Raw genomic sequence first — 72089 nt, 5'->3', positions numbered from 1 at the left:
TGGAAAAAAGAGGAATTCAACTTTCCTCAAATATAGTTGCGACTGAAATATTTTTTCAGCAATATTTAATAAGAGATTATCCAAGAATTCAGTATTGATATTTCCCCTGCAGGAAGATCTGTTATCTGGGCAAGCTAGAGTTATTTCTACTGTTAAGTGCTTTTACTGTAAGTATATATAATTAATTAATCCTGGGAGATTTGTGGCTGATTTTCTGATATTTTTTTCAGGCAACTCAATTAGACACCCAAAAGGATATCCCCATGTGCATTCTTCTTCCTTGGGATTGTGATGCTATTTAGAGTGTAATCATTCTGATGAGGATGATTGACTCATTTAAAATATTTTTCATAAAATGCATCCTGCTAGGTCACATTCATGCACAAATGGTAAAACACATTACACTTTCTATCATCAGCATGCTGAAAAATTGGCTTGTGTAGGGGAAGAAGTGGCAGAAATTGAGGGGCAGAGTTGAAAGGGGGATTAGCCTAGAATTCCAATATAGCCACAAGCAAACTATGTACAACCCTACCCTCTTGGCTTCCATTGATCATTATCTAACTCCGAGTATGTGATAAACATTACTGGAGAATATCCCAGTGTATAAGCATGAATAGAAATAATCAGTTTCATTCAACTTTCACATTTGGAGCTGATCTATTGCACTTGACAATTTGTAGATTAGAAACTTTGATGCATAAACAGTTTGAAAAAACACAGAGATCTTTCACTTAATTCCCTCACTGTGGATGAGCTACTCTTTATAAAACAGGTTATGAATAGTAGGAAGTAAAATTTGAGAAAATATTCATTTCTCTCTTTTTTTTCTTTTTGCTTATTATCTTTTCTGTTGGCATTTTCTATGAGTCATACACTTTTACTCCTTCCTAGATTCTTCACTGAAATTTGAAGTATTAATCCTTTCCATTGAAATTTAATGATTAGGGAGTGAATTTTAACAATATATTCCAAGATATTTAAAAGTTATTCTGAAAAAAGAGCAAGATCTCAGATGGCTACAGGCTCCAGCTGTTGCTATTAAATGACAGGTCAGTATCTGAAAAGGCTCATCTCATCCAGGTTGCCATATATTACTGAGACCTGTCTGGGCAAAGAAAAGAGAATGTCCTTTTCTAGAAATGTATACAGAAGAATTTCAGTTTTGGCACCAATCACAAGGAAAGGGATGCTAGTATTGTCTATAGCATGATGGTAAACCTTTGGCACTTGTTCCGGAGGTGACATGCAGAGATCTCTCTCTGGGCACGCAAGTTGTCATCCCAGTTCAGCTCCGCTGCACATGCATACATGCTTCCCATCAACCAGCTGGTTTTCAAGTCTCTGCTACACTTGCAAAGGGGTGGGGCACATATGTGGGATGTGCATCCATGTGCAGGGGCATGGGCATGTGCGCATGCATGGGGGTGGGGGCATTGCATTTTGGCAATGTGCATTCATGCTTTGGGCACAGTGCCAAAAAGGTTAGCCATCACTGGTCTCTAGGGGTCTCTGAAGGATGTCAGGTACTCTGTCTTGCAGATCATCAGGTATCTCACCAAGCTCATAGTTGAGTCAGCCTTTTATCCTTCTGAGGCCAGTAAAATGAGGATACAGATTGTGGGGGCCAATATGCTGACTCTGTAAACTACTTAGAGAGGGCTGTAAAGCACTATGAAGCAGTATATAAGTCTAAGTGCTATTGCTATTGCTACAGTTAAGATGAAGAATCAGTTGGGAGTTCTGCTATTATATCAGTCTTCATCCTGTTTGGCAGCCTCCCTGCCCAAGGTTATCATCAAGTTGATGGTAAAGATTCCCAGACTTGGATTTTTGGGGACTTCAATTTACCATCATTACAGTAGACTCAATGCATGAATTCATGGCTATCTTTACAACCATGGAGATGACACAACTTTTCATGGGACCTACACATGAAAGGTCATACACACACGCTCAGGGTAATGGCTATGTGAGCTGGAGTTGGGATATGTTGCCATCTATCCCTTGTCACTATCTAGTTCTCATTGAGAACTGCAGTTCCAAGGTAGCTTGGATTTTTCTTGGGGTTTATTACCAGTTTGATTGAGGCTTCTGTTGCTTCCTGGTATGATGCAGCAGCAGAACTACTGGATCAGCCTCACAATTGGGAAACAAGGCATCTTATGCAGAATTCAATTTAGCATCCCCTGTAAAGGTTTATTAATATTGTTGCAATCAATTATGCATTCACTTACCCCCATGCCCAACACTGGTATCCATGTTTAAGTTTCAGGAGAATCATGATTTATTTTTATTTGCATCTGTTTTCCCTCACATCCAACAAATTTAGTATTATTGTATGAGAACAATTTTCATATCAGGTTGTGACAGCTGTGGGTTCTGATGATGCCTACATGCCCTAAATGATTCTAAAAACTATTTCAGAAACCCCAGCCTGTATTGCATTGGATTGGCAACATATGATTGAAAAACCCATTTATCATCCTTCCCATCCACCAATGTCTGTTTTTTTCTTTCTTCCAGAGAACATGAATGCCATAATTGTGAAAACATTTCGGATTTGTTTTTATATTTTCTATTTTTCAAAGTATTTTGTTGATCCATAGATCTGTGTATGTAATGGTAAGTGAGAAAGATCTTGGAAGAATAAGCAAAGATATGCTGCCAATGGACCAGTCACATAGGAGACAGCATAGAAAATAGCCTTGAGTAGTCATGTGTGAGTAGGCAGCTGTATAAATTTTCTAAATAAATAAATAAATAGCTGGATGGTGGGGTGGGGAAGAGATTCAAAGAAACCCTCCCTAGTTCCTTGGCCTGTATAGAAGTGTGAGAATTGTATTTCCAGACATTCAAGATATGTCAATGTAGTTTTACAATAAAGTAGAATTAGCTCATTTGATTGTAATTCCTATCTCATTTATCTAGGAATATAGTAAAAGACACTAACTGTTTCATACATAGAAGTATCCATGCTTTAATTCTTAAGATCCTTAAGCTAACCAGATTTAGAAATAAGAGCCATTTGAATTTCAGAAAGAAACTTGTTAATTGGAGTAATATTTAATGTCTGAAATATATAGCAAACCAATTAATGCAGGTTGTTCTCAACTTCTTTATTTTCATACATTTAATCCTGCAGAATTGAGTAATCTCATTTCCAACCATCCCGTCTGTTCATCCTGGTTTCTATTCCATCACATGTACATTGTAAGGATATTGAAAAATAAGAATCAATGAAAGAGAAATTATCATGAACTTACTTTTTCTTGGCCTTTCATGCCAAATGCATATAGGGAAAAATACTTGAATTTGAACAACTACAGTATATTTGTTCTTTCTTTCTTTCTGATGTTTTTATTTATTTTCCAAGGTTAAAATACAAAATGAGGAAAAGAAATAAAAAATTGCAATACAAAAACAAAAAAAAGAAAGAAAAAAGTGTATAAAGCAAAATATCAAGCATACACACAAAATGTCTCTCCAGTTGTACACTGATAAATATATTTCAGCAGCAACAATTGTTTCACTCCCCCTTGCAAGATAGTCCTAATCACAAAGCTAAATCTTAAAACCCTTTGTTAACAATATATTGTATTTAACCCACAGAAAGTCCACAAGTGGTTTCTATTGTCACCTAAACCCACTATTCATAGTCTCTGATCTAATCAAGATCAAATGCCATCAACTGATTCTTGACAACAAAAATAGATCCCGGTATACCATTTTACTTTTCTTTAAAATTACAAACGGAATCTTTTCAAATAACTGCTTCTCACTCTTCAAAAGAGAAAAAACTTCATTGATAGTATCATCTCCATAATACTTGTTGTTCAGCAAATCTTCCCACAAATTAGGATCCAATGTGTCTTGACAGTTATCCTTTAATTGCATGTGATGTTTCCATTCCACAAACCTGATCAGCTTTTCAAAGAAGATCAAGTTCATTATTGCCCCTCTAACAAATCTCCAGTTTTCAAACAAATTTTCTCTTCAGAATCTGTTAAAAGTAGATTAACTTCCAGTCCATCCATTGTATAGCTGATTTAGCCACTCTTGCCTGTGTCTAGATGTCTTCTTTAGGTTGATTTACAATTGTTATTCATTCATCAAACCTTTTATCCATTTTTATTTAAAACTTGTAGGTTAGCAAACATTTTTCTCAAAAGTTTTCAAAAAACTTAACATTAAAATTATCTGAGTTTGCTTTGAATTTTACCTCAAAAACAGCATACCAATATTTTAGATTAAAAATCCAATTTTTTTACAGCCAATTAACCAATATGAAACTCAGTTAAGGATCTAGTTTAAAGAAAATTGTCAGGCAAATTTATGGTAAGAAATGAGAGATAGGGAGGGAGGGGGAAGGGAGGGAGGGGTTATTGTCATTTCTACCTTAGCATGAAGTTAATAACACCGAATAGCATGTAACCATCATGATCCCAATCAGGAACTTCAGCCATTACAACTAAAACAGGGACCAATTATTGACCTTACTGATTCTAATTTAAATTCAAAATATAACTAGTCAATAAAATAAAAAACAATTATAGTTTCAATTTACTTTTATTTATAATTTTACCATAAAGTAATCTAAGAGCTTTGTGGACTTCTTTGTTTCTTAAAGTATAAATTAGGGGATTTGCCAAAGGAGTCATCACAGTATAGAAAATAGAGAAGACTTTATTGAGATATCTCAGGGTGGGATAATCTGGCAACACATAGACAATGATTAATGTGCCATAAAAGAAGCAAACTACCATGAGATGAGAAGAACAAGTTGAAAAGGCTTTTTGCCTTCCAATGGTAGATTTTATTTTGATGATGGTGCCAATGATACAAATATAGGAGAGGAAGGTCAACAGAAAAGGAACAATTACAAAACTAATGCTTACGAAGAGAAGGACAAGATCAAGGGATTTGTATCAGAACAAGATAATTTCTCCAGTGGGTGGAAATCACAAAAGTAATGGTCTATAACGTTAGGGCCACAGAAGGATAACTGAGCCACAAAAGCTACTAGAAACATTAACTATCACACTACTAATCCATGTCCCAGCCATTAGTAGGAAACAGAATTTCCCATTCATAATAGAAGGATAGAGCAAAGGTCTACAAATTGCCAAATAGCGATCATAAGACATGGCAGCCAAAAGATAAGTTTCTACACCTGCACAGAAACAGAAGAAATGATATTGGGCTAGACATCACTCACACTAATTGTTTTCTTAACTCTTAGCAAGTTCACCAACATTTTAGGGAGCACAGTAGAGCTATAGCAAGTGTCCAGAAAAGACAATTTGCCAGGAAGAAGTACATTGGGTGTGAAGGTGCTGATCAATCACAACTAGCAGAAAGATGAGAAGATTTCCTGTTATAGTAATCAAATAAAGCACTAAGAAGAAAGAGAAAGAAGAGGCTCCACCTTAGGGAAAGTTCCAAAACCTAAAAGGATGAATTCTGTAATTCCTGTTTGATTTCCTTTTCTGTATCTACCATCATAAAGTGACAGCTCAGATCTAGAATATATAAGAAAAAGAAAACAAATTCAGATGTAAATTTCTAAAGCATTTTATTTCTCTTTCACACTATAACGAAATATCTAGATAATTTGGGTAACTGTCCAATCATATCAGGAAGACTAGATTAAATTAAAATAATATGGGAAAATCTGATCCTCCCATTATTGTCTTACCTGTTTTGTAGAAGATATTATATGCTTATGAAACCTTTGCACCATAACTCATGACTCAGTCATTGTCCTTTCTTATGACTCTCCTAACTAATTTTGTTCTATCTTCTATATTTTCTAAAACTAGTTTATGATTCCAAGGCAAAATTAGAAAATCAACAACACTGAGAACCTGTTATTAATATTACAATATTATATCTATTGGTTATACAGTAATAGGTGTATTTACTTCAACTATAATGTTGATTTCAAAGTCAACCAAAAGATAACATTTTAAGTAATAAACTGTCTAAGAAATGAGGATCCTAGACCTAACGTGCTTTGGATCTTCCGTGTCACCAATTTAATTGAAACACTTGAACATCATGTTCCCATTATTCTTGCGTAAAACATTTTGCCCTATTAATAATAAACTCTTATAATCTAAACATTATCTCTGGGTTCAGTAATTTCTTAGAGCTTTCTTCATTATACAATTAAGCATTCATTAGGGAAACAAGAAGGGAGAAAGCTGGACCTATTCTTTCCTTTATTTATCAAATTTATTTATATTCAATAAATGACATAATATTAGATAATCTCTTGAAATGTTTTATTTATGGATATATAAACCCAACTGTATGTATAAAGCCCCTGTGGAAGATTTGTTCCTTTCTCAAATGTAATAAGACCATCAAAATATATAATTCAGAAATCCAACAATCATATTAATTACAAGTTGAAATGTGAGATCCTTAGGCCACTATCTTTTAAACTTTGTGAATTGTTGAATTTAATATTTGTTAGACCATGTAAAACATAACTTATCATGACAGCCATTTACTAACTTATTCTCATTGAATTGGCATCATTTGAAACAATGTTTAATCTTGGTAAAATGTTAGTATTTCCTGTGGAAATTCTTCCTTACCAAGAAAAAATTAAGATGTACTAAACAAATTAATGAGATCCAGTTTGTTGCAGTAGCTTAAGGCTAATTGTTTTTTTGGATTTGTCTGCATGGAATTTTGGTTTCTGAAATAAGCTTACTTGTTCCCCTAGCATTCCATAATGACCACTTACCCTAGTTTAATCTCTTGCACTTGTAACTGATAGAACAGGATAGCAATAGGTAGGCTGTAATTATGCTAAACAGGCACAAAAGAACATATTTGGCAAATCTTTGTAGCTTCTCACCACAAGTCTAAAGCATCTTTGGAACAGTGGCTAAAGTAGTGGGCTAGAAACAAGGAACCTGCAAGTTTTAGTTCTCCTTTAAGGACAAAGCCAGGTGGGTGACATTGGCCAGTCACTTCTTCATCCCTAGGAATAAGATAACAAGAAACCATTTCCATTTTTTTTGCCAAGAAAACTGCAGGAACCAAAATAAGAATAGGTATTGGTATATAGATTCAAAAATGTTGACAAGTACTCAATTTTATATTGTCTTATATGTAGCTGATAATTACAATAAGCAATCATCCTTTTGATGAGACACTTTTCTTGTATTAAGGATAAATGTTTTACTTCATTCACTCTTTAATCAATTTGCTCTGCAAATTGTAATATTATATTATTCAAGAGGCCAAGGGTGCAAAATACATGATATTCCAGGACCATATGAGAAAAATCTTCCTTTGCAAGTTTTAAGAAGGTTACGTTTCTCAAAGAACAAAAGCACTTGGCCACAGGCTTTCAAAAATGAGCTAAAGAGAAGAACCTGGCTTTTGTCTTAACTTTTTTTTTAATTAATAGCATCTGGGCTGGATTTACTCATGATTCAAATACATGTTTTATTTTAAAATGATTGTTGAATAAATCACAATGCGTGGACTGTCTCATAAATCATGATTTATACAAGCACAAAAAATGACCCCTCCATTTGTGTTAAATCAAAGGAAAATGTGTATAGTTTAATACAAATCAATCCTCTTGAAATTTGAATTTACCTGCACAAAATACTTGTTATATGTATTCCGAATTGAATTTCCACTATTTCTCCAAATGAAGCGAAATGGCATCTGGGCAAATTTTAAACACTGCCTTCTATGAGCAGTTTTCATATATAGATTTTTGTAAACAATTTAGACCTAATTAACTTGAGAATTGCTGTATGATTTTCTAGTAGTTTCTTGCAACAGGATATGAATCCCAAAGGAGATACTATATATCTTGCTCCTTAGTAACTAATCAAAATATTAAAATCTTTTTCAAGTATACATCACACAAATCTTAGGGCCAATTTCTATAGGGATAATAAAAGAATCTATTTTGTCCTCATTTAAAATCTTGGTACAAATAATTCGATTTAGGAGTGAAGATAAAGCTGCTATTCGGGGTGTCTTGGGCATCTATGATAGGCAAAGATTGTACATCATATGCCTCCCTTCCTAAGGTACTAAAAAAAAGAAAGAAACTTTTTATGGTTAGGCAAGGGAACGCTAGAGGTGATTAGAAATAGTCTGGGTTTATGTGAGCAGAATGCCAATAGGATAAATGACAACATGTCTCCTGTGACATGAGACGCTGATAAAAGCCACTGATCTGGAAGTGGTTGGTGGCCAGGATACCTATGGATGAAATGGCCGGTAACAATAGATCTGATTAGCCTAAAATTAAATAAGTCTGTGTGTGGAGTTGGTAAGGCAATTCAAGCAACCCACTAGTGCAAATCAAACAGTTCCAAATTAGTCCTCCGAATGAGAATACATATTTAACAATCCTGCAGCCTACATATTGCTCTAATTTCCATATTGAAACCAACTGTGCTCCATGTGTCTCCCACAATATCCCTCTTTATTACTTCTTGCAACTTTTCTCCCTTCCTCTGAGATTCCACATTCATCTAATCTTTCAATGTAAGAGAAGGGGGAATTGAAATCTAAATCATAAAATCCTTTCAATTTTCATTTTAACTTTGCTTTTGGATGCTCTAGCTAAGTTCTTCAACACTCATGAAAGAATGTGCTTCTCCAGCAGCTCACACAATCACACCCCGTTGCCATAATTCCCTGTCCAATTTCATTTCACCCACATGCCCCCAGAAGAAAGTTTCTCATTGTACCATTGCTTGCAAATAATCAGGCTCCTCTCACAACAAGGTCTTACATGCTTTTAAAATTTCTACTTTCAGCTTTAGTCTTTCTTTATCCTCAGTTTTATTAAATTGAAGTTGTTAATTTTAGCAACAAATGAAATCCTTGGCTTGTGCCATGATGATTTAGACTCCGTAATCCATGACTTTGTTTTTTGTTTTTTTATGGATACTCCTGGTACTGCAGTTCTGGGTATATGATTCTCTCACACATGCTTTTTTATTACCCAATGTGAAACAGTGATTGCTTCAATGGAGTAAGAAGAGGTTACTGTAGAAATGAACAATGTATGTAAAATAGCAAGAATCCAGAAGTAAGATGACAATATGATTGAACAGTGAGAGCCAATTGAAATTTCACCATGATATTCTGTGAAAAGAAGTAGGCCTTAAAAATGTAGTTTAAACTTGTGACTGGTGTGCCGCAGCTGAATGCCTAACAATGGAAGGGGAAGGGTGGGGACATGTGCTGATGGACCTTCACAATACAGAATTTGAGAGGAATTTGCAGTCAAGAACACCATTGATTGGTGTTCATAATTGATGATAAACTTGGACAAACACAATTTATCCAACAAAAGTTTAGTTCTGAAAGTTCTGACATGCTAAAGAGAATCAACAATCCTTGATTGATTAATAGGAAAAAATTGAAGAGAATTAGTAGGAATATATACTAATTTTCATATTAAGAAAATTTGAACTAATCGGCGCCTAATATAAATAAGGAATTTTAGAACATAGATTTTTAAAATGTTGAAGATTGATCAGTTGATGGCATGAAAATCCAGTATAAAAAGAAATTATATAAACTTTCATTCCTAAAAATGAGGTACAGAGAAAATTTTAACAAAGAACCAGCAGTTATCTAATAATTGTGATATCAAAATGACATTAGTATTGTGACTTATCTTCCAAATAACCATCATTATATACTTGCATTCCAATATCTGATGCAATACTAAATCACAGCCCTGAGTGACATCAACATGCATTTTTTATCATCATCCTACTTCCATCATGATGAAGAGCCATGCAAGGAGCCCCATGATATTGTGATTTACATACTACTTACATAATAATGGAAGATGGAATATATGACAATTAAGCTTGGTAATGTTTTGTTTTCAAAAGCTAAAGAGATTGTTTATCTACAATTTCATATCAAACCGAATGACAGGATCAAGTGGGATCCTCATAAATTCAATTATTCTAACAAAGAGCATGCAAGAAAAGTTCTTTAAACAGAAAGAAATCATAAAGTTCTTTACATAAAGTTTAAATTATTTATACTTACTTTCTGAAACAAGGGATAATATCGTTCTTGCTAAAATGAAAAATTCTAAAATTATGCATTCCAAATGATATTAATATTAAGGAAAAAATCAACAATAATTAAATCAACCTCAGGTTGATGTAAAATATTAAAACTAATGAGGATCCTATAGGAAATATGGATCATGATATGTTATATGAAGTCAGTAATTATTTTTTCTGGTATTGTGTTCAGCAAGAATTATTTCTTCTCTTTGCCTTTCATCTGGAAGGAGATTCACTTGGATGGTTTTTTTTAATGAGTAACAGTTATAGTAAATTGCTCTATGAGCCTTATGAATGTTTCTGAACTTTGAGATAAAGAGGTTGTGAATTATGTTTTAAAATAAAGGGATGGTGGAAAACCATGTTCTAGCTGGATATGATATTTAAAAAAAACCTAAATACACAACTATCAATCCAAACCATTTTATAATATAAAACATTCAGAGAACAACATTGTATGAAAAAAATATTTAGTAAACACAGATGGATAGGATAGGATTCTTTGTTGGCCAAGTGGATTGGACACAAGAATTCATCTCTGGTGTATATGCTCCATATACACCATGAAAAGATACATTTGTCACAATCATAAAGTACAACACTTAAAGATAGTCATAGGATACCAATAAGCAATCAAATAATACTAAGAAAAATCAATATAAATCATAAGGATACAAGCAACAATATTACAGTCATACAGTTATAAATGGGAAGAGAGGATGATAGAAACGATGAGATTATTAATATTAATGCTGACTTAGTAAACATTTTGACAGTGTTGAGGGAATTATTTGTTTAACAGAGTGATGTCATTCAGAAAAAAACAGTTCTGTGTCTAGTTGTTCTGGTGTGCAGTGCTCTATAGGGTCATTTTGAGGGTAGGAGTTGAAACAATTTGTGTCCAGGATGTGAGGGGTCTGTAAATATTTCACAGTCCTCTTTCTGACTCCTGCAGTGTACAGGTCCTCAATGGAAGGCAGGTTGGTAGTAACTGTTTTTTCTGCAGTTCTAATTATTCTCTGAAGTCGTGTCTGTCTTGTTGGGTTACAGAACCAAACCAGACAGTATAAAGGTGCAGATGCCAGACTCAATAATTCCTCTTTAGAACTTCCAGCAGCTCCTTGGGCAGTTTGAGCTTCATGAGTTGGTGCAGAAAGAACATTCTTTGTTGTGCTTTTCTGATGACTTTTAGATGTTAAGTATCCATTTTAGGTCTTGAGATATGAGAACCCAGAAATTTGAAGGTCTGTACTGTTGATATTGTGTTGTTTAGTATTGTGAGAGATGGTAGTAAGGAAGGGTTCTTTCCTAAAGTCTACTACCATTTCTACAGTTTGAGTGTGTTCAGTTCTAGATTGCTCTGGTCCCACCATGAGGCTAGTTCAATTCCTGTCTGTATGTGGATTCATTGTTGTCTCAATAGGACCAATCACTTTTGTATCATCTGCAAACTTCAGTAGTAGGTATAAAAAGGCTGACTACCCCTGGTCTAAATCAAGATGAAGTAATATTTCTAGCATTCTTACCTAGAAGAAGGGTTGTGTGTTTCCTGTACGTTTTGAAAACAAAAAGGCACTTGTTGGATGTAGTTGCTTGGGACTGACTTGAAGGTGGAATCGACTAGTCCCAAGACCCATATTGTATAAAGTATGCTTCCCAACTTGACAAATTCTAGTTGTGTGGAGAATTCTGTGAGTTAAAGTCTACAAAGCTTAAAGTTGCCAAGTTTAAGAAACACTGAGGGAAAAGCCAATTCTTCAAAGCCTTCTAGCTAAAAGATAGAGACTTAAAGAAGGAAAAGGTAAATTTCCTAGTTAACATTAGATGGCAATATTAGGGGAAGCAACTACGAGCATGCCCTCTAACCTTTTTATACTACCACCCACTTTGTATCTCTGTTAGTAGTAAAATTTTCTAACCGCCCACCGGTTCCACAGTATAGTAATAGTGATTTATAAAGTTGGTAAGTAACTTTACTTTATAAAATTTATAAAACAGAGTTACAGCAAACCCCTACCGCCCACCATGAAAGCGAATGCCCACTAATGGGTGTAGGGACCAGGTTGACTACCACTGATTTAGACAATAAACTCTTCCAAGATTATCAAAGGCATTTATTTCTCATTTGACCTATAAATGTTAATGCAAATAGTCTCAGATGTATAGGTTTTTTTGGAGAATTCATTATGGTTTATACACTTTTATTTCCAATATTTATAGGAAAAAGTAAATCAACAACCAGAACAAATAGAATTAAACAAGCTAATCAAAGCTGTGTTATAGATAAAATAGCAGATAGGTCCATTAACAATAGAAAATTGTTTTTAAAAGATAATTGTTTCATAACATGGTTCTATAATGATTATTTAAAGGATTGTATGTAAATTACATTTAAAAAAATTTAAAAGCCTACAATGAGAAAAAAAAACATAACATGATAAATGGGAATTAAACATGAACTATTGGAAGTATAGTAACAAAACTATTCAGATTATACACATACACATACATTAGCAAAAGTTAAAATCCATATAAAAAGATTAGAGACAGCAGAAAAAATTGTAGAAACTGATAGGCTGTGAAATTTCACAAGCTTTAGGGTGAATAGAAAGAAATTTACATGATATGGATGGCTATAAAAATGGCAAAATTAAAAAGACTCTCTTTGGTAACTCTTACAGGATTTCTATATATCAGGTCTACCCAAGATGTTCTCTATTTAAGAAAAATATATATTATTATTTACAACTTCCAAAATATATCAATTTATAGTGAATACTAAAGGCTTTGTGAACTTCTTTATTCCTTAATGTGTAGATGATAGGATTAGCCAAAGGAGTCAGAATTGTAAAAGATGGAGAAGATTTTATTGAGATGTCTCAGGGTGGGTGTGTCTGGCAACATGTAGACAATTATAATGGTGCCATAAAAAAGGCAAACCATGGTGAGGTGAGATGAACAGCTTGAAAAAGTTTTTTGCCTCCCAATGCTGGATTTGATTTTTATGATGGTGGTGATAATGGAAAAATAAGAAGTGAGTGTGAGAACAAAGGGAGTGGCAGTAAATAAAGCCCAAATAAAGTAGCAAGTTCAATACGACTTGTTCAGTACATGAGAGCTTTGCTAGAGGAGTCAGGTCACAAAAGTAATGGTCAATGATATTGGGGCCACAGAAAAATAGCTCACCAATCAGAAACATCATGATGCCATTAGCGAGCAACCCATTGATCCATGCCCCAACAGTAAGCTGGAAACATAATTTCCTACTCATAATAGAAGCATAGAGCAAAGGTTTACGTATAGCCAAATAACGGTCATAAGACATTGCTGCAAGGAGATATGTTTCAGTAGCTGCACAAGAAGCAAAGAAATAAAATTGGGCTAGGCATCCACCCATAGTAATAATTCTATCCCAGTTAAAAACTGCTCAACATTTTTGGCAAGATAGTTGAGGAGTAGCAGGTTTCCAGGCAGGACAAATTCCCCAGGAAGAAGTACATGGGGGTGTGAAGATGTCGGTCAGCTACAACCACACAATAATAAGGAGGTTCCCACTTATTGTCACAAGATAATTATCAGGAAAAGCAAGAAAAGAATAGGCTGTGACCCAGAGGGGTTCCCTAACCCCAAGAGGATAAATTCTGTGATTCCAGTCAAGTTTGTTTTCTCTGCATTCAACATTCCTTCATTCTAGGAAATATCCTGTGAAACCTGGAACACAATGAGAAAATCATGCATCTGAATACTATATTGTATAAGTCATTTCCTCCCAGTCCCAACATGCTTTGAAAAAGTAACCTAAATTCTAATTTGGGTGAAATATCTGATCCTATAGGATTCTATACTTGCTTACCAGGTTTGTTGCTAATGAATATTTAAAAGCAAAGATGGACATAAAAAATAGCTTCTCCCTCAGTGTTCACTCACCTTTTTCTGAAAGGGCTGGAAAAATCAAGATTTAAGGAGGAAATAGAAGAAATGGGCTCAAAGGCATTTTGTGTTGCATGGTTACAAAACATAATATTTTTAAAACTCCAGTGCTGTTTGTTTCTAATACTGATCAATTCCCATTTCTCAGTTCTAAATTATAAAATATAAAACTGTATATAAAGATGTGAATGTTTTGATCTGATTGAAATAATGACACCAGCAGTTGATTTAAATGAAAAGTTTCATCTGAGTTCAAAAGAATAAGAAAGTATCATGAGGAAATAATGGGGAAGCAGATTTACTTAAAAACTATGTCACTAACTTAAACATTGCAATGATTCATTTAACAACTGTGAGCAAGGATAGTGGGAAAATGGGGCAAAACTCATTTAACACTAGCTTGCTTAGTAATGGAATTGTAGGGCTCTTTTGTGGTCAATTGAAGACTACCTATAATAAAATGGGATACTAGTATCCAACTTTTGATATTCTAAACTTTTAGAAAGCTAAAAAAAAAAAAAACTAACAGAAATAATTAGATATAATCCAGTGAAGTTATTTGGTTATAATCTTATAGTCTAACTTTATTCAACTTTTAAAAATCCAGAAGTAATTAAGAGAAGTTTGTTTTAGATAATGGATCTATGGGAAATAATAACTGAAGTCTTGAAAGAAAATATTTTAACAGGACTATCTGATGTTTTACATATGGTTCGTTGGCTGGAAATTATTACTATTTTTCCTCTCACTTTCTTCCTCTGGGTTTCCTCTCTTTTATAATATCTTGATTTTGAGTAAGATTTTATCTTTTATTTATTAATCTATTATTTTAACATTTGTAAATAAACTGTTATTAGTTTCGTTGTGCAATAACATTCTGTATTTTAGAAAGGCAACCTGTGCAACCTCTTTAAAAATATTATTCTATATTTGATTATTTTGCAGATTAATAAATAAGCTGGGGTTTTAAAAGATATTTTACATTCTTAGTCCTGTCTTCCGTCAGTTAAACGTATCTGAATGTGTGTACTCTATTTAAAAGTTAGCATTCTATATTACTGCTACTGAAAATATTAGCAATTAAATAACTCAGTTTTATTTTGTCAACATTACTACTATGTTCCACTTACCCCTTCCTTAATTAGCATGATCTGTTCAGACATTGTTTTTCACAATTAACTATTTTGTATGAATGCAATATTGTTATTAAAGGCATAGAAATATAAAATATAATGACAAAAAGCAAGCTGATAAAATGATAATATTCAACCATAGCCTCAGTTTTTATTGGGAGTTTTTTGCACCACAATATTTGCATTTAAAATATTATGGAATGATTAACTTTTTGTGCTGAATCATGTTGCCCATCCATAAGCACTATACTGATTGAATTTGATACCACAGTAACCTATATTGTGTCATAAACCTATCCTATATTGTAATGAATGAATTATCAAATTCACCTCATGTAGAACTTACTTATTCTCTGATTCTTAGATGTTCAAGCAGTGACTATACCTGTTTCTTCATGTTCTTCCCTAAAAAAACCACAACACTTGCATACATTCTCCACAATAAATACTTTCTATAAGCTGTTAAAATAAGAACTGCTGAATGATGTAATCCGTCTCTTAACCCCAAAGGAAATGCCAGCACTGCATAATTCCCCATATGAATTTCTAACTTATTTAGATCTTATTAGACTTATACTCTGGTTTATTGATCTGATTTGTTTTTTCAAGAAGTGAATTTTAAGAGTTTTGGGGTACAAACATCCCCAGCTGATAACAAGTTATTTGTAAAGATTGCTGATAGAATTGCAACCTATATATTTAGCTTTGACAGTCTGCTTTTGTGTTTCCTTGGAATTTCTCCAGAAAAAAGAATAGGATCCCCACTAAAAGCACTTTAGAACTCTTCTTCAGCAAGAGTTCTAAAATGCTGTTAGTGGGGATCCTATTTGAAGAATCATCCATTCTGGACAGCATCCTTGCAAACTTGGTTCTTGCTCATGAAACTTTGCTTACACCTTACAGCAGAATGAAAGTTCTTCTTCCTGCTCTACAACAACTTGAAATTTTCTGATGCCGAAGAAGGCATCAAGATCCTAATAGCACCACACTATACAGGTAGTCCTCTATATACGAATATAACAGAGCCTGATCATTATGGTCACATGTCATGGCAATCATTAGGTGAAATAATCACTTAATTACCCTTATATCCTTGCTCTCCCCAATGAAAGGTAAAACAAACATGTGGATTGTTAAGTGGTTCATTGGTGGGAGAAGCCATTGGAGGCCTATTCTAGAATGCTCTAGCCATCCTGATCTGGCCCTACATTCTGCATCAACATATTTCTTGTTACATCAATTAAACAGATATTTACATATCTGTAGTTAAAGCATCCAATCTATGTGAGCATAGCCATATAAAAGAGCATTATATTGTGAATAAAAGAAAAAGAAAAATTTGCAAAGGAAAAACATCAGAATGGGTATGGATACATTCTTAGTGTTTCCCAAGGTTGGGCTTGAACATTTGCTTTGTTGATCCTGAGAACAGCTGAAAATGAAACTTATTTACAATGCATCAAATATTCTCCTGTTAGTCCTTGTTTCTAAAAGGGAGGCTTTTCCTGAGGGTTAAGATTTAAGAACAAATTGTTAGCAATACATTGAAAAATAAAATTTAAAATACAAGAAAACCCATGTTAGATAGCCAATGCAACAGTACTATAAAATACATATTGCAAATATTACAAAGTCCATTCTGTTTGCCTTCAGTCCCAAGGCCTTCCTCACCCCAGAGATGCCCCATGCTCTTTCCCTAATTTGGCTGTCAATGGGATGTTACATAGAAGAGTGGGACAATCTATTCTCCAATAGCATCAGAAACAGTGCAAGGAGTGTGTTGAAATTCATTAAAGAGCAAACCAACCTAGAATTAAAGAGAAATATTTTGACAGTGAGAACAATTCATCAATAAGCAGCTTGCCTTCTGGAATTCTGGATGCTCCGTCACTGGAGGTCTTCAAGAAAAGTTGGATATCCATTTGTCTGGGATAAAAAAGGGTCTCACGCCTTAGGCTGAGTGTGAACTAGAAGACTTCGAAAGACCAGTCCTATGATTCTATGATTCTAAGACATTATTATTATTATAAAATCAACTCTACACATTGCCTTCCAAGTCCGAAAACTATGTCAAAAACTTGCTAAATACAGAAAACATTAACACAGGCAAAAGAATGGAGATTGGTCTTTTCCCTTCCCCATAAGTGCACCAGTGTGCCTACTATCCCTGTCTTACTGTCCCCATTTATCTGTATTTACTTCCTTTGTTCATGTTTATGTTCATACATAAACTTGTTATCTTGTACATGTTTGATGAACCTACAAATAAACAAACAAATAAATAAAATATATAATTGGGTAGGCAATGGAGCTATAATTTCAGTGATAATGAAGAGCCATCAAGGTTAATGGCTATTGACAGACCAATGCTCTATGAAGTTGTCCAAGCATCTTTCAAAATAGTGGCCATCATCTCATTTTATGGCAAACAATCCTACCCTTTATTTTATTTAAAAAAATTAATTCAGGCACAGATCTCCCCAAATTAGTATTAATCAGGCCCCTAAATTCAAATATTGTGATGGGAGAAAGAACCTTTGCTCCATTCCAATTCTCCATAACCCATTTGAAAATTGTATATTTGATTGATAAAGATATGGAAAATTCTGAATATGGGAGGATAACTACCGTATGATTTGATGAATGCAATGGTAAGATTTGTCCTGACAGTTTCCTTTAGTTGGCCCTGTCCACATTTTGGAGGTAGATTCAAAGAACCTTAATCAAGAGTCAAAGGGACCAATTGGGTAGGACAAAGTTGTATTGAACAATGTTGATCAACCTTACCATCTTTAATATGTGTTGACTTCAGCTCCCGGAATTCCCCAGCCAGCATGTTCCTCAGCCAGAACCTCCTATCCAGAAGTTAAGTTGCTTTTCTAGTTGAGACATATTGCTAAGAAGAGGAATGTTTCCATTCTTGTGCCTGTCACAACCATTCATAACTCTCATAAATAAATAACTTTAGTTTCAAATCTGGCACTTGTGGATAAAGAAATTCTAGAGCTATGTACGGTTGCAAAATTGGAAGCATCTCACTTAACATTGCTCCTTTCTTAGTAATGTAATTGGTCTCAATTGTGCTCATAAGTCAAGGACCTTTTGTATATACAAGATACAATACTAATCAAAAGAGCATGGATAGGGAGGAAGAAGGGCATATCTGACTAAACCTCAAACACAAAAACACAATTCTTGAATGAACACAGATACCGAGGATGTCGATATCAGATATGCAGCAACAAAGTCAAAACTTAGCATGTGGTGTGAAGACAGTGGTTTGGTATTTTTCCTAACATTTGAGAACATTTTATATATAATTCAAATAATCCTATGATATATCCGATAAGCTTAGAGGCTCTAATATACCTCTCAATTCAACATCTTATCTCTCTCTGTTCTCCATCTCTGTTCCTCATTAAAAGGATAGAAAGTCAGTTGAACATCCATTCCATTTTTTCCTTTCTCTTTCTTCTCTCTCTCTCTCTCTCTCCCGCCCTCCCACCTTCCCACCCTCCCTCCCTGTCCCTCTTCCTGTCTCTCTCCCTTTCTTCCACTCTCCCCCCTTCCTCAAGCCATTTAGCACTTTAAGGACATTCTGTATGTTCAGTTGTCACTGAAAGATTAGAGGCCTTCCCTAAATCTTTCACCACCCATTTTTTATTTCTTTGATTTAACAGACTTTGTCTGAGATATCTGAAACCTTTCAGGGTCCCTTGTTTCATCTTATAATCCTTGGTATTGAAATCTACAGTTGCTCTGAAACATATGGGGTGCCTACCTATGATCTATCCAAAGCTACATACTAGATTATGATTTAATACAAAATGTCATAAATCCTTTCCTATGCTGTCATTTCACTGTGCTATATAGCATTACTGAACAGGGCTATCTCTGAGTGTGTGCCCGGATTTTCAAGTGAAGGTTTCACACTGGGAGCTTCATCCTGGTTGAGGAGCTAGAATCCTTCTGTAAGGTAAGAATGACACTAGAGGTTTACTGGTTGTCTCCTAGGCATTTAAGTTTAACAACAACAAAGATCTAAGTGTATCCTTATTTGCACAGATTGTTTTCTGCTATACCATTGGTCTTTTGCCTCCTTGGTGGGGAGATAGGAGGACAGCAGGAATCTCACTTCTAAATAAAGTATTGTGATGTCATTGCCCACCCTGTATTCTGCTTCTATAGGCCATAGAAGCATTAATGAAAATGAAGGTGACAGAGACTGGCATTCTGCTTTGAAGTTCACTAGAATTATATTACATTTTTGCTCTCAGTATTTATTTTGGTGTTCATAATCAGGTGGCAAACATCTTAATGGGTATCTGTAAAGCTCTGGTTGCCAATCTTTCTCTTAAAGGAAGGTAAATTGTAGGATGAATGTAGAATGCTATGAAGACACCTGTTCTGATGGAATCTTGTGAGGTAAAACTAGGACTATCAATAGTTCAGTTTCTTTTTCATATGAAGCCTCTCATTATGGCTGCAAATATTATTAATACAGTTGTGATCTCACACAACATCACAAACAAGGTACTGCCTAAATTGTGAAAGAGCAATTTTTGACTACCTTTACAGTTTGGCATTTGGGAACAAAGTAAGAACATTTCCCACATACTGCATCCAAAACATTACTTCTAGAAATTATTTAGAATTGTTTGTGTCTATTGTGGCATGAAAGAGAAAAAAATTATGAAATTAAAGACTCTTCACAGGGTAAATTTATAGTCATCTATATAAGTTATTATAGATAGTGCCAGAGATCCATTGTTGTATCCCTTACTGAATAGGATTTAAAATAAATCTAGGGTTAATATTTATTGTTTTAATATTCATGCTTTGTCTTGTTTTATTGATTTTAAGGTACCTAGTGTTGCCTGTAGATGAGATAGATGGCATATAAGTTAAACAAACAATGAACAATGAATAGGGTGAAGATGCACTTTTGTTGTAATGGAAAATGTATGTTGTAGCTTCTAGAAACAATTTAATTCATGGGAATTTAATGAAAATAAGAATGTCACCCACATGGTGAACTTGTTCGATCCATCCTCTTTCATGAAAAGACAAAACATTCCCATCACTTATAGGATATTGAAAATCTTAGAATTTCTGGAATCATATCAATTGGAAAACAAATTTCTAGTATCTCCCACAATATCTCTACTCTACTTATTACTACTTGATGGGTGGTTTCTTTCTAACTTTTCTCCCTTTCCTCCGAGATTCCACTTTTCTCTAACTCTATCAAGATTGATATATAACAAGATAGGAGAAAGAACAGAAATTTAAGTAATAAAATTATTTCAATGCTAATTTTTAACTAGTTTCATGGGCTGCGCTAAGTTTCTTCAATTATGCAATTAAACACACTCTGTCAGCATCTCATACAATGACTCCCCCATTCCCCCCCAGGTATCATTCTCACCACTCTTCTCCAGAAAAGAAGTTTTTTTTAAAAAAATCATTCTGCCATTGCTTCAGTGGTGGGTTGTAAATATTTTTACTACCAGTTTTTGGCGCATGCACAATGCTTCTGTACATGCACAGAAGCAGGCAGATGGGTGAGCAGGACCTCCCACTGCCGCTACTACTGGTTTGGCTGAACTAGGAGCAATCCACCACTGCATTGCTTATAATTAACAGTAATTGAAAATAATAGTAATAGTAAATGAAGCATGCCTCCTTCAATATCCAAGAAAGAAAAACCTCAACTCCATTTGAATAGAGATAAAGTACTTTTACTAGATATGAAGTGAAAGCAGTAAAAGGAAAAGCAAGATCTGAGCCAGAAAGGCAGAAACATATACATATCAAACATTTACCCAGCACCCCCCCCCAATTTACCCAGCACCCTCCCCCCAATTCCCCAATCCAGTGTCCAATCTGCAACTCCCTAAGGTGTCATGTGGGTGCATCTTCAAACAGCCTCATCAAATTGGTATACGAGACGATTGGCCTTGATCAAGTCCAAACATAAGCCACCAGCATACGCAGAAGATGGTGAGAACAAGACTCCTCCTACAATATAATTATCTTCCCCAATACCATGCCCCCCTCCCCATTCCTATGGCAACCTATAGTAAGCAAGAATAGCAGAGGCTGATAGTAATCTTTCCATCTCTCATTTGGAGAGGCTTGCACTATTTGTTTTCTACCAAACAGATCCCTGTTTACTTCTTTATTGCTTTTGGTTCTTAATAGTTATTACTAAAGTTCTTGATAGTTTGTTAATTTTGGTATCAAATGCAGTTTTCCATTTACTTTAATGGTGGCTTACTCAATTAGTAATCCAATGATTTTGTCTTTTGTCTTTTGGATATTCCCAGTGCTCCAGCAATAGGTATGCTTGCTATCTCTCAAATGCTTGCTGATAATTACACATTGTGAGTCATTGATTGCTTTTACAGGGTAAGCAGAAGCTATTGCAGAACATGAAGAATATATAAGGTAGTAAGAATCAAGGAGTAAGACAATGGGTATGAGAGAACAAGAAGAGCCAACTGAAATTTAACTACAATGTTCATTAGGAGAACTGAGTTTGTCAATCAGAAAAGTTGATGGTTCAAATCTCTAATACTGCATAATGGAGTGACCTCCCATTACTTGCCCCAGAGTCTGCCAACCTAGCAGTTTGAAAGCATGTAAAATGCAAATAGAAAAAATAGGAACCATCTTTGGTGGAAAGGTAACAGTGTTCCATGTGCCTTTGGCATTTAGCCATGCCAGCCACATGACCATGGAGAAATCTTCGGACAGCACTGGCTCTTTGGCTTTGAAAAGGAGATGAACACCACCCTTTAGAGTTAGGAATGACTAGCACATATGTGTGAGGGGAACCTTTACCTTTATCTTAAGAAATAGGCCTTAAAGATATATTTCTAATTTGTGATAAGGTGTGTGTTCCTAACTTAACTAAGAATGGTCAGTGAGGAGGAGAGTATGTGTTAATGAACTTAAACAGAATTTAAGCTGGATGCACAGGATTCTGCAGTCAAGAAGAGCATTGTTTGGTGTGTATAATTGGAGATAAATTATGATAAACACAATTCATTCAGGAAATTAGTTTCTGAAAATTCTGACATGCTGAAAAGAGAATCAACTATTCTTGATCAATCAAGAGGAAGAATTTAGCTGATTAAAAGGAGTTAGCAGGGCATTGATAGAAAAGTGGCCATAATATCTTGTAATTTTTCATATTAAGAAAAATTGAAACTTTGAGCAATGGAATGTGGAATTTTAGAGCACATTTTAAGTGGTTTAGAGTTATATTAAAATGTTCTATACCTATATTATTGGAATAGAGCGGTTGTGAATTAAGCTTCACAATTATCCAATATATATAATAAAAATATCATTTCACAAGTACAATGTTTTCTTACAGAATATATCCATATATTTACCATCCACACTCTGGTATCTCTGGAAACTCTCCCGGACAACTGTAAAAACCACTATTTTATTCTATTGGTCATTCATTTTGATCTTTGTGGAAAGGAATATCTTGAACTATAAAATGTTACTCTGCCCTAAACATAAGAATACATTAATTTCTGGATGGTTATGCACCAATTCCACTATTCTATAAGGATAAAATTTAAATAAACTTAGTTTAATTTGCTTGGAAAGAAATCTTCTATTCCATTCTGAAATCTTAATCAAGAAGATTTTTTTTTTTAAAAAAAAATAGATAGACACTCTAACTCATACTGTACAATTTTCACCAAAGGAAGAAAGATCAGTCTGAAATTGAAAATTTCCCACTGTAAGGCAGGTGACATGAAGTCACAAGGGTCAGTTTCCTTTGTTCCGATAGTAACCTCATGATAACATCACAATGGCCATCATATCTTTTTCTGACAGCCACCATCAGGCAAAGGGGTCAGACTCTCCTCTTCAGATGAGAAACATCAACCTTGGATTATACTTAATTGTCACCAAAGTAAATAAGAGGAGAGATATGGAATCTCTCACACATACTTCCTTTATAATCAGGCAAACATAGTAAGCCTTACCTTCATTTTTTTTTCCCAATGGAAAGGGTATATATATCTACAAGCTTATCTCTGTCCAGTAAAGAAGAGTGCATTTGAGAGTGGGAGATGGAAACAAATTCTTTGCGAATCTAAGGGTCTACTAGAAGATTTTAGATCCATGTTTTAAGAGAGATATTATGTCTTTAACCCAGTTATTATGCAATGAGTTTTCCTGATTGCAGATTGAATTTGGTATTTTAGTGTCAATATTTTTTACTTGCTGGGGTTTTTTTCCAAAATACTTTTTTTGTTTTCCATTTTCATAACATATAATCACATGTATACTATTACATAGCCAATATCATATTGTATTAAGTAGTAATTACATCAGTTCCTCTTGTCATCAACATCCAGAAAGATAAAAACCCATTATTAGCTCTTCTGCTCTGCCACTGTAGAGGCATCTGAAATATTATCTTATTTGATGGATTATGGTTATCCATAACTCAAAGCAAACCTATTACCTATCTTCATTGAAAGCTCAAGAATTATTTAAAAGTGGATATTTCAGACATTCTCTAAAGAATTAGAAAATCTGACCAATGCTTCATGTCATTATGGTCAATAGATTTGAGTTTAAAATGTGTTTATTTGTTTTTATCACATTAATATGCTGCCAATCTCATTCTCCAAAGTGATTCTAAGCATCTTACAATAAATTGTAACATCTATAAATTATATTTTGAATGTTTTGGATTCCCCAAAGAATGTATTAGTAGATTTATGGAAAACATTAAATATTAAAATATGTTAATTTTATATTGAAATATATTCAAAAAATTGACTGTTAGGAAATATGGATGTATTATATGCATGGAGAGTATGGCATAAAAGAGTTGTATTGAGAAATTGGAGAAGTATTATATTCCAAATCTTAAAAAAATGAATCTCTGGAAATGGATAATTCTTCTTTGAAAAAGCAAATTTTGCTATTAACCGAAGTATAAATCAATATGTGTTTCATTGGCAGAAATTTTAAATTTTACAATAATTTTGTAATTAATGAGATGTCTTCTACTTCTGATGGATTACCCAAAAGCTACTTAACACCCAGTTCCACAATTCCAATGTGAGATCCTCTTCATGATCATGTGATCACATTTTGGGGACTTGGCAACCAGCTCACATATGGAACCTTTTGCAGCACCTCACAGACTTGTGCCCACAATTCACAATGGGTTCGCCAGAAATGTGCATTTGGAATTTATTAGTAAATTAGTGATTATTGGCAAGTTTAATAGATAAGTTAGATGAGCAATGATTAAAATCCATTCATTGGTGAGAAGACAATTATTTTCATGTAGTAATTGTCTTTTATCCATTTAGGCAGTGGAAATAATTTCAATAGGGTCACAAATATGGATATGTAAGTTATGAGAGATAGATGAGAAGAAATGGCTTTCATTACCATCATCTGTACATGTGTAAAATAAATACATAATAATCAGAGAATGTGAGAAACATTTTTGTTTTATTATTTATTTTATCTTACAAATAATAAAACTGTAGAAAATTTCTAGGCAAAATAAAATGCTCAAAGAATACTAAAAGTAACATGTAAATAGGATATGAAGTTTTTTCAGTTGTAATTAGTAAAATAATAAAACCCGTAGCCATTTTAAGAATTTATATCATTCATATATATATGTGTGTATATATATGTATGTATGTATATGTGTGTGTGTGTGTGTGTGTATGTATGTATATGTATGTATGTATGTGTGTGTGTAAGTCACAACCCCTGGTATGCCCAAATATGGGAGGAAGGTCACAAGAGACCATCACAAGACAGAAGAGACCATCACAAGAGACCATCCAGACAGAAACCCAATATTTTTTACTGTTGCCTTTTTGTTACATTTGTTATATTTATGCTGATAAATAAATAAAGGGAGACTAGTATAGATCTATTTCAAGCTATTTAGCTCTCATCAGCTAGCCATACCCATGCTTGGAATCGAACCTGTGCTCTTATTGCCTCTTAGGCAGATGTGTTAACCATTGAGCTACAGAACTCGACTCCTTATCAGCCAGCCAGGGTGAGAGGTATATTTAAAGTCACAACCCCTGGTATGCCCAAATATGGGAGGAAGGTCACACTTCCACTCTCTGTCCTCGGCTCGTCACAAGAGACGAGGGTATGGCTAGCTACCATTTTTATCTTCTGATTTTGAACTGTGCCTTTTATGGTCTCCCTTGATTCACCTGCTCTGCAAGATAGGGAATAGGGAAGACTCTTTGCTGTACAAATTTAAATAACTCAGTCTTTCCTATCAATGCATTATTTTTCCAATAAAGCTTAACTTTATTTCTCTTTATCTAAGCACCAGCTTCAGAACTCAAATACCCATAATGTTACACTTATGAACAAAAATTCTGTACTAAATATTTACTCAGGAAAAAAAATGTTCACAAACATAGATTTGATCATAAATTGTTTGGAAAGATGTACAAAGATCTGCAGTAAAGCATCCAAAAACATTTCCTTGGGTAAAATTCAAATTGAGTTCCATGAATTATTTTTTTTAGTTCACAGTTAATTTCACTGACAGAATTAATCAGTGGAAAAAATTCCTCCAGAAATCATTGGGGCTCCAAAACTGGAGGTTTTTAAGAAAACATTGGACAACATTTGTCTGAAATGCTACAGGGTTTCCTGCATGAGAAGAGGGTTGAACTACAAGACCTTCCAACTCTATTATTCTGTTATTCTCTTCTTTATTCTTTGGGTGAAAAAAAACTAACCTGCTTTTTGAAATAAAGCCTTTTACACAGACTGCAGTGCCACCTAGTGTTTACTTCATTCAGCTTGTTCATATTCCTGCCTTTCCCTTTGTATAGCTACAGAATTTCAAAAGCATATACTATATTGCCAAAAGTATTCGCTCACCTGCCTTTACTCGCATATGAACTTAAGTGATATCCCATTCCTAATCCATAGGGTTCAATATGCCGGTCCACCCTTTGCAGCTTCAACTCTTCTGGGAAGGCTGTCCTCAAGGTTTAGGAGTGTGTTATGAGAATTTTTTACCATTCTTCCAGAAGCACATGTGTTACGTCACACACTGATGTTGGATGAGCAGGCTTGGCTCTGCTTGTTCACTGGTGCAAAATGTCTTGGTATGCTGAAGCATTCAGAGTTCCTTTCACTGGAACTAAGGGGCCAAGCCCAGTTCCTGAAAAACAACCCCACACCATAATCCCCCCTCCATCAAACTTTACACTTGGCACAATACAGTCAGACAAGTACCGTTCTCCTGGCACCCACCAATCCAAGACTCGTCCATCAGATTGCCAGATGGAGAAGCGTGATTCGTCACTCCAGAGAACGCGTTCCACTGCTCTAGAGTCTAGAGGTGGCATGCTTTACATCACTGCATCCAATGCTTTGCATTGCACTTGGTGATATATGGCTTGGATGCAGCTGTTTGGCCATGGAAACCCATTCCATGAAGCTAGCAATAGCAATAGCAGTTAGACTTATATACCGCTTCATAGGGCTTTCAACCCTCTCTAAGCAGTTTACAGAGTCAGCATATTGCCCCCAACAACAATCCGGGTTCTCATGTTACCCACCTCGGAAGGATGGAAGGCTGAGTCAACCCTGAGCCGGTGAGATTTGAACAGCTGAACTGCAGAACTGCAGTCAACTGAAGTGGCCTGCAGTGCTGCATTTAACCACTGCGCCACCTCGGCTCTCTGCACAGTGTTCTTGAGTGAATCTGAAGGCCACATGATGTTTGGAGGTCTGTAGCAATTGACTCTGCAGAATTTTGGCGACCTCTTCGCACTATGCACCTCAGCATCCGCTGACCCTGCTCCGTCTATTTACATGGCCTACCACTTTGTGGCTGGGTTGCTGTCATTCCCAAACACTTCCACGTTCTTATAATACAGCTGACACTGGACTGTGGAATATTTAGGAGCGAGGAAATTTCATGACTGGAATTGCTGCACAGGTGGCATCCTATCACAGTTCCACGCTGGAATTCACTGAGCTCCTGAGAGCGACCCATTTCACAAATGTTTGTGTATAAAATATTTTATTCAATTTTCACATTCCATTTGCAATCATTTATATACAGGGTATTTACTATAAGAAAAGAAAAAAAAAGAAAAAGGGAATAAAACGAACAAATAAAAGGAAACACAACTCATCATTCACAACCCCACCTAACCCTTGCATCCTCCATACACCCCATCTACCCCCTCCAACTTTCCTTTCTCCCTCTAACACTCCCCTCCTACTTCCCTTTCCCCTCAAACCTTCCTTCTCCCCTTACTCCCCAGACACCCTCCTTACATTCCCCTTACTCCTTACATTCCCCTTACTCCTTCCTTACTCCTCCCTCTTCCTTCCCTCTACCTCCCTCCTTGGTGTATGCCTTTATTCGAGTGTTGTTTGATCTGATAAAAGTAAAGTGAACCAAGGAAAATAATAATAATAATAAAAAAAAAGGGAACCACCGTATATAAATACATTCTTGTTCTTATTAAAACTATATTAACACCCCCCACCCCCCCCCCACAATCCCCATCCCTAGTCCTCCCGACTTCCCAGGGCCCACACCTGGCACTACCTTCTATCTAAAATATCTTGTATACATATGGATTAAAAATAAAAGTAATATATCAAAAAAAAAAAAAAAAAAAAGAAAGAGAAAAAAAAAAAAGGAAAAAAAGAAAAGAGAAAAGAGAAAAAAGAAAAAAGAAACCACTCTTCGTGTTGATCTCAGCCCCCATCTTTATCTATGCTTAAATAGTATAAATCATTCTATCTAATTTTATTCTCATCTCTTACTTCTTTGCTATTTACCCCGACCTTCTGTAGGCTCTCCCGTTCCCTTCCTAAACCTCATGATCCCTTCCAATAAGATTTAAGCAGCGTGGATCATGCCATATATTCAAATATAACTTTACAGACAAGTAATCAAACTTCCCTTCTAGTAAATTTAAACAACGTAAGTGATCTTTCTTTACCCCTTTTTCAAACAGTAATTCAAAATAATCTAACCAGATTTCCCCTTCTTAGTAAAGTTAAGCAGCGTAGATCAGATATTACTTTACACAGGAATCAATTTCTATCTTAAGATAATTCCAACCGACTTCCCCTTCTAATAGAATTTAATAACTTAGTTCATTCCACATGTATTTTACCCTCATCCCCCACTTGTCTGATATTTACCACTATCAAATTTATACTACCATTTGTTTAAAATATAACTCAGAGCGATTTGTAGCATAAATCATTCCACATATTCCAATAATACTTTCAGCAAGAATCAGTTAACCTTCTATTTTAAGGTAGTCGCTTCTAACAAAGTTTAAACAACATAAATCATTCCGCATTCTTTTTACAATTATCTTAAATAATCCCAAGCGGCTTCCTATTCTAATAAGCTTTAAACAACATAAATTTTGCCCTCTTCCCTTGCTTGTCTGGTATTTACCTCAAATAACGTAGTTCATTTCACATGCATTTTACCCTCATCTCTTGCTTGTCTAATATTTACCACTATCAAATTTATACTAGCGTTTATTTGAAATGTAACTCAAAACTATTACAACCAACTTTCCCTTCAAATAAAAGTTAAATAGCATGGATCATATTCAAATAATACTTTCAGCAGGAGTCAGTTAACCTTCTATTTTAAAATAGTCCCATCTAACAAAGTTTAAACAACATAAATCATTCCGCATTCTTTTAACCACTATCAAATTTATGCTAACGTTACTTTAGAATCTAGCTCAAAGTAGTTTCACCCAGCTTTCCCTTCTGATAAAAATTAGTCCACTTTTTCTACCGGAGAGAGGTCTCAAACCCCCATTCAGTCCTCAACTTTAGGAAGTCTTTTGAAGTATCTAAATTCTTGATCTGCGTTCTTCTGCTTCTCCGAGGGAGGAGGGGCTACCCCTCCATCTTGCAGCCGCATGGCCAGCCGTTTGCTTTCTCCTTCCGCTTGTCTCTCCTCTCTTCCAAGCGCATCAGGAAATCCCGCCTTCAGAATCCTACAATAGAAATCTTGAGCCTCTGAAACAGAATTAAGACGAAATCTTTGATTCTCAAATGTAACCGTGATGCCGGCAGGGGCCTCCATCTGTATCGAATCTGTTGACTCCTAAGCTCTTTAGTTAAAAAGGTGTAGTCCCTTCTTGCTTTCAACATCTGGGAAGGTATATTTTTGAAGACAATCACGTCCTGGTCATCAACTCGGAGACTGTTATTATGAAACTTTTGCACAATCGCGTTTCTAGATTCTTTGGTAGAGAAATGTATAATTATATCCCTCGGGAGCTGTCGCTGTTCCGCTGTCAATGAGTTCTGGCGATAGATTTTCCGAATCTGCCAATCAAAGTTAGTCCCGGGCTTCCCAGCGCATGGCTGAAGGCTTCAGCAAAGGTCTGTTTCAAATTCTCTTGCTCCTTTTCACGGAATCCCCTGACTCTTATTGAAAATGCCTTCCTATCAAATTTAGCATCATAAGCTGTTCTTCGTTATTTCTAATTTTTTCTTGTAAAATTTGAATATGGTAGTCAAATCAAAATTAGCCTTCTCCAGACTTTCCAATTTGTTCTCTATTTCAGCAGAGTAATCCGACAGGGCAGACACGGCTGCAAACGTATTCGCCTTCATTTGATTAACTTTAGATTTTAGATCATCATAAAGTTGCAATACAAATTCCTTAAGTTCTTGCTTAAAGGCATCAAAGATTTTAAAGAGATATTCCTGGTTAAACTTCTCCAGTAGAGGGCGTAGGAGACAAAGGCTGTGTTTCCAGAAAAGATTCTTTAAATTCTTTAGATATATTTGTAGCAAGACGCTTCTTTGATCTGGGTGCCATAATAAATAAACAAGTAAGCAGCGCTTCGCTCCCCTCTATTTCCAAAGAAAAGAGTTTATTTTGTAAGGAGCGGTCTGCAGGAAGATAAGCCCGGCTAAGTACATCCAGTAATCATCCACGGAGAGAAATCGCCATTTTGTAGTCTATTTAAACAAAGAAGTCTTTAAGACGAATGGTGCTGGTATTTAAGATAGTAATAAAAGCATAAATCTCACAGGGTGGTACCCTCCCGTATCAAATCTAGCTTGAAAAAAACTTTGTTTTGTCCTGGGGGGGCTAGCCTGTCTGGGGCTGCCAAAAAAAAAAAAGGCAGCTGAGAAGAAATGGCCGGAGATAAAAGCTCCGCTTCGGCTGGATCTAATCTCTTCCACAGCCAAAAAAAGAAAAAGGCTGTGGCTTACGAATAGACCCTAGTCTACGGAGCTACCCTCCCTGCCCTTTCTTAGCCAAAAAGGGGTGCTATCTATGATGTATTTAGATATACAGACCAGATCTCTGAGGAGCTCGGTGGAGCCTCCTCGGCAACAGGCCACGCCCCCAGGAAGCCCCATTTCACAAATGTTTGTGAAACTGTCTGCACGCTTAGGTGCTAGATTTTTGCACCTGTGGCCATGGAAGTGATTGGAACACCTGATTCTGATTATTTGGATGGCTGAGCGAATACTTTTGGCAATATAGTATATGTCAGTCAGCAATATGTTTCTTTTTTGAGCAATGGGATGTGGAATTTTAGAGCACAACTTTAAGTGGTTTAGAGTTAAACGTTCTATTCCTATATCATTGGAATAGAGCAGTTGTGAATTAAGCTTCACAATTATCTCCAAGCCAAATATATATGAACTTTATACCTGATTTTTATCTTCATATATATGAGAGATACAGGGGGGAAACACAAGAAAATGATAATGAATAAACATGTTCTAATTGTATAGATTTTTTTTTCAAAATCCCACTGAAGAACTTTTATACAGATACAACATCCAGGGAATATAATTTTATGAAAACACTTTAAAAAACGCAGTAATAAACAAGAAACATAAGATTGTATACAACTTTATACTTCCTAGTATCCATAATAAAAATATGCTGAAAGGAATCATACAGTGAAAAGAAAGAATTATATGGAAGAAGTGGAAGTCAGTGTACATCAATCCTGGTATTTATAGGTATTCACACCAAGATCATATTCAGAATCTTCCCCTTTAAATAATTGAATATTTAAATATCTTATTTATCTTTTATTGAGATACAACAGTAACACTAGCTAATGAATTAAGCACCAAGTGATAGTTTGGGATAGGTTTGGCCCAGAATGATCACTTTGCTGTAAAACCTTCTTAGGGCTTTGTGAACATCTTTGTTTCTTAAAGAGTAAATTAGGGGATTCACCAAAGGTGTCATCACTGTATAAAAAATGGAGAAGATTTTATTGAGAGGTCTCAGAGTGGGGGAGTCTGGCAACACATAGACAATGATTAATGTGCCATAATAGAGGCAAACTACCATGAGATGAGAAGAGCAGGTTGAAAAGGCTTTTTGCCTTCCAGTGTTGGATTTCATTTTTATGATGGTGCCAATAATGCAGATGTAAGAGATAAGAGTCAATAGAAAAGGGGCAATTGTAAAAATAACAGTCATGAAGAAGGCAATGGGTTCAAGAATATTTAATTGCTGCAGGACAATTTCTCCAGTGGAAGGAAATCACAAAAATAATGGTCTATGACATTTTAGCCACAAAAGGGCAATGGATCCATGAGAACCACAAGAATGCTATTGAATATCAAACTATTATCCATATTCCAGCTATAATCTGGGAACAAAATTTTGTATTCATAATAGAATTGTAGAGCAAAGGTCTACAAATTGCCACAAAGCGGTCATAAGACATTGCAGATAAAAGATAGGTCTCTATGGCTGCACAAATCCCAAATAAATTACATTGGGCTAAGCATCCACGTAAAGTTTAGTTCTATCACCAGACAACAAAATGGTTAACAATTTGGGCAAGATGGTAGAGCTATCAAGCATCCAGCCAAGACAAATTTGCCAAGAAAAAATACATTGGGGTGTGAAGATGCTGATTTGCCACAACTAGCAGAAAGATGAGAAGGTTTCCAGTTATTGTCATCAGATAAATCACCAAAAAGAACCCAAAAAGAAGAATCTGAAGCTCCGGAAAAGTCTCCAAACCCAGAAGAATGAATTCTTGAATAGCTGTCTGATTTTCTTTTTCTGTATCTAGCATTTCCTTAATTCATGAAATGTGTCATCAGATCTAGAATATATTTTTAAAAAGACATGTTTAAATCCAAAACTGAAAACTTTCTTCTTCTTTCTCTGTCTCTGTATGTATCTGTGGAATAAAGACTAATTTCAGGAATTGTGGATAACAAGTATTCCACTCACATACTATCTCTAGAAGAATTTTAATTGGGAGGAATATATGACTAAAAGACAGTGGTTATTAGTCAGTTTTTCATAATTTTGTTTTCTCCATTTCTATTTTCTATATTTGAAACCATGATTTTTAATGGTTATGATAAGCAAAATCCAAATTTTGGAGGAAATTCAAAAATCCTCAAAAGCGGATCAGAGGCTAATGCTGGAGCAATTAGCAAGCTGGTTAATTGGATAGCCAAAGGACCTTTATTTTCTGTTTCCACTACTACATTGATTTCTTCACATCAAGAAAGATAGTAAAAAAATTGTTGACCTGTATAAATAAGGCCTTCTATCTGCTCCTTGCTTCCTCTACATGAGAGAATGTGAAAGCCAAGAGTTTTCAATATTGTATGGAATAGTCCAACTTTGGAATATAAGCTCTTTGCTGACTATTCCTGCATAAAGGAAAATAGTTTCCCTTTAGTCCTTCAGTAATCACCTTGTTTGCAAATGTTTTTCTTTTACCAATTATATAATATTCCAGGTTCACTGTGACTCAGAAAATACAGATATACTTTCTCAAGTATCTAAAGGGTTATCTTTCATTTTTTAAAAAAAAACTTGTCTTTAGTTTTCTAGAATGTATAAAGCAGGAAATACTTACTCTGTATCCAAAATTCTTTGGAGGGACGATGATGAAAAAAATGAGAGTTGAAAAATACAATGGCTGGACCCACACTAAATTCATTGATTTTCAGCTATAATCATTATCCTCTTAAAAGCAATAAAGCCTTATTATAGTTTAGCACAATTGGGAACCCTTCCAATGTCTTTATGCAAAATTAAATCATGAAAGAAGACATTCCCCTCCCAAAGATACATAATACTGAAGTTGGAGGGAAACATACTTGTAACAAGTAACTGGCTAGTAACAGTAATTGAGAACTTAGTACTTCTATTTCTTCAATATTGGTGAATGCTCACGCTGGACAAATTCAAATACTCTCCTTCTATGAGACAGAAATGTTTCTAAATGCTTTAATAAACATTTAAAGTAATTTATCCTGGGAGATTTCCTCATAATTTGCTTTTTTGAATCAAATTAATAGTGAATCCCAAAGGAGATCTAACAATAACAACTTTCTCTTTTGTGAGGTTTAGTAATTTGTAATTTGTTGATCCATTTGAATATTTCTCAAAAAATTCATCTTTAGTGCTGGTGAAAATTCATACAAGAGTTTATTTTTTTAAAAAGTCTCATATTTTCTTTAATGATTGGTGGCTGGATATGGACTGCTTCTTCCAGAGCAGCCAGAAGTGGAATGAAAACCATCGAGATGAGCACCTAGAACACACTCATCTTTTTTTTAAAAAAATTGTCATGACAATTGTCTGGTTCTAGCAACATCTTGATTTTTCAAGTTCTTTTGCAGATCCCACTGGTTATGGAATAGAATAGCAATAGCAATAGCAGTAGACTTATATACCGCTTCATAGGCCTTTCAGGCCTCTCTAAGCGGTTTACAGAGAGTCAGCATATTGCCCCCAACAATCTGGGTCCTCATTTTACCCACCTCGGAAGGATGGAAGGCTGAGTCAACCCTGAGCCGGTGAGATTTGAACCGCTGACCTGCTGATCTAGCAGTAGCCTGCAGTGCTGCATTTAACCACTGCGCCACCTATAGACCTTATATTATGTAAATGAGCAGCCCTTCTTATTAGACAAAAAAAATCATTCTACCAAGCTATTGCTTGTAAGAGGGCGTACTTGCAAAGAAGTCGTCTATTCCATTCTGAAATCTCAATCAATAAGATTTAAATAAATGAGGGGAGAGGAAGCTGATGCACGATGACACGACCTGTGATCTTGGACCTCCAAGATTGCAGTCAATACTTTGCCCCTGGACGGTCTTTTTGGACCTAAACCACCTGAAGAGATGGTGATAGGGAAGAGTATGACTTGCTGATCTCAGGGACACCGCAAAGTCCTGATCCAGGAGAATCTCTTTTGTCGGTGACAGAAGCATAGCCATTGAAGTGCTGAAGTTGGACAGCTCCAGAATGGGAGGAAAATGGAAAGAAAATGTGTGTCCATCTGGTGAGGAAATCCTTTGCTATAAAAGAGTCTACCCCAAAAATGACAGCTAAATTAAATTTGAAAACAGAAGAGAATAAGTGGCAAAATTTAGTTTGTTATCCATTTTTTTCTCTTTTACAGATGGAACTTCTGCAAATATTTTCTATCCTTAAACTGAACAGATTAAGTTTTTTTCTACTTTCTATATTTTTCTTTTACCTATGGATTAAAATCTTTTTCTTTATTTTTATAATGCTGGATTGGATGGCCTTTTTTCTTTTTCTTTTCTTTCTTTCTTCTTCTTCTTCTTCTTCTTCTTTTTTTTTGCTCCACTTAGAATTTTTGTTTCTTTAAACCCGGAATATAAAGAAGATATAAAAGGAATACAAAGAGAGCTGTAATAACAGAGGGAAAGGAAGTAACACTGCCACTTGGAGGCTGAAGGCTTGAGTCTTGAAAATATTGTATTTTCTTTTTTCTCTTTGATCATTTGACTTTGTATTTCAAGGTTCTTCAGCTTGTTTATAAAGAGTGATAGTGAGAAGAGCATGGGTTGTTATACAGGTGCTCTTCAGGAATATCATTGGCAGCTGGAGTGGAATGAAAACAAAGCCTTGTCTTGAAAGATTATAAATGAACTTGCTTTAAACCTAATTAAAAGTTTTGAAAGCCAGAGTGGCAGTATTTACAAGTGGAAGAATGGTGCAACATGAAAAAGAAACCTTAACATTTCAAAAGACTATGTTTGGAATTCAAATTTTTTAGAAGTAACAGAGAAAATTGAGAAGAGATTGAGATCATAGATTGTAGAACAGTGAAATTTGATGGAAAAAATGAGGATGTTCATCAAATGAAGAAAGTGGAGGTCAGAGCTGTAAAAACTGAAGGGAAAATAACCAAAGAGATAAGAAAAATGGTTGATTACCTACAGTGAACTGAGCGTGGTTGGAAATGGAAGAGTGGAATATGAAAGGGGAGAAAGATGGATTGGTGCTTACCCCAGATTTCAAGGCATAGTAGAAGAAAAGAGAGAAGAATTTATGGAACTAACGAGAGAAATCTTGTTAGAAGTACTAGTGATAACCAAAGATAAGCTGATTGAAAGAAGCAGATGGAAGGTTTCAAGTTTATACAAGATATACAACAAGCAACAAGTTGTGAAGAGAAATCCATACAAATTTACTAAGACATTATCAGAATACTAATGACACCAATGGCAAGAGACATAAGACTGCATGGTCACCGACAAATGCGCGCCGACTGTGGGAGGAGAAAAGCGCGAGTTCGAAACGCCACCGACGAATGAGCACAGAAGCGTGCCAACAACAGCGCGCCGACAGAAGTGCACTCTAATCTAACCCTAAAGGTAACCCTAAACCTAACCCTAAACCTAACCCTAACCTAACCCTAAACCTAACCCTGAACCTAACCCTAACCCTAACCCTAAACCTAACCTTTACCCTTACCCTTACCCTTACCCTTACCCTAACCGTAATGGAGCTTCTGTTGGCGCTTTTTGTTGCCATGTCTTTGTGGGCGCGCTGTTGACGTCATGGTTTTATCCCAGCGGTTTTGTCAGCACGCTGTTGTCAGGCGCACATTTGTCAGGTTTGAGTTTGAGTTTTAATAGATTTGTATGCCGCCCAATCCCGAAGGACTCCGGGCAGCTTACATAAAAACAGTTTAAAAACAAATACTAAAAAGTTAAATACAAAACAGCGGATTAAAAAGGACACAACATACACTGATGTTAATGGGCTGAAGCTCAATCAGAGATCAGCAGCCCCAGGCCTGCCAGAACACCAGGTCTTAACAGACTTTCGGAAGGCCGAGAGAGTAGGGAAGGTCCGTATCTCAGGGGGTAGATCGTTCCATAGGGCCGGGGCAGCTACAGAAAAGCTCTCCCCCGAGGAGCCGCCAGACAACATTGTGTAGTCGATGGCACCCGGAGAAGGCCCACCCTATGCGATCTTATCAGGCGCTGGGAGGTATATTGCAGGAGGCGGTCACGGAGATATCCAGGTCCTAGGCCATGTAGGGCTTTAAAGGTGATAACCAGCACCTTGAAGCGTGTTTGGAGACCAATAGGGAGCCAGTGCAGCTCACGGAGGATAGGTGTAACATGGGTGTATCTAGGTACACCCAGTATCGCTCACGCGGCTGCATTCTGGACCAATTGTAGTCTCCGAACACTTTCAAGGGCAGCCCCATGTAGAGTGTGTTACAGTAGTCGAGTCTTGAGGTGACGAGGGCATGAGTGACCATTTGGAGTGCCTCCCGGTCCAGATAAGGCCGTAACTGGTGCACCAGGCAAACCTGTGCAAAAGCTCCCCTGGTCACAGCTGACAAATGGTGTTCTAGTGTCAGCTGCAGATCCAGGAGAATGCCCAATTTTGGGCCTTCTCTGAGGGATGTAAGATTTCACCCCCCAGGTTTAAAAGTGGAATATCTGGACTATCTTTGGGGTGCAGCATCCAAGCCACTCAGTCTTGTCAGGGTTAGCGCCAGCTTATTCATTCCCATCCAGACCCTGACAGCTTCCAGGCACTGGCACATTACTTCCACCGCTTCACTGAGTTGGCATGGGCGGACAGATACAACTGGGTATCATCCGCATACTGATGGTACTTAATCCCGTACTGACGAATGATCTCACCTAGCGGCTTCATGTAGATGTTGAATAGGAGGGGGGACAGGACCGAACCCTGCGGCACCCCATATTCAAGGGGCCTAGGGGTCGACCTCTGTCCTCCGACCAACACCGACTGCGACCTGCCAGAGAGGTAAGAGGAGAACCACCATAAAACAGTGCCTCCCACTCCCACCTCTTCCAGCTGCCACAGAAGGATACCATGGTCAATGGTATCGAAGGCCTCTGAGAGGTCAAGAAGCACCAGGATAGATGAATGTCCTCTATCCCTGGCTCGCCAGAGATCATCGGTCAGTGCGACCAAAGCGGTTTTGGTACAGTAACCAGGCCTGAAACCAGACTGAAGGGGATCCAGATAATCCGCTTCATCCAAGGTCCGTCGGAGTTGAGAGGCCACCACCTTCTCAACAATCTTCCCAAGAAATGGAGGTTGGAGACTGGATGGTAGTTTTTAAAAACAGCTGGGTCCAGAGAAGGCTTCTTAAGGAGGGGTCTCACCACTGATTTCTTCAAAGGTTGCGGGAAAGACCCCTCCTGAAGAGAGGTGCTTACAATCTTCTGGATCCAGTCTCGTGTCACCTCCCTGCTGGTCGAAACCAGCCAGGAGGGACACGGGTCCAGTAGACAGGTGGCGCACTCATCACTCCCATGGCCTTGTCCACTTCCTCAGGAGTTGCAGGCTGGAACTCACTCCACAAAAATTGATCAAGGCTCTCCCTCGGCATCTCTGCTGGCACTGTCCAAGTGAAGTCCAGGTCCATTCGAATCTGAGCGACTTTGTCCTACAGAAACTGAACAAATCCTCAGCTCTTCCCTGTAATGGTTCATTCGCATCCCTCTCTTTCAAGAGGGAGCGGGTTATCCTAAACAGGGCGGTCGGGCGAGATTCTGTGGATGCAATAAGGGCGGGAAAATGGGCACTAAATAAGTCCTAATAAAGGTTCTTAATAGTGTTCGGTCGGATTCGGACTTATTAGCCCTCCAGCGTCACTCTAGGCATCTGTTTTGGCGCTTCATCTCCCGGAGTTCCTCAGTAAACCAAGGTGCCCTCCTGGATCCACTGCTGCGGAGAGGCCGCAAAGGCGCAATCCGATCTAGTGCCCTCGTCGCCACTGTATTCCAGGCAGCGACCAAGGACTCAGTCGGATTGTGGGCAAGGGAGTCAGGTATCTCCCCAAGCTCCATCTGAAATCCCAGTGGGTCCATCAGGTGCCTGGGGCGAACCACTTAATTGGCTCCACCTCCCTGCAGTGGGGGAGTAGCTTCTGAAAATCAAGCCTCAGCAGGAAGTGATCTGACCATGACAAGAGTGAGATCTCAATCCCCTTTAGTTCCAGGTCACGTCTCCACTGCCCTGAGAGCGTGTGACCCGCCACATGAGTCGGACCCTGAATTACCTGGGTCAAGTCCATGGTTGCCATGGAAGCCATGAACTCCTGGGCCCCGTCTGAGCATTCGTCAAGAGATGGCAGGTTGAAATCCCCCAGTACTATAAGTCTGGGGAACTCAACCGCCATTCTGGCTACTGACTCTAGGAGTGCAGGCAGGGCTGTTGTGACGCAGCTGGGAAGTAGGTACGTCAACAACAAGCCCACTTGACCCCCTAGGTCCAACTTCACAAGGAAGGATTCACACCCGACATTCTCTGGAGCAGGGATCTTGTGAGGAGCTAATGATTCCTGGATAATGACTGCAAGTCCTCCACCCCTTCTCTGGTATCCAGGCTGGTGGAGTACCTGGAACCCTTCTGGGCACATTTCTGAGAGGGGGACTCCTCCCTCGTGGCCCAGCCAGGTTTCAGTAATACATGCCAGGTCTGCCCCCTCATCTAATAGTAAGTCCTGGATGAGGGGAGCTTTATGGACCACAGACCTGGCATTTAGCAACAGCAGCCTGAGACCAGGGCCCTGATTTCCCATGTCACCTGGTTCCTGAGTTAAGCTATCAGGACTGGAACGAGGGATCGCTGTGACGTAGCGAGCCCTCCTTCCCCGGTAATGGCTAGCCCTGAAGCTCCCATCATACCTGCCCCTCCCAATTGTGACCGTAATGCTCCAGCCCACCCCCATGCCCGTAGACCCTCCTCTATCTCCCAAGGCCCCCGTTCTTCTTGGCAGGCCATTCAAACCAGACACTCCGGGTTGAGAGGTGGAGCCGGGCCCCCATCCACTTCTGCTTCTGCACTCAGAAGGGGGGCTCCAGGCCGTGCTTTCAATCCCCTCATACGCACCAAACAGACATTCTCCACATACATACCCCACTATAGTTAAAAGGAATACAATAATACAAGGGGGCTCCAGGCCATGCTTTCAATCCCCTCATACGCACCAAACAGACATTCTCCACATACATACCCCACTATAGTTAAAAGGAATACAATAATACAATAAAAATAGAATTACCCTAGTTTAAAAGAAGGTGGGATCATTCACTCACAGACATACACATACATACCACATACGAAAGAGGGTGGGTTACGCAGATGTTAAAGTTGATGTTGATGTTGTGCATGAGACTGCACTATTACTGGAAAGACACAGGTTGATATAGAAAACTTATTATAAAAAAATAAGCCAAACTTAATTAAATTTAGAGCATTTTGTAAAAAGTGAAGTGATAATGGATATAGTTAAATAAATGATTTATAATGATAATAATGTATACATTGATTTGATAAGAGGAAATTTGATATAAATTGTAAATGATAACTACAAAAGGAGGTTTAGAAACTGTTATTAAATATAACCAATTTTTATTTAGAACATTTAGAACAATATTATTGGATGATATTTGGAAGAGCTAATGCCTTTATGTGGTTTTGTTTTAAATCAGGAATATTTTAGATAAAAGGACGTAAAAACAATTACAGTCAAATGAAGGTTGAGGTATGATGACAGTAATATATATATATATATATATATATATATATATATATATATATATATATATATATATATATATTTGATGTAAAATATATGATTTGACATGAATTGTAGGTGACGACTGTGGAAGGGATGCACGGAAGGTTTTGTAACCACTCGACACACTTTCTGCAATTTGTAATGGAAGACGGTTTTGTGGGTTTTTTGTGTTTTGTCTGTTTGTTTTTATTCAAAAATAAAACAAATTTATAAAAAAGAAGATTCAATAAGTGTAGTTTAATTTCCTTGGAAAGAAGTCTTCTATTCCATTCTAAATTTTTAATAAGATTTTTTTTTAAAAAAAAATAGACATGCTGTACAATTTTCAAAGGCAAGAAAGATCAGTCTGAAATTGAAAATTACCCACTGTAAGGCAGTTGACACGAAGGGTCAGTTTCCTTTGTTCAGATAGTAACCTCATGATAACATCACAATGGCAATCATATCTTTTTCTGACAGGCAACATCAGGCAAAAGGGTCAGACTCTCCTAGTCAGATGAGAAACATCAACCTTGGACTATACTTAATTGTCACCAAAGTAAATAAGAGAAGAAATATGGAATCTCTCACACATACTTCCTTTATAATCAGGCAAACGTAGTATGCCTTACCTTCATATTTTTTCCAATGGAAGGTGGTATATATACAAGCTCATCTCTGTCCAGTACAGAAGAGTGCATTTGAGAATGGGAGATGGAAACAAAATCTTTGTGAATCTAAAGGACTACTAGAATATTTTATGTCCATGTTTTAAAAGATATATTATATCTTTAATCCAGTTATTTTGCAATGAGTTTTCCTCATTGCAGATTTATTTTGGTATTTTTAGTGTCAATATTCTTTCTTAAGCTGGTTTTGATGCCCTATTTTGATGCCTTGGCCACTGTAGAGGCATCTCAGATATTCTCTTATTTGATGGATTATGGGTTAGTTCTCCATAACACAAAGCAAACCTATTACCTATCTTTATTGAAAGCTCAAGAATTATTTAAAAGTGGATATTTCAGACATTCTCTAAAGAATTAGAACCTGTGACCAATGGCTTCATGTTATTATGGTATCAATGGATTTGGCTTTAAAGCATGTTTGTTTATTTATCACATTTATATGCTGCCCGTCTCATTCTCTTTTGCAGTACCTCAGGGTCTTGTGCCCACAATTTGCAATGGGTTCTCCAGAAATGTGCATTTGGAATTTATTAGTAAATTAGTGACTATTCACAAGTTTAATAGATAAGTTAAATGAGGCAATGATTAAAATCCATTCATTGGTGAAAAGATAATTATTTTCATGCAATGGCTGTCTTTTTTCCATTTTGGCGGTGGAAATAATTTCAGTAGGGTCACAAATATGGATATGTAAGTTATGAGAGATAGATGAGAAGAAATGGCTTTCATTACCATCATCTGTACATGTGTAAAATAAATACATAATGATCAGAGAATGTGAGAAACATTTTTGTTTTATTATTTATTTTTATCTTACAAATAATAGAAATCTAGAAAATTTCTAGGCAAAATAAAATGCTCAAAGAATACTAAAAGTAACATATAAACAGGATGTGAAGTTTTTTCAGTTTAATTAGTAAAATAATAAAAGGACTTGTAGCCATTTTAAGAATTTATATCATATATATCTCTTCTGAGAGGATTTGATCCATTCAACAACAGTTACATGAGTGGCAGAAAATAATGAGGTGGTACATCATCCAGAAGCACTTTTATATACAATACAATACAATAGCAGAGTTGATAGGAACTTGGAGTTCTTCTAGTCCAACCCCCTGCCTAGGCAGGAAATCCTATACTGTTTCAGGCAAATGGCTATCCAATATCATCTTAAAGACTTCCAGTGTTGGGGCATTCACAACTTCTGGAGTCAAGCTGTTCCACTGATTAATTGTTCTAACTGTCAGGAAATTTCTCAGTTCTAAATTGCTTCTCTCCTTGATTAGTTTCCACCCATTGCTTCTTGTTCTACACTCAGATGCCTTGGAGAATAGTTTGACTCCCTCTTCTTTGTGGCAACTCCTAAGAAATTGGAACACTGTTATCACATCTCCCCTAGTCCTTCTTTTCATTAAACTAGACATACCCAGTTCCTGCAACCGTTCTTCATATGTTTTAGTCTTCAGTCCCCTAATCATCTTTGTTGCTCTTCTCTGTACTCTTTCTAGAGTCTCCACATCTTTTCTACATCGTGGCAACCAAAACTGAATGCAATATTCCAAGTGTGGCCTTACCAAGGCATTATAAAATGGTATTAACATGTCTTGATTCTGTTCATCTGTTTATGTAGCCTAGAACTGTGTTGGCTTTTTTGGCAGCTGCTCCACACTGCTCGCTCATATTTAAATGGTTGTCCACTAGGACTCCAAGATCCCTTTCACAGTTACTACTATTGAACAAGGTACCACCTATACTGTACCTGTGCATTTCATTTTTGTTGCCTAATTGTAGAATCTTACTCTTTTCACCATTGAATTTTATTTTATTAAATAGAGATGATTCAATTCCCAGCACTCCTTCTTATTGTCTTAGACACTCTGCAACTGATTTCAGGGCAATAACTTTCTCAGCACATGAAAGATTTTCTGCCCTGCTAACCTTTAGCAATTTCTACGTCCTCACAGTTTCATCAGCTGAAATATAATTTTGATGGAGAAAAGTATCATAAAGTCCTCCTTCTGCTAGTCCAAATGAGTAATCTATGGCCAGGAGCAGTAGGACTGGTGAGAAACAGATACAAGCAAACATGTGAAGATCCTTCTATCATTGCACCACTCGCTCTACTGGTCAAATAGGCTCATAGATGCAGATCTATTATATCTAGCCTTCCCAAATTGTGTCTTCTCGATGTTTCAGGGCTACACCTCTAACCATTTCCAATGGTGAAACAGGATGGAATTCTGAAAGCTGTAGGCTCCAAACATTTGGAGACATCTGTTTAGGAAAGCATTTAGAGTCACCATAATTGGCTGGGTGATGACCAAAACAAAATGTAAAGATTTATTTCCCACAATTATTTAGGAGCACTGAAGACAAAAGATTCACCCTAAATATGAGTGTCTCTGTAAATTAAAACAAGGTTTCAGGAATAAAATTCCAAATAATTTATTCTTACGCAATATCATAAAGATATTAGAGTGCATAATTACCCTTATACAATATTGTTAATGGATACTAGTATCTTTCATTGGCTTGCATATATTTTATTATGAAGAAAAATACATTGTAGCATACTGTAAATTGTAACATATTGAAATACAATCAAACTAAATGTAAAGTACAGAATTCTATATTTCAAGGTAAAAACATTCATCAACTTTATTGGTCCTATTGACAAACAAAATACAATTTAAACAACATGAGGATTTGATTGGGGAGATGTTTTATGTATTTAATTTATTTATAGAAATTGTCTATTCCCACCTTTATTATATTTATAAAAAATTCCAAGAAGCAAACATATCTAATAGTTGGGCTGAGAGGGAGTGACTGGCTCATAGTCATCCTGATGGCCCTTATGTTTAAAGCAAGACTTGAACTCAAGCTTCCTGTATTCTAGTCTCATGTTTTAATAACTAGACCATGTTGGTTCTCTTATAAGGAGTCTCTATTGAACAAAATCACTGATTCCATTTTGAAGCAACATGAAGTGAGAGAGTGACAGACAAAGAATTTTTCTCTCTTCTTTCAAACTGTTTCCTGAAAAGGTCAAACAATTTGGGAGGGACTATAACTCAGCATTGATAAATCCAATAGTAATTCTGCCCCTCTCTCTCCAAAAATACCACCTTTTGATACAGCCATGATCTTAGCAATAGCAATAGCACTTATATACCACTTCATAGAGCATTACAGTCCTCTCTAAGTGATTTATACAGTCAGCATATTCCCCCCAACAATCTGGTCCTGATTTTACTCCCTTTGAGTAAAAAGTGAGGTTGGAAGACTGAGTCAACCTTGAGCCTGGTGAGATTCTAAATGGCAAATTGCAGGCAGCCAGCAGGCAGCAGAAGTAGCCTGCAGTCAGGGCCGGATTTAGATGAAAAGAGGCCCTAGGCTATTCCACTTATGAGGCCCTTTCATTTCCCATTTTTAAATTTGTAAATTACATGAGAGACAATAAAATACATCATTACTGTGATATATATCAATATATATCAATATATATAGCTGGCCTCCCGACGGAGGGCGGCTCTGCTCTGCGGCAAAGGCAGCGAGGCCAGCCGCCTCCCCTGCTGCGCTCAGCTGCCTGGCTCGGCCCCCTCACCCTCACCTGCCTGGCCGCTGGTGGGCTCTGCATTGACGGGGCAGCTACTGGGAGCAGCCGCGCCTCTTGCCCGACCGCCGGTGCCGGGAACATGGGCGGGCTCCCCAATTGCTGCGGCGCTGGAACAATCTTAACCAATACATTTTTATGTTTGTTTATTAGTCATATGCATAGAATTTCTCCTTATTTTTGGTTCAGTGTTTTAGTGTTCACTGTTTTAGAACAGTGTAATTTTAATTTTGCTAACAATTTGAATGTAGGCCACTCTTGATCTTGAGGCCCTAGGCTGAAGCCTAGGTAGCCTATAGGAAAATCCGGCCCTGCCTGCAGTACTGTATTCTAACCACTGTGCCACCAAGGCTAATATTATTTCAAATATAACCAAATGGGTTATATTTGAAATAAGTGGAAGTGTTTCTTACTTTTCTTTTAAACATGTTGCATTTATTAAAGTACTAAGGTTGAAAAATGTCCAAGATACTGCATACATTTAACAAAATCAATTGCACTCTATTGGAGCTTTCTTTCTGAGAGTACAATGAACACCAATAGCATTCACTTCTGTATATCAATCACCTTCCTTTCAGTTTCTTAGGTAGAGAAGCAAAATACATGACAGAATTATTATTTAATGTTCCTAATCTCATACATGCCATTTTAGAGAAATATACAAATGTAATGGTATCCTCAAAGAACTCTGAATTTGAGATTTATTAGTGAATAAGTCAATAACCTTTATAAACTGTTCAAATTGTTTTAGAGTGGTGTGATCTTTCAATTGTATTCAATATCGTGACAGTTTTTTATTCTTTTAAATAATTTTTATTTTTAAAGTACATATATAATAAAAATATATTAAAGGAAAGATATAGTAAATCTTAGAGGAAAAGAAAAAAAGGAAGGAAGAGAAGAGATTAAAAACAAAGGAGACAAAAAGAAAATAAAAGAACAGAAAACATGAAAAAATAAAGACCTCTGAAATTGGTAAATTTTCTCTTGGAAATACATTTTAAAAAATAGTTTAGTAAAACACAATTATATATTGTTGCAGTCAAAAAACGATATCAAAGAAAATGACATGTCAAAGAAAAAGATAACTTTTCAACTGCTTTCTAAGAGCCTTTTTACTTCCCTGTTTCTTAGGCTATATATCAGGGGATTGAACAAAGGGGTCATGATAGTGTAAAACAGAGACAAGACTTTGTTGATATTTTGCAAAACATCTGTTTTGGGCAACACATAGACGATGATCATTGTGCCATAAAAAATAGACACCACCATGAGGTGTGAGGAGCAAGTTGAGAAAGCTTTTTTCCTCCCACTGACAGACGACATTTTCATTATAGTGGAAATAATGAAAATATAAGAAGCTTGAGTTAAGAAGAAAGGAAACAAGATACACAAAGCGGATAAAGAAATAGTTACAAGTTCAATCAAGTGAGTATCACTGCACGCTATCTTTAATATTGGATGCATTTCACAAAAGAAATGATTGATTTCACTAGGGCCACAGAACTTTAACTGATCCATTAAATATAAAATTATGCTCATAATTAATAAACTATGAATCCATGATCCAGCTGTAAGCTGGAGGCAAACTCTATTGTTCATTAGAATGGTGTAATGCAGTGGTTTACAGATCGCTACATACCTATCATAGGACATTGCCACTAGGAGACAACACTCAGTAGCTGCCAAAAGACCAAAAAGACAATGTTGCAATATGCAGCCAATTACAGATATTGTTCTCCGCCCATCATACAAGATGCTAGCCAGCATCCCTGGAAGGATGTTAGAACTGTAACAGATTTCCAGGCAAGAGAGGTTACTAAGGAACAAATACATGGGGGTGTGAAGTTGAGGATCAATAACAACGAGCAAAATGATGAGGATGTTCCCAACCATGGTAACAAGGTAGAAAAGTAAGAAGAGGCAGAAGACAGGAACTTGCAGATCTCCGAGTCCTACAAATCCTACTAAATGGAATTCTGTGATTTCTGTTTGGTTCTCTTGCTTTGTCACTACCATGCCTGCAAATATGATACAAAATTTATTTGAGCTGATCAGAACTTACTTTTCACTTCTTCGCTTTTAGCATAACCAAGGAAAACAGTTGTAAAACAGTTCATAAACTTAAGATACATAGAAAGCATGAAAGTATTTTTATGTTAATGATTTCATACTTATAAGCCACAAAAATCCAGTTTTGGAGGGTCTGAGGAAAAAGTCATTGGGATCACATCAATTAACATGAAAGACCTGATAAATATCAGATGTTGTGTTTAGAAAACAGAACTTTGTTGGCTTTTGTTTATTTCTGATCAATGTCACCGAAGAGAAATCCAGCATAAACATAGTGTTTATATCACTATTCAATTAACCAATATTCATTCTGGAGATAAACAAAAATCTTTCATAATTTATTCATTTCCTCTGCTAACTAACTAAAATTAGAAAGTGAGATTGAGTAACTTTTTTACTCTTCTTTTTTAGCTGAAGTTTCACTGGCCATGCCTACTTTGGTTAGACCAAGGGTATTTGTGCAGTCTGTTCATCCAATCATATTCTGCAAATATACATACTGTAGTAGGATTATCAAATATGATAACTATATTTTTTGTTTTTCTGCTGATAGCTTGATGGCATAGGAAGTTGTTCAAAGTATGGTACTTCAACCTATTTGATATTTAATCTCAAATTAAAATTTTTTTCCTATTGTTAATTGAGTTAAAAATTAAGTTGCACTTCTCATATATGTGCATGATTTATGATTTTAGTTTTCTGTATCTTCGGCACATAATCCAGCAAAGAAATCATTTGGCATCATCTTTAAGATATGCAGTAGTCAGTAGCTATACAACTGGAAAGAACTATAAGCAGGCATCCCTATTTTTTATATGTTACATAGCAAGTCCTAAATATGTACATAGTAAGTTCTGTTACATAAACACTGCTTCTAAGAAGATTTATTTTTTTTCAATTCATTGGGGGGGCGGGAAATGGGGGAAATTGCATTTGCCCTAGACTTTCTGAGAGCACCTTCAGAACTAACACAAGTGTATATGAGAAGCCACAGTGTATATGATAATTATGACTTCAAAGTACTGCCAATCAAAAAGTTGGTCTACAATTTTCTAGGAGTGTAGCTCTTAATTAATAATAGTTTTAAGAATCAACTTGTGTCATAGCAGGTCCTCCTATGAAGCATTGATATGTATTCATCTAATCCCTACATCAATCTTCTGTACTTCACTGCCAGTTTTCTTTTCACAAAACAAAACAGTCAGGGCTGCTTCACTGATCTTGAAAAATAATAAAAAATTGATCTTTTTTTAAAAAATAAAGCTAATTAAATAAATAAAATTTTATCACACACAATTAATGTGTCCTTAGGATGAAATGTATCATCTTGTGAGAAGTATGACTTGCTAAATCATCAACAGGAATGACAATCCTGATACACACTGTGGAATTAATTTTATACGTACCTAATATTCAGGGAGCAGCTTTTGAGCTTCACTCATCATCATCATCACTAATTCTTGATAGAATCTTACCTTGATTATTAGATTTGGTTCAGGGGAGATGTAAATAAAAGGAATAATTGACATGAAGCCTAAATGAATGTGGTCTGTAAAAAACATAGTTCCATTTTTGCATTCATTTTATTTTAAAGGGCATGCAGTCCCTACTGTGCAAATTAACTGAGTATCCTGAAGAGGAAAAAATCTCTAAGTGATAATGCCCAGGAGAATATGAAAAGTGTTAGAAAAACACAGCTTCTTTACACACATTATCACCATCTTTAAATTGCAACAAAAATGCTTCTCAAGAAAGCATCAAAATAATGCCTAAGTAGCTGAGATTGAAAAATAAAATAAATGTACTAAGCTTGCACTAAGCTTCACATACATATTATCCTAGATTAAAAAACATAATTTAAAAACATAATGACATCATTACTACATTAGGAGCAAAGTATGGCTGCTGAAAAGTGTTAGAGAAAAATGTGTATTTCCCAAACCACAGGACAATAGATGCTTCCCCTTTAGATTTGGGGCATATTATCCTTAAACTAGGATCCAGATTCCTTACCTTAACTTATTTTGGTGCAAAGTGTATCTCTAGCTATCCGATGTCACCTTCCCAGAATCTCAGAAAACATCAGCTACCCTTCCTCCTTTACATAATCCCATCAGATTTAAAGAGAAATTGCTGTGTTAAAACCAAGCACTCTTAATCCTGTAAGGAGAGACGAAAGAGTATTTTTGGTCTATTCTATTATTTTTCAAACAGGTGCAGGGTCTGCTTTGAGGGTGGGGCTTGGGGGGATTTCAATCAACAAAATGATGATCAATTGGCTGTTTTAGAAATTGACTGACCAGTTTGTTCTTGGACCAAGTAAAGATATTGAGAATTCACACTTCCACACAGGAAACCCACCAATTGTGACAGTGTAGCTAAGCAAAAACATCACAGACTCACAATCATAAATTAGAGTTTAATGAAGTATTCTTTATTGCTGTGTATCTCTTACAGATAGTTTTAGATAAATCCTAACATATAATGGTGTCCTAAATAACCAAATTTTGGTTTATTGAAGATCAAGCAAGCTTTTTTTTAAAAAAAATTACACTGGTGCATTTTTTTTAAATTTTATACCATTTAGCAATCCCTCTTCGGTAGGCCTCTTTCACTTCCCTGTTGCGTAGGCTGTATATCAGAGGATTGAACAAAGGGGTCAGGATTGTATAAAATAAAGACAAGACTTTATTAATATTTCGCAGGCTATCTGTTTTAGGCAAAATATAGACAATCATTAAGGTGCTATAGAAAATGGACACCATCATGAGGTGTGAGGAGCTGGTTGAGAAAGCCTTTTTCCTGCCACTGACAGATGACATTCTCATTATATTAAAAATAATGTAACTATATGACAACAAGGTTAAGAAGAAAGGAGGCAAAATACATACAACAGATATCAAAATTGTGACAAGTTCAATCAAGCGGGTATCACTGCATGCTAGCTTTAATATTGGATTCAATTCACAAAAGAAATGATTGATTTCATTGGGGCCACAGAATTTTAACTGAAACATTAAATATAAAACTATACCCATAACAAGTAAACTATTTATCCATGATCCAGATATAAGCTGGAGGCAAACTCTATTGTTCATTAGGATTGTGTAATGCAGTGGTTTACAGATTGCTACATATCTATCATAGGACATTGCTCCTAGGAGGCAACATTCTGAAGATCCAAAAAGACCAAAAAGATAATGTTGCATTATGCAGCCAGTGACAGGAATTGTTTTCTGCCCACCATACAAGACATTAGACAGCATCATTGGAAGGATATTAGAACTATAGCAGATCTCCAGGCAAGAGAGATTACTCAGGAAGAGGTACATGGGGGTGTGAAGATGAGGATCAGTAGCAACCAGAAAAATAATGAGGATATTCCCAGCCATGGTAGCAATGTAGATAAGTAAGAAGAGGCAGAAGAGTGGAACCTGCAGATCCCCGAGTCCTACAAATCCTACCAAATGGAATTCCATGATATCTGTTAAGTTTTTTTGTTCCATTTTCTCCATATTTACTAGCTCATACCTGTAAAGAGCATACAACACTGATTTTACATGTTCAAAGTGTTACTCATTTGTTACCATTTTATCTTATAAACTATATATTAGATGGATGGATGGATGGATGGATTTTTGTGTGTGAGAGAGGAAGAGGCAGAGGGAGAGGGAGGAAGGGAGAGGGGAGGATGGATGGATGGATGGATGGATGGATGGAAATACTGCCAAGGCAAAGCATAATCAAAGATGGAACATCAAACCCATTTGTTCTGTGAAAGCTTATCATAGTTTTACTTCCTATTCTAAATGAGGGAGTGAAATAACTTACCTTTAAAAGACAGCTTTTCTGTGAAGTGAGAAGATTTGTGGCATCTATCACTATCAAAATAGTATCAAAAATATGTTCATCACTAGTCATCAACATCCCTAAATCTGGCTGAGTAAATTAATCCAAATCCTGGCTGCTCATTGTTTCTGTCAAACTGCATTTATGCATCGTCCTTATTTGATATTTATATATAAAGCAGTGTAAATCTCTACTATACATAACATTTTATTTACCTGAGGGAAGATAATATCTCTCTAAGTGCCAGTGCCCAGGAGAATTGTAGAATCACCAGAAAACCATGACTTCATTGAATGTAATACACCAGCTTAATAAAAGCTATTGTCACCATCTGAACAAGCATCTTTGCTAATCCCTTTATTTCTTCTGAACTAACTATTATGAAATTAGATTAGGAAGGATTATTTTCCAGTTCTGTTTATTTTCCTAAGAGCTTCTCTGATGTCTAATTTGATGTGTCTCACATTTACCAATGAACTGAGGAGGTATTTTCTTCCTATCTCTCTGTAGGAAAAGGGATTACTTTATTTGTAATAGAAATACAGAATTAGAAGTTGCTAGCTCCATTTCACAGCTATGTCTTGCATGTGCAGTGATAAAGAGAGCTGAGAATTTGAGAAGCAATTTGATTTATTTTATATCCTAGATTATAAATTAAAGCCAAAGGGTCAGTGGACTGCTAGCTGCAAATAATGTTGCTCTACAATTAATAGCCAACAGACTACTTTAGGAATGTCTTGGATACCTGGCAATATTAATGTAGCTTCCCTTGAGAAAATTTTGGATCATGCCAAGTGGAAATTCTCATGTTTGGTCCAGCCAATGAGGGAGCACCACTTTATAGAATACAGAATAACAGAATTGAAAGGGATTTTGGAGGTCTTTTAGTCCAACTTTTCATTTATGCAGAAGACCCTATATCATTCCAGACAAATGGCTCTCCAATCTGTTCTGAATAACTTCCACTCATGGAGTACCCAAACTTCTGGAGACAAGCCATTCCAGTGATTAATTGTTCTCATTGCTAGGAAATCCTTCCTTGGTTCTAAATTAGATCCCTCCTTGATAAGTTTCCATCTGCCATTTCTGGCCTGAGCTCAAGTAGTCTGGAGAATAGGTTATCCTTCTTCTCTGGGGTATCCTTTCAAATATTGGAAGACTTTATCATATTAACTACTATTCCTTTGCTGAAATTTCTGGTCACTTTGTATAGATGAGCACAAAAAAAAATGTGCATTTGCACTCTACTTGTCTCTAGTTATGCTCAGTTTCCACAGCATGTTCCACGTTCACTTATCCTAATCATACCCTGCCAAATAAAAATCCAGTGGTAGATTATTTTACATAATCACTATCCTACTTATCTTTTCCCTTTTTCCTTATTCATGTAGGAATGTAATCAAAGCATGAAACTTCACTTATTTTTTTCCACTTAGGATATGGAATCTATATTGTATGTATTATCTAACTTCCTATATTTTTGTTAAATCATCTGATTTAAATGTTAGGAATTAAATTGTGTTGCTTATATATAGGCCTTGTGCTTTTCTTTTTCTCTCTCTGTCTGAAGAAAACCCAGCAAAAAAAACAAAACCATCTATGCTTCATTTTTGGAATATGCAATAATCAATAACTATACAATGGGGAAAAACTATATGTTAATTTTAACATTATTTTCACATTTTATATAGCAAATCTTTAATATGTAAGCAGTAAACTCTATTACTACATAGACACTGCTTCTAAAAAAGCATTAAATCTTTCCCTTCAGAGGAGGAGGGAGAGAGAAAAATGAATAGGTGCATTTGTTTAGCTTTCTGAGGGGGATTTTTGGAATTAATAAATTGCACAGTATATCTGAGAAAAATGAGAAATATGGCTTCAAAAGTATCTCCAATTGAAAGTTGGATCCAGAATTTTCTAGCAGCGTTTGACTGTTTGGGTAATGGTTTCAGAAATACTTAATTACTCGATTCTTCCAGATCTCAAATAACTCTTGCCAGCTTCTCACAAGACTGAATAAAGTCAGGAAAGTTATTTTTGTTGTTGTTGTTGTTGTTACTCAGAATCTTCCCATTACAAGACTTTTTAAATATTTTATTGTTAAAATTTTAAAAGTGTAATTTAATAATGCATCACATATATGAAACAAATATTCTAATGTACCTTCTTCACTGAAGAAAAATGTTAAAATAAAGGAAGAAATTTAGAGATGTTCCTGGCTTGAAAATTCTATTTTTGTCTGTTCGTTTATAACATTTATTAAACTGTATAAAGCAAACATCAGGAGCTGACCACAGAAAATGTTTTATGACACTTATGTACTGTGTCATAAAATGATTTATTATATTTTATTCATAAGATGATGTATACAATTTGCCAAATTTCAGTTACATGGGTGTAAGGATTTCTGGATTTTAGGCACATTCTGTATGTTAGTTAGCTCATTTGAGATACCTTGGTTCAAAAAAAATATGCCCTGAGATGCACGATTTCACCCAGTTAAAGTTTATTGGAATTAGAGTTTTAGTAGTATACTAAGCCTATATATGCTTAATTTATGACACAATCTATGCATAGTAAATTCAGAATACAAGTGTTTTAGTAGCACATTGGTGGATAGATATATAAAATATGATCATACCTTCAATCAAAGTTAGATTGAAGAAACTTTCAAGCTGCTACTGCTGATGATGATGTTATCCATTCTGTTGTGTCCAATTCTTGGTGATACTATGGGCCTCATCTCTCCCCATCTTCCAATCTTGCACTTCTTGAGTTTTTCTATGTTCTGGGTGGTGTCATCAACACTATGTTGGTGTCAGCCACCATCTTCATTGATGGCCTGGTTTCATTTTACCACTAACTCTTCCAAACATAATTATTTTGTCCAGGGAATTCCCATGCATAACATGGCTAAAGTAAATAAGGCAGTTTCATGATTTTTGCCTTTTAACGACATGTTTGTATTCAAAGTTACCTTGTACAATTAATAAAAAATAATACAAGTCAACATAGAATGTTCACTGTCTAAATTCCCTTAGTATTTATCCTCCTTTGGCTTTCTTAAATGGAAAGAGCAAGTTCATGGCAGAATTATTAAATGCCCCAATCTTACATTCATGGTTTTAGAGACATAAGCAAATATAACAGTGCTAGATCTTTAGAAACATTTTTAAAATGGTAGTAATATTAGATTACAATGATGCAGTCTTTCAATTTATATACAATATACAATTTAGCAACTCTATTCTAAGGGCATGTTTCATACCTAAGTATCAACAGATTAAACAAAGATATCAGAATGGTATAAAATAGGGGCAGGATTTCAATGATTTCTCTCAGTCCATCTATTTTGAGAAGTATGTAGATAATCATCATTGTATTATTTAAAAATATGTCACAACCATGAGATGTGAGAAGCAAGTTACAAAAACCCTTTGTATCCCACTTACTGACCACATTCTCATAATGGTAGAAAAATAGAAAGATGGCATACTAAAGTAAAGAAGTAAAATTAAGACAGGAGACAATATACATAAGACAGATTACAAAATAATAACAAGTTCAATCAATTGGGAATCATTGCATGCTAGCCTTAATATTGGATTTAATTTACAAAAGAAATTATTAATTTCATTGGGGCAACTGAACTTTAATTGAAGAATTAGATATATAATTATGTTCATAACAAGTAAAACATTGATCCATGATCCAGCTATAAGATGGAGGGAAGCTTTATAATCCATTAGTGCTCTGTTATACAGTGGTTTATAGATTGCTACATACTTATAATAAGACATTGCTGCTAGATGATAACATTCCAGAACTGTCAAAGCACTAAAAATGGTATCATACAACCACTTACAAAAATTGTTCCCCCTCCACCATATAAGAGCTTAGTCAGCATTATTGGGGGGGATGTTAGAATTGTAGCAGGAATGATGGTGGTACCTAAGAAGAAATATATCAGGGTGAAAGTGAGGATCAGTAACAATCAACAAAATTCCCTCCTCTAATTTCTCTACAACTACTCTCTGAGGTGAGTTAGGCTGAGAGAGAATGAATGGTCCAAATCACTCAGCTGGCTTTCATGACTAAGTTTGGACTGGATCTCACAATCTCCCATTTTTAGCCTGATGCCTTAATCATTAGACAAAAGTAAATCTTTGTGCTAAAAAATAGTTATTACTACGACATATGAAGAATAGAGTTTCTGCCTCCCATAACAAACAAGATTCTCATAATGTTAGAAATAATGAGACTATATGAACCCAAGTCAAGAAGAAAGGAGGCACAGCACACAGAACTGATAGCAAAATAATTACAAGTTCAGACAAGTGTCATTTCATATGAACTTTAATATGGATTTAAATCAACAAAAAAGGATTGATTTCACTGGGACACAGATCTTTACCTAATACATTAGATATACACAAATCTCTATAACATATAAAACATTTTTACATGATCCCAATAAAAGTTATCATGCATAATGTATTATATCAAATATTGGTATTACAGTGTAAGAACTTAAAATTATTGGCTCTGTCAATAACAAAGTACAAATTGAACAATGTGGAAAATTGCCTGGGGAAGGATTTATTTCTTTTTTATTTTATTAAATTTACATTTACAAATTTATATTACAAAAAAAGAGGTGCTGTTGACCAGAATAACTGCAGATTCTGACATGAGTGACAGAGTGACAGAGATAGAATTTTTCTGTCTCTTCTTCCACACTATTTCCTAAAAAAGCCAGACAATCAATGGTGGAAGGGCTATAGCTCAACATTTGCAGATTCAGTAGCAATTCTACCTCTCTCTTTGTCTGTCACTCTCAAAATACCATATTGTTTGATACAACCATAATCTTATTTCATAGTGTAGCAAGTAGATACTCCTGAAAGAGTTTCTTCTAAATGTGTTCCATTCGAAGTTAAAAGACACCTCATATATTTAACAAAATCAATTACAATTTACTAGAGCTTATTTTTTTAAAGAGTACCATGAAAACCAACAATATTCCCATGTGTAACTATCACCATCTTTTGACTTTCTTAGGTAAGAAGGCTAAGTGCATGGTAGAATTCTTTAATGTCCATAATCTCTAATATACCATTTTAGACCAATATAGAAATGTATGATGTCTTCAAAGTATCTAAAATTTGGGATTTATTAGAGAATAACAAACCTAAAAATATCCAAACTGTTTAAACCGCATTACAGTGGTGCATTTTTCCAATTGTAGACAATTTAGCAAGTGATTTTTTAAAATATTTTTTAAAATAATTCCCATTAAAGGAATTTATGTGTATAACAAAAATACATGAAACTCTCTAACATGTACTCTAAAACATATACTGTTGTCTAAAGCAAGAAAAATATATAGCAAATGTAATTAAAAAAAGAAAAGAAAGAAATAGAAGAGACAAAGAAAAAGGGAGATAGAAAAAAAATAAAGGAACAAAAAACATTTTAAAAATCTAAAAAAAGACTTCCAGACAATTCTTAGCAATTCCTCTCAGTGATCATACTTTAAAAAAATAGTTTCACACACAATTTTACATTATTTTAAAGAAATACATTAAAAATGATACATTAAAAAAAGATATTTCAAAGAAAAAGGTACAATCTACTGTGTTTCCCAGAAAATAAAACAGGGTCTTATTTTCTTTTGATCCCTAAAATAAGCACTTGGCCTTATTTTTGAGGAGGTCTTGTTATTTTTGAGGTGCAGGAGGCAGTGAGTGTGGTCACCTCATGGCTGCTGCTATGTTGCAATATTTTCGGGGAGGGCTTATTTTAGTGCATGCGCTCTAAAGCCCAATTGGGCCTATTATCTGGTGAGGTCTTATTTTTGGAGAAACAGGGTAGCAATTAGTTTTTTAAGTGCCTCTGTTACTTCCCTGTTTCGTAAGCTGTATATCAGGGGGTTGAACAAAGGGGTCACAATTGTATAAAACAGACACAACACTTTGTTGATTTCTCGCAGCCCATCTGTTTTTGGCAACATGTAGACTATGATTAAGGTGCTAAAGTAAATGGACACCACTATAAGATGTGAAGAACAAGTTGAGAAAGCCTTTTTCCTGCCACTGACAGATGACATTCTCATGATGGTGGAAATAATGAAAATATAAGACACCAAAATCAAGAAGAAAGGAAACAAGATGCTCAGAGCAGATAATGAAATAGTGACAAGTTCAATCAAGTGAATATCACTGCATGCTAACTTTAATATTGGATTTAATTCACAAAAGAAATGATGGATTTCATTTGGGCCACAAAACTTTAACTGACACATGAGATATAAAACTATGCTCATGACAAATAAACTATGGATCCATGATCCAACTATGAGTTGGATGCAAACTTTATCATTCATTAGTGTTGTGTAATGGAGTGGTTTGCAGATTGCTACATACCTATCATAGGACATTGCCAGTAAGAGGCAACATTCAAAAATTACCAAAAGACAAAAAAGGCAATGTTGCATTATGCAGCCAGTTACAGAGACTGTAGTCTGCCCACCATACAAGATATTAGCCAGCATAATTGGAAGGATGTTACAACTGTAGCAGGCCACCAGGCAAGAGAGATTACTCAGGAAGAAATACATGGGTGTGTGAAGGTGGGGATTAGTAACAACCAGCAAAATAATGAGGATATTCCCCACCATAGTAGCAATATAGATAACTAAGAAAAGGCAGAAGAGTGGAACCTGCAGATCTCCAAGTCCTCCACCAAATGGAATTCTGTGATTTCTGTTTGATTCTCTTCTTTTCTTTCTGCCATGCCTGCTAATACAATACTAAATTTATTTCAAGTTCACAGAAATTATTACTGCAGTCCTTATATTTGGAGGGATTTCATTGAACTCTGTGCGAGTTAAGTAAAGTAGGTAGAAATAGTGTTTATGCTATCATTCTATTAATTAACATTCATTCAGAACATCAATAAAAAGTTTTGGACAACCCATAGTTTAATTTTGCATTAAAATTATGAAGTGAAAGTAGTTGTATTTTCCCCTTGATTTGTCACTGCCCCACTCTCCTTAGTTTCTTGTGAGTCCCTCATCTGATATCCAACTGAATTGACTCTGCCTAGTTTTTTTCAGTTGAGTCACAATTACTTAGGTGAGCAAGGGAATATTTTACATTTTCAATAATTTTCTGTTGGGATGTGATCCATATTTTCTTGAATCCTGATCCAGACTTCTACAAATACAGTATCATATTTATGATGAACTGAAATGGTAATTTAGAGGGAGGGAGGGGCAAATGAAGGAAAGAAGGAAGGAAGTTGAGAAAGAATCACTTGGTAAATATACGAGCAAAGAAAAGTTTGAAATTGCATTCTGTTTCATATCAGTAGTGTTTTCATAATATGCTCACTGCCCAGTTAACCCAATTATATTCATCCAGTAAATATCCTAATTAAGATTTTCTCACAAGATAATTGTTCTACTTGTTTCTGCCATTGGTTTGTTTCAGAAACTTATGCAAAGTGTGGTATGTATTGCTATTTCTAACTTGGAATCAATATTTACATTTAATGTTTAATTTCCTATATTTTCCTATTGTTAAGAAAACTATCTTAAAACAGCATCTCACATGTATATTATCAAGTTTTGTGCCATTTTTTTCTCTCAATTTTCAAACAAAATATTCAAGTGTACATTCTTTGAATGTGCAGTAATCAGTAGCTGTACATCTGGGAAAAACTATACACAGATGTCCCCATTCTTTTTCATATTTCACATAGAAAGTCCTAGATAAAGTCTTAGATAAACACTGATCCTAAGAAATAGCTAATCTTTCCCTTTGTGAAGGTGGGGCTGGAGGGATGGGAGAAGTATAGGCATTCTGAGGGTAACTTAAGAGCTAATAAATTGCACAGCATATCTGAGAAAAATAAGAACTAAAACTTTAGAAGTGTCTCTACTTAGAAATTTGATATTAAACTTTAGAGTAATATAACTCTTGGTTACTAATTTTTTTTCAAGAAACATCCTCTATCAAAGTAGCTCCCTCTAACTCAGCACCTGCTAGATATTTTGGGATGGCTGTTCCCAGAATTTTCAGCCAGAGTACCAGACTATGAACTATTGCTATACGTTCATACATCCTCCATTCCCTGAGTGAAACTTCTATTCTTTAATGCTGGTTTTCTTTTTTTAAAAAATCTGAGCAGTTTACTGATTTTATAAAAGAATAACAAAAATTGACCTTTTTTAAAAAAATTAAAAACTAACCTCAATGATACTGAACAGAGCTCTAAATCACAATTCATTTTGTTTTTGGAAAAAATGGATCATTCTGGGAGAATATTTATTTGTCCAATATTAGATCCAGGAATAATAGTCCAGCCACATATCGTGGAATTAACTATTAGAGTCTAATATTCAGTGAGGATTTTCTCTCACTGCAGCACCATGTTCTGCATGGAATCTTACCTTGATCTTTATATTTTATTCATGACTGATGTAAACAAAAGGAGTAATTGAATGAAACCCAACTGAACACTGTCTCTAAAAAAGACACTATCTTAGCTTTGGTTTTAATTTATATGCAAAGGCATAGTCTCTACTGTATAAATTAACTTAGTCTGTCCTAGCGGGGGGGCATGTCTCTAGATGATGTGATGATACACAGGGACCTCTGAAAACTGCCAGACAACATAGCTCTTTAAACACACTATTGCTATAGTTAAAAAATAGCAAAAGTGCCAAAAATGTTTCTCAAGAATAAGAGAAAGACTCAAATAACTCTTGGGAGAAGAAATTGAACACTTGGGAGAGGAAAAACAAATGTGATATGCTTGTGATAGGCTTTACATGCATATTTTACCAAACCACCTGATAACAGGGAAACTATTAATGTTATGTTGAGCTATAAATGCTTGGTACCATGGTGGCTTGCTTCTGTGAGTCTAAATGACTCCTTAGTTAAGAGTAGTAAGGCAGGTGAGAAACAGGCAAAGGAACAGCATCTGAAAATCTCTATCATTACCCCATTTGCCCTAGTAATCAAAAAAGTGCAAATAAATGTACGCTGTTTACAACATGTAGCCTTCCCAAACTGTAGTCTTCTCAATATTTTAGTACTACATCTCAAAGTATTTCAAAGGGCTAAGCTGGTTGGAGTTTGGGTACCTGTAAATCCCCAAAGAGTTGGACATTTCATTGGGAAGAAAATATTTAGAAAACAGATGGGCCAAAGTTGCATCACGTGTTGAGATGAGTAACTCTTCTTCCTTATTCTTATATTCATGCTTGATTTAAATCCAGTCCACTCACAAAGTCCAGTCCTTTTAGAAATGTGATTTGAGGAATTTCAGCTGTTCTATTTCCAAGACATCTAGAAAATACCAAGCTGGGGAAGTGTGACCTAGAATAAGACACCACAGTACCTCCTAAATCTATGTATTCCAATACTATCTGCTGGTAGTAGGACATGTTTTCTGCCTTTGATGTATGCTCAAGGTAAAGTGGAATTTGACATGATCATTTTGAATTTAAAGATATTCCTGGCCAACAGCATAAAGAGGAATAACAGTCTTACAATATAGTATATAATTACTTCTGCAAAAGCTTTCAGATTTCTCTCACCATCAGCATCAAATTTGCTATAGAATCTTATCTTGGTGTCTAGATTTACCTCATGGTTGATCTCAATGAAAGGAATAATTAAAGTGAAACCTAACTGACTTCCTCTAAAAAAAATCCTAACTTAGCATTTATCCTGTATAAAAGGATGCAGCCTCTAGTGTAGAAATTAACTCACAGAGGAAGAGAACAAGTATCTAGATCAGAGATGTGAAACTTGCATCCCATTGGCCAGATGTGTCATATGCTGGCTATGTCCACCCATGTTTTAGTGAAAAGGGGGAACGTTGCTCACAGGATGTGTTATCATGAGTTTGACACCCCTACTCTAAATGATAATGCCCTGGGGAATTTGAAAACTCCCAGATATTCAAAGCTGCTTTCTATATACAATTGCTACTTTAAAGAAAAAAAATCAGTAATGCTTCTTAAATATAAGAGTGTCCATGTGTATCCTCAAGTGATGCTGGATAAGTCCTAAACTTTTCTTGGCAAGATTTTGAATGATTTGCCATTGTCTTTTTCCTTAATATTTCATATTCTACCTTTTCCTATTACTAAGTAAGTTGACTTAAATGTTAGGAATTAAATTATGTCTCTAATATATACAGTACATGCATTGTTATTCTCTCTCTCTCTCTCTCTCTCTCTCTCTCTCTCTCTCTCTCTCTCTCTCTCTCTCTCTCCCCACACACACACACTTAGTGTTAGAGATTTGAATTGAATTAAATAGATTCTTATCTTCCTTAACAGAATTTATATATATTCCTTAAAAGAAACAGAAGTTCTTTTGAATGCAGAGTATAGAATTAGCCATTTAGAGATATGGTACTCAGTGGTTAGAATTCAGTACTGCAGCCTACTTCTGCTGATTGCCAATTACTAGCAGTTTAGCCCTTTCACCAGGCTCAAGGTTGACTCAGTCTTCCATTCTTCTGAGGTCAATAAAATGAGGACCCAGATAGTTGGGGGCAATATGCTGACTTTGTGAATGGCTTAGAGAGGGCTGTAAAGCAGTGTGAAGTGGTATATAAGTCTAAATGTTATTGCTATTAAACATTAATTCAATATGAAGTAAAAGCTACACTTCTTAAGGAATGTATGAAGATAGAACAAGCTCAGTTCTATCTAAATTATATTCATCCAGTCTCTCCCCATTTGTTCTAGTGGTCAAAAGAGCACACAGGTGCAAAGAAATGGTCCATCTCTTTTTATTGTCTTGGTTACTCCTTACACCAACCTTCTCTTGAAGTAACTGCAACCAATTTCAGGGGGGGACCTTAGCCAGCATATTAGACAGCTCTAATCTCTAAACATCTGGAAACATCAGTATGTGGAACAGCATAGATAATTTGACAAAATGTAGAGGGCAGAATGATTGGGTAATGGCAAAAACAAAAATTTGAATATTTGCTTCTCTCACTTTTTTTTGGTGGACTGGAGACAGAATGTGAATATCTCTGTCAATTAAAACAGTGATGTTGCTATGAAATATCTTATTATTTCTAATACTTTATAGCTAATATTGCATATCAGTAATTATTTATATTAGTAGCTATTGCAGAATGACACATAGGATCATAAAAATAGCTGTACACTTTATTTATCAAATGTATATGCTTGCCTATCTCATAAGCTGTGACACTGGGTGAAATACATTTAATAAATGTACTTATTTATTAAATACATTTTTAAAATGACAAAACAAAAACACAAAATACAAAAAAAAAATGAAATCAGAAGGCACAAGAGTTGATAAATCAGACCAAAAAGCATATTTCCAAGTGAACAACATTTAATATTTATAAATGAAACATTATCAATTATGGAAGTTTTATATAAAGTATAGCCTCTTTTGTTCATATTCAGTCACTTCAATAAAAAAACAACTTTAGGATTGGCATGAAATTTCCTACTGCTCCTTCCAAACTTTTTCCTAAAAAGTTTAGATGTTTACATGGGGAAGGGTCAGAACTCAGTACTGTCAATGTCACCAGCAAAACTACTTCTGCCTCACCTATCCCATTCAAGACTGCTTTGAAACAACCATGAGCATATTTCCTAAGAAACAAGTTTCTGTAGAAGGGGGAAAGCGGGGAAGCCTTAGTGTAAAAGTGTTTTTTTTTTCCTTCTAAATGTGTGGATACCAAGCTTTCCCTTTAAAAATAATGAATAGATTCCATCAGAATCTTCATTTCTCACAGTAGAACTAATAAAATTCACTTGTGTATGCCATTCATCTGGCTTTGGATGTCACAAGTGAGGAGGACATAATCAAAACAGAATTCTTTGATGACCTTAATACAGTTTTCAGAAATCCAACAATGTGATTATGTATTCAAGAATACAAATCTTCATTTCATTGGGGAATAAGATAACATGAAAAGAATGTTCATTCCAGATTATGGTGGTGCATCCTTCCAACTGTACACAATTTAGCAACTGCTTTCCTAAGGGCCTCCTTCACCTCCCTGTTTCGTAGGCTGTATATCAGAGGATTGAACAAAGGGGTCAGGATTGTGTAAAAGAGAGATAATACTTTGTTAATGTTTCGCAGTCCATCTGTTTTAGGCAAAATGTAGACAATCATTAAGGTGCTATAGAAAATGGACACCACTATGAGATGGGAGGAGCAAGTTGAGAAAGCCTTTTTCCTCCCACTAACAGATGACATTCTCATTATAGTGGAAATAATGAAGATATAAGATGCCAAAGTCAAGAAGAAAGGAAGCAAGATACACATAGCAGATATGAAAAAAGTTACTACTTCAATAAAGTGAGTGTCACTGCATGCCAGCTTTAATATTGGATTCAGTTCACAAAAGAAATGGTTGATTTCACTGGGGCCGCAGAACTTCAGTTGATGCATCAGATATAAAATTATGCTCATAACAAATAAACCATTGATCCAAGATCCAATTATAAACTGGAGACAAATTCTGCCATTCATAAGTATTGTGTAATGCAGTGGCTTGCAAATTGCTACACACCTATCATATGACATTGCCCCTAGTAGCCAACATTCAGCAACTCCTAAAATAGCAAAAAAGTAATATTGCATCATGCAACCAGTTACAGATATGGCTCTCTTCCTACCATACAAGAGATTAGCCAGCATCATTGGAAGGATGTCAGAACTATAGCAGATTTCCAAGCAAGAAAGATTACTCAGGAAGAAGTACATGGGGGTGTGAAGATGGGAATCATTAATAACAAGCAGGATGATCAGGATATTCCCCACCATGGTAATAATGTAGATAACTAAGAAAAGATAAAAGAGAGGAACCTGCAGATTTCCAAGTCCAACAAATCCCAGCAGATAGAAAGCTGAAATATTTGTTTGGTTCTTTTGTTCTGTTTCTGCCATGCCTGCAGATATGATACAAAAAAAAATATTTGAGCTGCTCAGAAATTATTTATGCAGTTCTTATAAGCCACAATCACAGCTACGAAGCAGTTTTTAAAATTATGTAGTTACAAGCCACAAGAGCACAACATATGTGCATCTGAAAAAAAGTTATTTGGGAACAAACAGGAGAGCATAAGGAGGTCAGGGAACCTAAGTCAGATATTGTGCTAGAAAAAAGAAGCTTGTTGGGTTTTCATTTTAATTTGGGGAACATTTCATTGAATTCAGTGAAGGTTAAGTCACGTGTTCAATGAAATAACTTTCATCCGAAGATGAACGTCTTTGACAATTAATTCATTTTTTTCTACATTAACTAGAAAAAGTGAAAATCAGAGGATTTGTTCTTACTGATTTACTGATAAGCAGTTGTCTTCTACCCTTTCTTATTTTATATACCAAATTCTACAGTTGTCAGAAGTAGCCTCCATTACATAAGCACTGCTTTTAAAATGCATGAAACCCCTTTTGTGTGGGACAGGATGGAGTGGTGCTATTGTTTTAAAGAACATCCAGGAAGAAATTTTGTCACAACTTTATAACGTTATAACTCTTGGCTAACAATTTTTCAAGAATTTTATCTCTTATAGCAGTTCCTTGGATAGGGTTGTAGTTCCAAGAATTTCTAGCCAAAGAAATAATTTATGAACCATTGCTACATGTTAAAATCTCAACTATTGCCTCTCTGTCTCTTCTATGTTCCATTGACAGCTTTCTTTTATCAAAACAGAATAGCCAGTTCTAGTTCAAATATTTTGTAAAATGGTAATAAAAATATAACTTTTTAAAAAATGAACCTTTGAAAGACTCAAAAGAGTCTTAAATAAAGTTTATTTTATGGTAACAGTGAAATTAAATGGACTGGATCACTCTGCGAGAAGGTCTGGCTGGCCAGATTCAATGCTGCAGCATAGTGTTTCCTGTCATGTTGAAAAATAAAACTACACCTTCCTGTGATTCTGCAAAAAGATGTGGGGGAAAAGTGAATTATCTTTGCAAGAGTCTGCTATTCAGTAATAAGAGGGTATAAGAAAACAAGTTTTTCTTACCATCAGTGCCAGGTTTTCTGTGGAATCTTACCTTTACATTTGGGTTTAGCTCAGGACTGATGTAAATAAAAGGAGTAATTGAAGGAAATACAATTAAACACTGCCCATAAAAAAGACATCATACTAACTTTACATTGGTCTTATATCAAAGGCCATAGTCCCTGCTGTGCAAATTAACTAGGTTTCCTAGAGGAGAAAACAGGTCTCTGGATGATGATGATGCATGAGGGAATCTAAAAACTTTCAAACACAGCTCCTTTGAAAACACTCGTGCTAGAGATGAAAAGTAGGAAAAATTCCAAAAATGCTCCTTAAGAGTAGGAGAAAATAAAATAAGTATGTTATGTTTTTGATAGCCTGGCATGCATAATTTATGAAAACATGAAAACAAGCAGGAACATTATTTTGGTATGGTAACATCATTGCTATTTCTAATGCAAGTTTCATTGCTGAAATACATTAGAGAAAAATGTGCATGGCACAAGGAAATAGTTCCCCTCTTCATTTGAAACCTAGTGCTTTTGAACTGGAATCCAGAAGTACTCAATCAAATCATTTCTAATAACCTGTCACTCAAGTTGGTCTTCAATTTTCAGGAGACTTCCATGGGTAAAAAGTTTGAGAAAAAGGGTACAAAGAAATCAAGTTCTGAAAGAGAAGAGCCAATTTTAAGCTCCCCTGCCTCCCTTCCTCCCCCCTCCCCCTCCATCTATAAATAAATAAATAACATTTTTTGGAATAAATAAATGAAGAGAGACTATTTCGAGTTATTTAGCTCTCATCAGCTAGCCATATCCTGGCTTAGAGGTTAATATAACTGCTTAACATGTAAAATAGCCCTTCAAATCCCAGTAAGAGTATGGCCAACTGATGAGAACTAAATAGCTTGAAATAGATCAATATAGTCTCTCTTCATTTATTTATCAGCAAAAAAAAATGAAATATAAAAATAGTTTCAGCCTGGAAAGCTCCTAGGGGAAGTATGCTCCCTCCCATATTTGTCCATACCAGGTGCTTTGACATAACACTTAATATATTGTATGTATATGCTTTTTTGCTAGCCATACCTTAAGCATTAATCTATTTCTGGTCCACCAACTCCCTTCTCTTTTGATTACTTTCATTTTTCTTCTAACAATTCTCAACAAGTTTCATTTGACATGCATAGTTAGTGTGACCAGACGTCCCGCTTTTGGCGGGACAGCCACGCCTTTTCATGAATTTTCCCGCGTCCCGCGCGCTTCTTAAAAACACACACTTTTTTTGGCGCTCGCAGCTCCCTCGCTCCCCCGCCCATCAGCTGCTAGCTCGCTGGGCTGGCTCATCATTCCGTTCTATCCTACAAATTTAAGCCAGCCCAGCCTGCCGCTCACTGATTGGATTGGCCTGGACTCCAGCCAATCAGCGAGCTGGCTGGGATGGAAAATTTTCAGCACGCCACATACTGAAAATTTTCCATCCCAACCAGTTCACTGATTGGCTGGAGTCCACTTAGCTTAGCACGCCTGCGCGAGTCTCCATTTCATTTCGTCTTTTGGTTGCAGCTGCGCTTACTCACTGGTGAGTAATCATGTTATAGATTGGTACCAGTGGGAATCGGGAGGCGCTATGGGGAGGAGACAGGCCTCCTCTCCTCCTTCTCCCCGTTTGCGGAGTTCATTTCATCTCCTCACGTCACAGCCAGCCCCTGTGCTGCACCGCCACGGGCGGCAGAAGCCCCGGAACTGAGCGGTTCTCTGCATGAGCCGCCGCCACCCTCCCCCACCCATCAGCTGCTAGCTCGCTGGGGTGGCTACTGTAGCGTGTGAGCGGGCGGATGGGTGGGGAACGAGTGAGCCACTCATTTGTTCCCCTGCCCATCCGCTGCTGGCTCGCATGGGCTGGCTACTGTAGCGTGTGAGCGGGTGAATGGACGGGGAAGGAGTGAGCCGCTCATTCGTTCCCCTGCTCATCCGCTGCTAGCTCGTTGGGCTGGTTACTGTAGCGTGTGAGCGGGCGGATGAGTGGGGAACGAGTGAGCCGCTCATTTGTTCCCCTGCCCATCAGCTGCTGGCTCGCATGGGCTGGGTAACCTAGTTAGAACTTATTTGGAGTCTGGCAGCACGTGGCTGTATCGTAAAAAGTCTGAGGGAGAGCTCATTGTCCGTGGGAAAAACGTTGGGGCAAATTCTGTTTATGCGGTGGTTTCGAGATGTGCAGAAGTAGGGAAGGGAGGGAAGGCAGCGCTAATGGATGCTCTTTTTCTGTCGCGATCTCTTTTGATCTGTGACCACGAGCCGTTCCTATTGGCCGTTTCCCTTGTGACGTCTGTATTAGGCGCCGGGCTTAGTTTCCGTATCTAAGTTAAGAGAGACCGGAGATCGCGGGGTTTCTTGTATGCTGCTAGGAGAGGCAGAAGCCAAGAAGAGCCGGGCCTGCCTTCTCGCTATCCCCGCTCCACCCCGGTCACCGGGGATGGGGACAGCCCTCCACTAGACTTGTTGCCAAACTGGACGGGGAAAGGGGAAAGCTGTTCCCACCAGCCGAAGTCAGAACCATGCTGTGACCAAAGTTTGGAGAAAAATGGTTTTTGTGTGTGTGTGTGTTTGATTGAGCGAGGGATCTGGTAAGGGAACTGCGCCTATTTAGAAAAGGTAAATTATTGCAAACATGATCAGTCGAAGATAAGTATGGGGACAGGTTGGGTGGTAGAGAGAAAGTGATAAAAGAGTGGAAGCGAGGAAGAAAAAAGAGGGGAGAGAGACAGAAAGAGACAGAGAAGGAGAAAGAATGTGACAGAAGAGTGGGAAAGAAGGAGAGAGAAAGAAAGAAAGAGGGTAAGAGAGAGAGAGAAAGAGACAAAGGAGAGAAAAGGGAGAAGGAGAGAAAAAGTGATAGAAGAATGGAAAAGAAGGAGAAAGAGAAGAGAGACTGAGAGAAAGAGACAAAGAGGAGAGAGAAGGGAGAAGGAGAGAGAAAGTGACAGAAGAATGGAAAAGAAGGAGAGAGAAAGAGAAGAGATCTGAATTGAGTAAGATTTTTATTACAGGCTATATTCCTTAACCAAAATAGAGAGCTAATAAATATAAACTCTTATTGATTTCTTTCTGGATGCAGAAAATGGGTTTGATCATTGATAGTAAGCATTGACTGAATCTGAAGAAAAAACTATTTTTATTAAGAAATACATAGCCTCAATTCTATCTAAATTACATCTTGAAAAGATGAAGTTCCCCTTTTTATTTTATTGATCAAGTCTCTATATCATCTACTTGTTTAATAATGGTATAGAAACATAGATCTGGAAAGGACCTTAGAAATTTTCTAGTCCAACCCCTTGATCAAAGCAGGAAACTTGAATGGCTGTCTAGTCTACGGAAAACTGCAACTCCAGGGATCAAGCTATTCATTGGTTAATTGTTCTCACTGTCATGAAATTCCTCCTTTGTTCTAGCTTGAATCTCTCTTTAATGATCTTCCACCTGTTAATTCTTGTCCTCCCTCAGGTGGTTTGAAGAAAAAATACACTCCTCTTCTCTATGACAGTGCCTCAAGTATTGGAAGACAGCTGTCATGTAATCCTCTAATTCTTTTTTTTTGATAGGCTAGACACATCTAATTTACCTTAACCATTCATCATCTGCAGCTTAGCCTGAAGAACCCTTTTCAACCTTGTTGCTCTTCTGCATATCTTCTAGAGTCTCAGCATCCTTTTTGTATCATGTTGGCTATAATTGGACATAGTATTCCAATCGTGGCCTTAGTAGTGCAGTATAAAGCCAGAGGACCCAGATTGTTGGGGGCAATATGCTGACTCTCTGTAAACCGCTTAGAGAGGCCTGAAAGGCCTATGAAGCGGTATATAAGTCTACTGCTATTGCTATTGCTATAAAGCAGCATTATCTCTTTTTGAGACCTTGATGCTGCACCTCTATTGATGTAGCCTAAGACTTCATTGGGGTTTTTGGCAGCTGCAGTACATTGCTGACTTAAGTGGTTACCCACTAGAACATCTAGATCCCTCTCAAAATGCTACTATTGAGCAGATACCATCTATTCTGTACCGGAAGTGCATCTTGTTGGATATGGCCCAATGCTCAGGTCTGTCAAGATTCTTCTAAAGAACTTTGGTCTACCTTCCAAAATATTACCTTCCAAAATATTTTGTAACACCTCCACAGCTTGGTGTTATCTGAAAATTTGCTGTTCCCTTCCATCCTTTCAAATAGATAATTTATTAATATGTTAAAGAGTGATGGATAGATAAGAAACAGTTGCAGTAACAGCTTATTGAATAAAGATCCCTGTCCTCATATGACTCTCACCATTTGTTCTTTTAATGCAAAGAAATGACAAGAGTCCACACAACATCTTCTCATTGTTATTTATTAATAACAACAATCTTCTTTTGAAGCACTCCAATCAATTTCAGGGGAATGACTTATTCAACACATCAATCCTTATTTTCTATGTAGGATAGTACTTTGTACTCATAAATACTTGTTCTTATCCATTCCATACATAGTGCCATTTTCAGTCATTGTGCTAAATCGATGTTCTTGTTCTGTGACAAATAAATGCAACTTTTCTTGATTTACACTAGTGTAGGTCTTCACTGAATAACTTCAAAATCATTGAGTAATTTCTAGATCCACAGAGTTTCAAAGTATTGTTTTGATAGAGAAGTATACAACCGATGGCTTGCTTCTGATGGTCTAAATGATTTCTCGATAATCTCTATTGAGATAGTCCTCGATTTATGATCACAACTGAGCCCAAAGTTTCTGTGGTTAAATGAAAAATAAGTTAACAGTTTTATGACCTTTCTTGCTATAGTGTTAAGTGAATAATTGTAGTTCTGAAATTAGTAACATGGTTCTTAAATAAATCTGGCTCCCCCCCCCCCCCATTGGCTTTGCTTGTCAGAAGATTACAAAACGTGCTGACATGATCCTGGAGCACTGCAAACATCATAAATAAGAGTCAGTTCTGAATTTTGATTATGTGATCGATGATATGCTGCAATGGTTTTTAGTGTGAAAAAGTGGTCATACATTTTTCAGTTCTGTTGTAACTTTGAATGGTCATTACATGAACTATTGTAAGGCAAGGACTACCTATACTTCGAGAAGCCATGCTGATTTGGACTTCTAACAGTTGTAATCCCCAAACATCTGGAGGCATCAGTTTGGAGATCAGCATTGATAATCGGAGAACAAATGTAGGGGCAGATTGATTGGGTAACAGCAAAAACAAGATTTTGAAGATTGGCTTCTTTTATTTATTCAGGATCATTTGAGGAAAAACATTAATAAACAATTATTTTGCTGTTAAATATGTTATCATTTTTCCATAATATATTATGGTTAATACAGTGAAACTGTTATTATACACACTTGTATCTATCACAGAGTGATAAATATATAATTAAACATATATGCTATTTATTTATCAAATGTATGTGGGTGCCTATCTCATAAGCTATGATCCTGGGCAGCATATTAAATTTAAAAACAAATATGTAAACCGTAATTCAAAATATAAAAACAAGAAGGCACAAAAGAGGATAAATCAGCATTTAATATTTCCAAGTATTTCCAAGTAAAAAAGCACTTAATATTCCCAAGTGAAAAATTCTTAACTATGGAAGGTTTTATTTATAAAACAGAGTCTCTGCTGATAACTGATCAGTCATTCCATCTTTGAGACTGCCATGAAATTTCCTATTGCGTCTTTCAAACTCTTCTCTGTAAAGGCCATATGTTTGCCTGGGAAAAGGTCATAACACAGCAGCAATTCTACCTCTACCTCCATCCTCCCATTCAAGACATTTTGTGCTTTAATGCTTTTGAAAACACATTTCTTAAAATAATCATTTCCTGAATCATTGAAATTATGCACATAGGGGGGGGGGAGTCTTTCTTTACAATTCAGAGGGATGCAGTGGCTTCAGTGGCTAAGATACTGAGCTTGTCAATTATAAAGCAGTTCGAATCCCTAGTGCCGCATAACGGACTGAGCTCCCATTACTTGTCCTAGTTTCTGCCACCCTAGCAGTTCGAAAGCATGTAAATGCAAGTAGAAAAATATAGGCCACCTTTGGTGGGAAGGTAACAGCATTCCATGTGCCTTCGGCATTGATTCATGCCACCCATATCACCACGGAGACGTCTTTGGACAGTGCTGGCTCTTTGGCTTTGAAACTGAGATGAGCACCACCACCTAGAGTCAGGAACAACTAGCACATATGTGCGAGGGGAACCTTTATCTTTACCTTTACCTACAATTCTTCTTTTAAAAATGCCGCATTTCTTAAAGTTCAAAATTGTAAGAAACTTTCAAAGTACTTTTTACATTTAACAGGAAACCCATAAAAATCTTTATTTCTCAGAGTAGAATGAACAATAAAAAATTCACTTGTGTATCCAAACCTGCTCTGGCTTTTTCTGATAAGACAAACTCATGGCAGAATTCTTTAATGTTCCTAATATCTATTATAATATTGCAGGAAAATCTAGTACTATGATGCTATCCTCAAAACACCCCAAATTTTGGTTTTATTGGGACAAGAACATGAACAAAAAAAAGTCATAATAGATTACATTGGTGCATCCTTCAAATTGTACACAATTTAGCAACTGCTTTTCTAAGGGCCTCCTTCACCTCCCTGTTTCGTAGGCTGTATATCATGGGGTTAAACAAAGGGGTCAGGATTGTATAAAACAGAGATAATACTTTGTTAATGTTTCGCAGTCCATCTGTTTTAGGCAAAATGTAGACAATCATTAAGGTACTATAGAAAATGGACACCACCATGAGGTGTGAGGAGCAGGTTGAGAAAGCCTTTTTCCTTCCACTGACAGATGGCATTTTCATTACAGTAGAAATAATAAAAATATAAGATTCCAAGGTCCAGAAGAAAGGAAGCAAGATACATATAGCAGATAGAGAAATAGTTACTATTTCAATCAAGTGGGTGTCATTGCATGCAAGCTTTAATATTGGATTCAATTCACAAAAGAAATGATCAATTTCAGTGGGACCACAGAACTTTAATTGATATATAAAATATAAAACTATGCTCATAACAAATAAACCATGAATCCATGATCCAACTATAAACTGGAGGCAAATTCTGCTATTCATTAGTATTGTGTAATGCAGCGGCTTACAAATTGCTACATACCTATCATATGACATTGCCCCTAGGAGACAACATTCAGCAACTGCCAAAATGGCAAAAAAGTAATATTGCATCATGCAGCCCATTATAGAAATGGATTTCCTTCCACCATAGATGAGATTAGACAACATCATTGGAAGGATGCTTGAACTGTAGCAGATCTCCAGGAAAGACAAATTACTCAGGAAGAAATACATGGGGGTATGAAGATTGGGATGAGTAACAACCAGCAAAATGATGAGGATGTTCCCAAGCACAGTAACAACATAGATAATCAAGAAAAGATAGAAGAGAGGAAACTGCAATTCTCCAAGCCCTACAAATCCAAGCAAATTGAATTCCGTAATTTCTGTTTGGTTATCTTGTTCTGTTGCCATTCCTGCAAATGTGATATCTAATTTATTTGAGCTGCTCAGAAATTATATATTAAGTTTTTATCTTTTTATGACATAAGTAATTATCACAGTTATAAAACATAAAAATGCAGTACACTAAAGTGAATGATGTTATAATATTTTTGTCAAGTTTATAGTTAGAAACTACAGCAACATAACATATGAAGCTTGTGAAAAAGACAACAAAAGGTGAGCATAATAAAAG

At 36.2% G+C, this 72089-nt stretch overlaps 7 protein-coding genes across 7 annotated transcripts in view; all 7 read right to left on the bottom strand.

Annotated features, from left to right (window-relative positions):
• LOC116521285 (olfactory receptor 1440-like) overlaps nucleotides 1-3951 on the bottom strand; it is a 6429-nt gene extending 2478 nt beyond the window's left edge. Inside the window, 1 exon segment of the mRNA XM_032235971.1 lies at nucleotides 3751-3951. Coding sequence (XP_032091862.1) covers nucleotides 3751-3951 — 201 coding nt within the window.
• A 27347-nt stretch (nucleotides 3952-31298) lies between these two features.
• LOC116521284 (olfactory receptor 488-like) lies at nucleotides 31299-31914 on the bottom strand. Its single transcript, XM_032235970.1, is given in 3 exon segments — nucleotides 31299-31693; nucleotides 31696-31815; nucleotides 31818-31914. Coding segments are annotated over 3 exon segments (612 nt in total).
• Nucleotides 31915-45432: 13518 nt separating this feature from the next.
• Nucleotides 45433-46359, bottom strand: LOC116521283 (olfactory receptor 10C1-like). Its single transcript, XM_032235969.1, has one exon. It carries the CDS (start codon nucleotides 46357-46359, stop codon nucleotides 45433-45435), a length of 927 nt encoding a protein of 308 aa, XP_032091860.1.
• A 2621-nt stretch (nucleotides 46360-48980) lies between these two features.
• Nucleotides 48981-49928, bottom strand: LOC116521282 (olfactory receptor 10C1-like). Its single transcript, XM_032235968.1, has one exon. The coding sequence runs from the start codon at nucleotides 49926-49928 to the stop codon at nucleotides 48981-48983; it is 948 nt and encodes a 315-aa protein (XP_032091859.1).
• A 6188-nt stretch (nucleotides 49929-56116) lies between these two features.
• Nucleotides 56117-57060, bottom strand: LOC116521281 (olfactory receptor 10A4-like). Its single transcript, XM_032235967.1, is given in 2 exon segments — nucleotides 56117-57006; nucleotides 57009-57060. Coding segments are annotated over 2 exon segments (942 nt in total).
• Nucleotides 57061-62264: 5204 nt separating this feature from the next.
• Nucleotides 62265-63239, bottom strand: LOC116521280 (olfactory receptor 8H2-like). The gene has a single exon (XM_032235966.1). It carries the CDS (start codon nucleotides 63237-63239, stop codon nucleotides 62265-62267), a length of 975 nt encoding a protein of 324 aa, XP_032091857.1.
• Nucleotides 63240-70921: 7682 nt separating this feature from the next.
• LOC116521279 (olfactory receptor 10C1-like) lies at nucleotides 70922-71866 on the bottom strand. Its single transcript, XM_032235964.1, has one exon. The coding sequence runs from the start codon at nucleotides 71864-71866 to the stop codon at nucleotides 70922-70924; it is 945 nt and encodes a 314-aa protein (XP_032091855.1).
• Nucleotides 71867-72089: the final 223 nt, after the last annotated feature.

The sequence above is a fragment of the Thamnophis elegans genome, chromosome Z (genome assembly GCF_009769535.1).
Source record: "Thamnophis elegans isolate rThaEle1 chromosome Z, rThaEle1.pri, whole genome shotgun sequence".
Taxonomy (NCBI): domain Eukaryota; kingdom Metazoa; phylum Chordata; class Lepidosauria; order Squamata; family Colubridae; genus Thamnophis; species Thamnophis elegans.
The sequence above is the reverse complement of the archived record's forward strand: the minus strand, read 5'-3'. Positions and strand labels throughout refer to the sequence as shown.

Coding starts and splice junctions, on each gene's coding strand:
- LOC116521283 (XM_032235969.1), bottom strand. CDS start 46,359: ATGGTAGTGACAAAGCAAGAGAACCAAACAGAAATCACAGAATTCCAT.
- LOC116521282 (XM_032235968.1), bottom strand. CDS start 49,928: ATGGAGAAAATGGAACAAAAAAACTTAACAGATATCATGGAATTCCAT.
- LOC116521280 (XM_032235966.1), bottom strand. CDS start 63,239: ATGGCAGAAACAGAACAAAAGAACCAAACAAATATTTCAGCTTTCTAT.
- LOC116521279 (XM_032235964.1), bottom strand. CDS start 71,866: ATGGCAACAGAACAAGATAACCAAACAGAAATTACGGAATTCAATTTG.